At 44.2% G+C, this 71,772-nt stretch overlaps 2 protein-coding genes across 2 annotated transcripts; both read left to right on the top strand.

Annotated features, from left to right (window-relative positions):
• The first annotated feature begins 21,582 nt into the window (after positions 1-21,582).
• TBPL2 (TATA-box binding protein like 2) lies at positions 21,583-43,479 on the top strand. The gene is made up of 7 exons (XM_065403892.1): positions 21,583-21,627; positions 28,124-28,542; positions 29,562-29,649; positions 31,419-31,510; positions 34,374-34,541; positions 38,187-38,281; positions 43,400-43,479. Exons 1-7 carry the CDS (start codon positions 21,583-21,585, stop codon positions 43,477-43,479), a joined length of 987 nt encoding a protein of 328 aa, XP_065259964.1.
• A 6,414-nt stretch (positions 43,480-49,893) lies between these two features.
• Positions 49,894-70,570, top strand: ATG14 (autophagy related 14). Its single transcript, XM_065404072.1, has 10 exons — positions 49,894-50,093; positions 59,583-59,645; positions 59,788-59,830; positions 60,243-60,324; positions 64,418-64,655; positions 66,604-66,833; positions 67,305-67,422; positions 68,427-68,517; positions 68,623-68,708; positions 69,906-70,570. The coding sequence occupies exons 1-10, from the start codon at positions 49,894-49,896 to the stop codon at positions 70,213-70,215; spliced, it is 1,461 nt and encodes a 486-aa protein (XP_065260144.1). The 3' UTR covers positions 70,216-70,570.
• The last annotated feature ends 1,202 nt before the right edge of the window (positions 70,571-71,772 follow it).

Genomic DNA, 71,772 nt, shown 5'->3' with positions numbered 1-71,772 from the left:
AATCGGAATTTTTGGTAAAACGCTTTTTGAGGGGAAAAAAACTATCTAAAGATAGTTTTAATTAAGATACATTATACCTCAAAGATATCTCATCATGGAATAGGGATTATAAATGCTAATTCTATAGTATAAGACAATATATTCATGTAATGTTTAAGAAAAGTTTTGTAAATGAGTTCCAATAGTTCATGGATTAGGGACTCAAATTTATGGGGTTCCACAAGCTTTTTATAGATTATTTAGGTTAATCTTTCTATCTACCCAATAGGACTTAGTGCTCAGTCTAGAAGATACCTAGAAGATACCATGAGAGATGCTTAGTTTTGCAGTTCTCAAACTGTGGATTTGTGTCTCCAGAGGTAACATGCTTGTTAACAGCAAAAATGTTTTTAAATAAATAAATAATATATAGAGGTGAGAAATAACAGACCTCAATTCTATTGATCCTCTGCAAATTTGTGTACACAGAGTCAATCTCTTACCTCTCTCTAAAAGTGCAAAGTTTCAGAAAGTTCAATGAATAGAAGATTGTTGGGGGCGGAATAAATCTGGACAAGGAGAAGAAATCTGGAGATAAATGTGAGAAGTGAGGGACATATGCTTGTTATATGTTTGCTGTTGAAGAAAAAAATCCAGACTACATAACATTATTGGTTTAGTTAAATAAAACAATTTCAATGCCTGTCTGGTGATGTTCTCCTCCTAATACAGCATGGCAAGAAAATCCTCCAAATATTAATGATTAACCTGTTGAATTGGAGATAGTTCACCTCCCAGTGAACTTCATAAATATCTGCTTCAATTACCTGTGGTAAATGAAATAACCAAACAATCATTCATTTTCTGATATAGCTGTAAAACTAATCTGAAAAGTTTTCAAAATAAATCACTGTTTAAAAATATATAGTGTGTACCTTCTAAAAATGAAATCTACGTCTATCTCTGAGTTGTGAAGAATATGTATTAAGGTTATAACAACCAACAAGAATGCACATTTATGTAGAAAACCATGATTAAATCGAGTCTTCCTGACTAGTGATTTAAATCATGATTTAAATCAAATTGATTTAAATCATGATTTAAATCAAATTGATTTAAATCAAATCCACCCTGGTAAAAGGTCTGAACTGTTTGGTTAGGGACAGCACCCTAGTAGAAATCCCTGTACACTCACCTTCCTAGGAGCTGAGTATGTAAAGCATGAACTAGGCTTCTGACACTAGACTTATCGACACCCACAAATTAACTATTATTGACAATGGGGAGTCCTATTGGCCTCTGGCTAGTAGATGCCTGCTATATTATATTTTTCAGGCCCTGTCACATGTAACTAACAGTTTGTTTACTTGTTCCCAACAAAGGAGTCTTTGAGGAATGAGCAACTCAACTGCTTTAGGTATCAGCGAGGGATTTGCATAGAATTTCTCACTGAGGGCTCATTCTTAGCCTATTCACCAGCTGCATTTGTCACTGCAGGCTTCTGATGGATTTGCAGGATATCTCCAGCAAACACCGGCAACAGTGCGAGACTAACGTTCTGTGAGACTCCATGTCTTATAGGCAAGGATAAGCAGGGCTTGAGTCAGCGCCCTAGTACGTGGGCACATACAGTCACAAAGCTGTTCAGCCGATTGAATGTGAGGCTCGCCATCAATTGGAGAGACAGCATTTCGCCGTTCCGTTCTGGAGCTGGCCTTTTTTGCATGTCTCAGCCATGTTGCTGTCCTTGTTGTGCATTCTCCCTCTGACTGAACTGTTCTTTCTTCCAAGGATATCATCAGGAATGCTGCTGCATGAGCCAACCATTAGGGTTCCCGAAAAGTGACGTAATCAGCATCGTCCGCGCCGCATGCTTTAGCATGTTATTTCCAAACTAGCACTCTGATAGCTACAAGTTTAATGCCAATATCTGTTCACTTTACTCACTGTGCCCAGTGACTTCAGTGGGACTACCTAAGTGAGTAAGGTAGCAGTACCAAGTTTGGTCCCTAACCTGAATTTCCCACTGGCAGCTATTACCAAGCTTCCACCCCAGCCAATTGAATTGCCATTGTTTATTTTTACTGTCCTCACTGCAGAAAATCAGTTGTCGAGTTTGACACACGCTCTGCTCCCTTTATTCATTAGAATGCAACTTTCGCTGCCACTGAACCAATCCTGCTCTCACTGAAATCATTGGGAGTTTTGCTGTTGCTATCAGGGAGAGAGGGGTCGGGCCCCATCTTTTCAAGACCATGGTGGAAGAGGCCCGTTCAACCAACCAACCAAACAAAGCCAGGCTAAGCCAGTAAAGGGCTGGGTGTGAAGCGTTTTGTCAACTACATGCCTACATACAAAAAATATATCTTGACCCCTAATTTCATTTGTATTGATTTATTCATTCGATTGGTCTGATACAAAGTGGTCCAGTAAGTTCACAGTTTCTCCTCTTGACTAGGCAGCATGGATTTATAACCATGCTCAAGACACAGTGCAGTAGTTCTGGATAAACCATCTAGCCATTGCAGGAGCTATACAACTAAATGTCCCTCTTCTACTGGGGGCCTCTTACCCAGCGTTTACATAGTTGCACTGTAAAAAAAACCTCTCTTAGCAGCATTGCCTGTTGAAAACCCCAATCTAAAGCAGCCCCTCCTGTCAAAAAAATATTTTTTTGCTCAAAGTGATCTGTTGGTGGTGGGGGCTTAGGAAGGTAGAGGGTGTACATGAAATCTGTCCCCACTCTCATTGGGAACAGACAGATAGCTCAATACCCAGAACTCATGGATCTTGGAATCCCCACGGAGGCCAGGTCCATTGACACTGGCTCCAAGACCCCATGCCATAACACAGTGCTGTCAGGCTTATTCACTTTGAGTGGCAGGGGGATAAAAGTTATGGGGCCTACCTCAGCATTTGGGACCGGGGGCAGGTGCTGTAGAAGCAGCTCACAGGGGGTCTTCTTTGTGAGTGGATCTAGCAGGCACAAGCCAGGCCCCTATCAGGATCTCACATCATCATCTACATTTTGAACTACAGTCTGACGTGAACAATTATAGTTAACACAGCGGAACTCCCTGCTGCAAAACAATATTGTGATTAAATGGTTGTTTTAAAAAATATTAGATGGAAGAGCCTTTGCAATTACATTAATTAGAACAAACATTGTAAGGGCTACAGTGCCCCAAATTTTAGGATGTATCCTGATCACTGGTTGGGATCAAGAACTTTCCCCCATAGTATAGTGATGCAGAATTAGGTGCATTATGGGAGCTTTATGCTTTCCTCTGAAGCATCCAGCATTGACCGCCCAGAGACAGGATGCCGGATTAAATGGTCCACTGGTTTGTTCTGATATAACAATCCCTATGGTCTAAGAAAGGAAAGAATATCTTGTCATTTAGTATGGCTTCTGCTATCTCTGGTCCTCACCAAAGTATATTATGCACTTGCCATGACCCCACAATATAGGACATCATGAAAAAGCTATTAATTAAATGAGAGCTTTTAAAATCATGCCTCATGCACCATTGTCCAAGCGGAAGACAAAAAAAGAAATCTAAATTAAGTAGATTGAGAAGCTTTGTGAAAGAACCATTTGAGCTTTATTGCTCTGTAGACCAGCCAGCATGACGAAATGCCTGTAGTGCTGACACATATTTCCAAATTTATGGAGGAAAAAATGCAAAGACCCAATTAGACCTGTTTCATGTCAGCAATACAAGCCTGCTACTCAGGGGGCAAACTCTTTTCAAACATCGAATGGGGCCCAAAGCATCAATGTCATAATTTTAGCATGGAATTCTGCTGACAAACAGTGGAGAAGTCTTTAGATCTGGGAAGCCAGAGAATCCATAGGGAGAAACAAGTCATGTGTTTAGTTTGGCTCTTCTAGTCAAAACATGATCTAAGCCATGGGAGCTAATTATACATTAGTTAAAAATTATACACACATAGAGGTGATATATGAGATCCTTATTAATATTGAAGAAATGCCCCAATATTTTCACTGGCTTAGCCCATCTCTGATTCAGTCTCATGTAATGGTTACAAGAAAGGATTAGGGGTTTTGGTTTGTTTGTTTGTTTTTGTTTAATTTGTTCTTATTAAGCTTTAGAAATAGTTACAAGCATGCATTCTTCCAAAATGCAGGAATTGACTAATAATGAACATATCACACATGAAAAACTGTATCGACTCCTGTTAGAAAAAAAGCCACAAAAATTAACACTGTAGAAACAACTGGGCCTGATTCTAATCTCAACTACAGTGGTAAATCAGGAGTAATCTCACTGAAGTCTATGGAGTTACACAGGCAAGAGAGATCAGAATGAAGCCCAGACAGCTGTAAAAATAATATTACACACCTCTTAGCTAGCATTTGTCATAAACACAATTCTTGCCATCAATTAAAAAAATAAAATCTAAAAAATGTGTTCTAGTAAGATAAAGTATCATGAGGCATTGATGTACAACTGCATCAGGAATTTTACCATTTGTATCTAGTTCCTCTCCTAGAAGAAGTTAGTTCTGTTTTTTATCACTAACCTGAGACAATCAGGATAACACTTTGCATTATCGTATTGAATATACATCTGTATACACACAATTTATCTTCAATTAAAAGAAGTTTGGTGTGTAATAGTCCTGAGGTCCAGAAAGCCAGAGGAGAGAATTCAGGTGATATAGCTAGTAATATTCTGCATCTGTTATAGGTTATGTTAGAGATACCAGGAAAAACTGACGTATTTTTAACAAACTGCAGGTTAGCTTTTCATTTCCAGATCCTGTCCATTCCACAATCTCTGTAACAGGCCAGTTAGAAGCATTTTGCAAAGCAGAGGATTTTTAAGGGTATACTGTACACTTTCACTATGGTTAAAGGAGGACCAGTTGCAATCAATGAAGTAAAAACCAGGTGAAATATGATTTCAAAAAGGTGAACAAGCACATTGGGCCATCAGAACACTAGGCCAATCCCGCTAACACTTATGTGCGTGCTTCGTTGTAAACAAGAGAGGAGTCCCATTGACTTCTTGTACATTCATGTGCATAAATCCTTGCTGGATTGGGGCCTGTTATCATTCTCTATAGAAAAATCCTTAATCTTATCATCACACTGTCTGATGATTCTTTCCTACATCTATGGCGTGCTGCTCTAAATTAGGGTTTATTTGGAAAGTGTTTAGTTTTGACTCAGATGCATCCCGTTCAGCTGAAAGAGTTCATTGCAAGGAAAACCAGTTCTAAAGGGTCGTTAGTAATGGACTATGGTAGAAGTGAAATCAGATTTCCGATCTGCTGAGTTAGCTGGTTCTTGATCAGATCCTGCTAAAGATGACCGTGGAGGGGGTAAAGGGAAAGAACATATCATGAGCACTGCGCTGAGTGATAGTAAGATCAGGGGTAAGAAAAATGTGTCTAACATATTTTCCCCTTTTCTCCTTTCCCTTCATTGGTGGCATAATGGTGAAAAGAGGAAAAAAATTTAAAAGGAGGGTCCCTTTAAAGGGAAGAAAATTAGGAAATGCAGAAAAAAATCTTGTCTCCCTTAACAATTCCCTATGGTGGTGTAGTCATTATATTTTGCTTCTGTATGACATGATAAATAGCTCAAATCACTTTTCTCCTACTCACTTTCCACAATCTCAATGGTTATATAAAAGAGTAAAATAATCTATAAGCACCTATTTATTTAAACCAATCCCTTTGTAATGATTGCCTGTCTTCATTCAGTACCTAAACCATGAAGACATTTTCCTTTCCACAAAATGTGCATTTTTAACCAGGGAATGTTCTACCTCCTTCCTAACATGCAGCCCTAACTCACCTGAAATGTAACAGGATTACTATCAGACAGGAACAACAAACACACACACACAATCTAGCAGATCTTCTTGTTCAAAGAGCTCTTTCAATTATCAAGGTAACGTATTCCATTTCTGAAGTAACTTATGAGGCTGGCTCAGCATATTTGACTTTTGCCTTTGAATAAGAAGGTAATTGACTGTGTTCTGTTAACCCCCCCACCCCAGCAAGGCATCGTGGGAATGATTGGGCTTCTTGTTGTAACGAATTTCTAATGAAATGTGCAGCAAATATCCTTTTAACCTATTCTGCTCTTTTTACAAATCAAAGGTAAAACGTAACTATGAAGAGAGTAGGGAATATCCTGGCTAGCATTCAACTTAATACCATCACAGATCAAATTAACATTTAGCACTGTATCCACAGCTACCAGTGGGATGCCTACTTCGGCAGTTGTCTGTGTGCAGCCATTCTGATACACTGGGAAAATTACTTTAACTGCTCCGTGCCTCGGTTTACCCATCTGTAATGTTGTCAGTAGCACGTACCTGCCTCTCAGGGGTGTTAGAGAGACAAGGTGGGTGAGGCAATATCTTTTAATGGACCAACATCTGCTGGTGGAAAGCTTTCAAGCTTCACAGAATGGGAAAAATTCATGAGAGTGTCACAGCTAAACACAAGGTGGGACAGATTGTGATGTTGCAGGAGACTGGTTAAAGTGAAGTGGGCCATTAACACCTTTGCGGTTTTAGGGCAAAGGAGGGTTAGCGGGTTACAGATTGTTGTAATGAGAAATAAAACCAGTGTTGTTGTTGAGCCCGTGATTTTTGGTGTCTAGTGGAGTTAGGGATTTAGGGTCCTAGGCCTGTCTTTTTGAAGGGGTTGTGAAGGTTTCCTTTGAGGATGAGGACAGAGGGGTCTAATGTGGAGTAATCATAGAATCATAGAATATCAGAGTTGAAAGGGACCTCAGGAGGTCATCTAGTCCAACCCCCTGCTCAAAGCAGGACCAATCCCCAACTAAATCATCCCAGCCAGGGCTTTGTCAAGCCTGACCTTAAAAACCTCTAAGGAAGGAGATTCCACCACCTCCCAAGGTAACCCATTCCAGTGCTTCACCACCCTCCAAGTGAAAAAGTTTTTCCTAATATCCAACTTAAACCTCCCCCACTGCAACTTGAGACCATTACTCCTTGTTCTATCATCTGCTACGACTGAGAACAGTCTAGATCCATCCTCTTTGGAACCCCCTTTCAGGTAGTTGAAAGCAGCTATCAAATCCCCCCTCATTCTTCTCTTCTGCAGACTAAACAATCCCAGTTCCCTCAGCATCTCCTCATAAGTCATGTGCTCCAGACCCCTAATCATTTTTGTTGCCCTCCGCTGGACTCTTTCCAATTGTTCCACATCCTTCTTGTAGTGTGGGGCCCAAAACTGGACACAGTACTCCAGATGAGGCCTCACCAATGTTGAATAGAGGGGAATGATCACATCCCTCGATCTGCTGGCAATGCCCCTACTTATACAGCCCAAATGCTGTTAGCCTTCTTGGCAACAAGGGCACATTGTTGACTCATATCCAGCTTCTCGTCCACTGTAACCCCTAGGTCCTTTTCTGCAGAACTGCTGCCTAGCCACTCGGTCCCTAGTCTGTAGCTCACCGTCAGGTGATGGGGTGTGTTTGTCTTGTGTCACTTTCCTGTGTGAGTTCATTCGAGAGTGTAGCGATTGTCTGGTTTCACTCACATGGTTGTTACTGGGGCATTTGATGCTCTGGAAGAGGTACACCATATGTTGTGATAGGCATGTGTAGGACCCCTGGATCTTGAAAGGTGTGTTGTGTGGGTTATTGATCATCGAAGCAGTGGAGATATGTCTGCAGGTTTTGCATCTGTTGTTCTGGCAGGGTCTGGTGCTGCTTTGAGTTGGCATGTCTGGGTCTGTGGAAAGCTTGCTTTTGATGATGAGGTTGGGGGGTTGTATGAAGGCCAGAAGAGGGGATTTGGGAAAGATTTCTTTCAGGATGTGGTCCCCATTAAATATGGGTTGATGTGAGGCTCTATTAAGTAATGTATGTAAAGAGCTTGATCATCATTCACTCTAAGATGATCATAGATATCATAGAACATACAATAGCCATGACCGGGACCCAGGCAATCTAGGTAAAATTCCCAGCTCTGCCATGCCCACAAACTCACTGTGTGGCTTTGTATAAACCACTGAATCTGTCTGCGTCTCTGTTCCCCATCCTTTCTCCCATCTTTTTCCTGACTTGTGTAAGTAAGCTCTCTGGGGCAGGGATGGCCTCTTGCTGGGTGTGCAGTGCCCAGCACAATGGGGTGTCTAGGTGCTACTGTCCTACAGATGAGTAGTACCAGTATATCTTTGAGGATGAAAAGTGCTAAGAATCAGTTAAGGTTTGAAGGGAAAATATAAAGGCGGGGGGAAAACAAACTATTTTGCTATTACCCAAAGGGCTAAAGGAAATCAGGAAGTCCTTTACAAATGTCAGAGCAAAAAGTATTGCTGTTCTGCAGAAAAAAGCACCCATATTAGGCAAGGCTTGGGCTGAAATTTAATGACTAAAATGCCTGAGATGCTGAACTCCTTTTACAATTCATCTTCACAAATTAAAAAAATAAAAATAAAGCCAAGAGTATGGGCAATTAGGGAGTAATTAAAGCTGTAAAAAGCAGCTATCAATAACAGAGGATAAAAGGATACTTACTAATGTGGCCATATAGAAATTAATGGATCTGGATAACATGCATCTTGTTCCAGGAAATGGCTAACTCAGGACCCGCCTCTGCACACACTTACTTGGGTCCTTAACTTTTCTGCACACATTTACACATGCGCGTAAATTACCTGCATCCCACTGAGTTTACCAACTGGAAATAGACTGAGCTCCTGAGTAAAGATAAGGAGATGCGTAAATGTGTGTGGGCATGTAGCCAAAATGATCAAACCCCTGAAATGTTTCTGAAAAGTCACAGACAAGTGGGATAGTACCAATGGACTGGGAAAAAAGCAAATGTGATAGCTTCAAAAGAAAGAACATTATTTACTATATATAAAAAATTGGCTATTTCTTCAGTGTTCCATAACCAAAAAAAGAGCGGAATTATCTGCTAAAATATAAAGGACTCCTGCAATTTTGTTAGTGGTTATTATTGCACTAATCTTCTATCATAGAATAAAATATTGGATTCTATGGAAAACCAAGCTATATTCTACTGCTCCAAATCTTTAATATGATTTGCATAAGACTCTTCTACCTTTTCTTTACCAAAATAATAGCACAATGCACAGAGAATTATAATCGCTGCATTTCTTTTCCAGATAAGATTCAATTATCAGGGTTTCACTGTAGCAGCAAGTTCGAAGTGCAATGAGGTGCAGTTAACGCTGTATCTGTTTTATAGAGCTTTACCTGAAACTTTAAGGAAAGTTTTCAGAGTAGCAGCTGTGTTAGTCTGTATCTGCAAAAAGAACAGGAGTACTTGTGGCACCTTAGAGACTTAACAAATTTATGCTCAAATAAATTTGTTAGTCTCTAAGGTGCCACGAGTATTCCTGTTCTTTTTAAGGAAAGTGTCTGCACTAGGCTGCTTTGGTTCACACTCACATGGATCAAAGACAATTAGATTCAGGCAGATCATTTGACAAAAAAAGTATGGAAAAACTTATTTTACAAAATTCGGCACAGAAAGAATATTTCTGACCTAAAGCCCGGGACGTGTTTGTGAAACTCATGAACAGGTTCCGCTATAAAAGCTTGTAGCTCCCAGTAATAGCTAGGTAACAATGTCTTGCCCTCAGCCTGAGGGCATCAGCCAATGAGAGCTGTTTCAAGCTTGTAAGTGAGTGTGCTGTTAGGAAGACTTTTCATGGACCTGCTTTTAAAGGTGATGTTTAAAGACAAATAAAAATGGACTGATATGTTTTTTTTCCCCTCCATACTGCCTGCAATGTGAGACTGTTCCCTTAAAGGCATTAGAGAGACAAGCTGGGTGAGGTAATATCTTTTACTGGACCAATTTCTCTTGATGAGAGAGACAAACGTCCGAGCTACACAGAGCTCTCCTTCGGGTCTGGAAGGCATGACTGGACCAGTGCAAGTAAATATCTGTCAAGCAAGAGAAAGAAGGTTTTGATCTGATCCCTTTGTCTCATGGCCGCTCGCAAACAGGAAAGGGGGGTAAAACCATAGGCACCGACTCCGTGGGTGCTCCGGGGCTGGAGCACTCACGGGAAAAAGTGGTGGGTGAGCACCCACTGGCAGGCCCCCTATCGGTACCTCCCCTCCCCTCAGCACCTCCTGCCTGCCGGCGGATCCCGCCGATCAGCGCCTCCCCCTCCATCCCCGCGCCTACCGCCTGTCGCAAACTGCTGTTTCACTGCATGCAGGAGGCTCGGGGGGGGGGGGAGAAGGTGAGGAGCGAGAACACAGCGCACTTGGAGAAGTGGGCGGAATGAGGCAGAAAGAGTGGGGGTGGGGTGGGAAGAGGCGGGATGGGGCCTTGAGGGAAGGGATGGAGGGGGGCAGGGCCTGGAGCAGAGCCGGGGGTCGATCCCCCCCAGCACATCAGAAAGTTGGCGCCTGTGAAAATTCATGACACTTTATTTGCTCAGGTATAGTTTCAATGGTGCTCTTCAATGTGAGGCCTTGTCTACACTGAAGAGCTACAGGGGCACAGCTGCCCCTGTCGGCATAGATACTCCACCTCTCTGAGGGATGGTAGCTAGGTTGGTGGAAGGATTCTTCTGTCGACCTAGCACTGTCTGCACAGGGACTTAGGCTTAACTACATGGCTCAGGGGTGTGGATTTTCTAGTGTAGACCAGGCCTGAGAGACTTGTAGAAATAGACACTAGAAAGACAGATGGCTTGCACTTCCATTGTTTCCCTTATTGTTTGCCATGAGATGAGGGAGGTGGTCAGAGAACATTTAAGGGCAACATAATCAAGCAGTGAACTGTTTGTTGGATCTGACTCTCTGATCTATGCAATACCTGTGGAGAGAAGCCAGAAAATAAGAGTTCTCTTTTCCAGATGATTTTGTACCTTTCCATTGGGCAAACATTGATTTTTGTTTCTTGTATTTTTCATGGTATAGAAGCCAATTTGGGCCAAAGTCTGTCCTCACACTGGTGCCAATCAGAAGTAGTTCCAATGTAAGGCTGTGGAGTTACATGGCTTTAAAACCAGTGTGATTAGAATCAGGCCTGAAATCTGTTTTGATTGCTACCTCGCTTGTGCACTGGAGATTGCATGAGTAAGCATGGGAGAAGAGTGTGTTAGCTGATGGATCTTGTTGTCATCAAAGAATGGGGAGCTCTCTCCTTATTGTCATTATGGGCCCAGGAAAGCCAAGGACAATGTGTCCACTTCTGATCTCATTCCAGTTCTACACCAGTGTGACTTCACTGAAGTTGGAGGAATTACTCTTGATTTACACTGGTGCAAGTGAGATCAGAATCAGATCTAATGGGCACAATTCTGTTCTTACTTACCTCCATGGAACTTCATGATTTTAAGTGGAATTACTTGCAATTTATGTCATTAATGGCTGCTGTAATTTCTTTAATTCCTTAGTGACACAGGGCTAGGGCCAATGTCTATTTAAATCAATGGGTATTTGGTCAGGCCTGGAATGTAGCATTTTTAAAATCAAGAAAGAAAGATTTGTGGCCCCCTTCTGTCCCCAGAGCCTAGGCCATGATCTAGAGCAGAATCTGACCCCAAACACCAGGCAGGGGGCAAATCTAGAGCTAAATCAAATTGAGTGAGTCACTTTAATTCGAACATTGTTCTTATCTGTATACCTGAGAATGCACTGGGATAAATACCTAATGGCACAAAAGCCAGTGCCATGGGGTATTTGAAAGATGTAGCACTAGGAGACATCTTGGGCAGATCACAATGGCTCTCCTCTTCAGCAGGATAAATCACTGAGAACAGAACACCTCACCCTCCATAGACTTGGTGTTGAACTTCAAGGTCCCACCTACACCAGAGACCATTTCTCAGGTGAGACAGCTGTGCTTTTCTGGGACAAGTCAGATATCAAAACTTAGGACAAAGTTCATGAGAACAGAAGACAGCACATTCTCAGTCAAGGGTTCTTAACTGTGGAATGAACTCCTGAAGAAGATAAGACTAAGCCAAACCCTAGCCATCTTGAGAACATGAAGCAAGACCCACCTGTTTACCAAATGCTTCCAACTATAACAGAAGACCGGGGTGGGGTGGAACAAAAACCAAGCAGAACTTCCTAAAACCCAAAAGTGGCAAAGAGCAAAATCCACAACAAAATCTTCTATGGACAACACTATCCAGATCTAAATTTGTTCAGTGCTTAGATACTGTGGTGATGAGTGCTATAGTAAAACCTCAGACAGATATCTTAGCAGACACCTTAATACATTTCTCCAGCAATACTACTTGGGGGAGGGAGAGCCTCGACAGATATTGAATCACTCCATTTAAACAATGCACAAAGCCACATTGTTGCTCTAATCATCAACTTTCAAAATAAAATTAACCGATTTGATAATTAGGGCCACATGACAATTCATCATTATGGTAACTATGCACTTCGCATGATTCATCATGCTATTAATTGGCTTGCACCATTCACAGAGTGTGTGTAATTGTTGGCTGCACTCTGCAGTCGCAGAACACAGCATATTTTATGCTCTCAGCAGACGGTGGCTAGTTGTAGCTAGTTGTGGCTCAGCTTGATCTGTGCACCATGTTGCTGGTGCTTTCCAAAAAGTAGGCATTAGGGACAATATTTTTTTTTAAAAAAAGCGAAGAGGAGAGAAATAGTGGCCCTATCTAAAAGGATTCAACGTGGGATGTCAGAAGTTAAACAGAAGCTGAATAGATGATGACAAGTTTCATGAGCAAGGTCGAATCCTTAGCTGTGTATTTCAAATTAATTCCTGTCCTGTTCATAGCAGGGTTCACTGTCTCCCGCTGAAGAAGGAGCGGCAATATCTTGCAGTAGACACGAGTGGAGGCTTTGAAGTTTCCAACTACAGGAAGGGTGGGGGGGCTGCTGGGAAAAAAGCCCCCCTTGCCCCAGCATGCCTGCCACCTCACATACCATTTCTATAGGACACGCCCATAGAACAAGTATGCCGCATAACCTATCTAGGTAAGGTAGTTATGTGCTCCCCACTTTAGCATCTGAGCACCTCACAATCTTTAATGTATTTATCCTATGTGGCAGGGCAGGGATATTCTCCCCATTGTACAGATGGGGACTCAGAGATGCCCAGATCCCAAAGGTACTTAAGCCCCTAAACCCCAGACATAGTCCCAGTTTTAGACACCCCTGCGATCCACAAACCCCTCGACTTGGATGCCACCTAACCCAGGAGGCAACTACACTCACCCCGTGCCTACGTTTCTGCTTCTGGACATGCACACTTCTGCCTCCCTCTAGGCGTCTGGATGCCTATCTCCCGCCTAAGCCCCAGAGCGATCCACAAACCGGGGGGAAGACAGGCAGAGGAGCGCCTTTCTCCCCTGAGAGGCCTGATCTAATAGGTGTGCTCAGAAGCCATCTTGCAGATCAGGTCCCATCCAACGTCTAGCGGGAAGCAGAGGCAGTGCTTAATTTGTAATGAAAGAGGTGCTGGGGCTCAAGCAATTTCTTTACTTTCAGGCCCAGAGTTACTGGGGCTATGAACTGCCAAGCCCAAAGGTTAGACACTCACCTGGGGTGTGGGAGAGTCAGGTTCAATTGCCCCCCTCAGGCAGAGGGGAAGACAGGATTTGAACAGGGGTCTCTTACCTCTCAGGAGAGGGTGCCAACCACTGAGCTGTGGGAGCATCTAATCTGGGACTCCCACAATCTCTCCTGTTGAAGCTGTTCTACTGAATTCTTGGACCAGGGGGACTGGACTGTGGGTCTCCCACCTGGGTGTCCTAGACATCAGGCTATAGCGTCATTCCCTTTCTCTTGCTATGCCTGGCCCAACAACTCAAGTATTTACCCAAAGTTGAATACCTTCACCAAGAGAGATTGAGGGAGCCCCACCTCAAAATATCCCAGAGCTCAGGGTTGAGAGCTGCCTTCAATTCTTTCTCCCCATCCAACAGAGGAGGGAATTGAACCTGGCTCTCCCACATCCTAGGTGAGTGCTCTAACCACTGGGCTACACATTATAAGCTGAGCAACTCTTCCTCCTGCTGTTTTGTGGGGAGAGAGACAGGTGCCTAATTCATTCTCACAAGAAACAGCTTAGATGCCTAAGCTACCTGACTCCCAGAGAGGGGTCCCTGGCTGTGGATTGCTAATTGCAATAGGTGTCTCCCTACAGCCTGGACTTAGGTGCCTATCTCCACAAGAGGGGTGGGGCTTATGACATACCATCTCATTGGCATCTGCCACTGGCTAGCTTAGGCTCCCTGCCTAGCACGCTGGCTTTTGTGATCACATTCTGAGGTGCTTATCTCTCTCCATTCATTGTATAGGAGTCTAGGCACCTAATTCAGACTCTGGGGATCGCAGTGATTTTTCTAGATGCCTAAAAGTTAGATGTTGCAACACAACACCTACATCCTGGTGTGGATCCAGGCCAGAGAGACTATGTGATTAGCCCAAGGTCACACAGGAAGTCTGTAGCACAGAGTCCCCAAAGTGTGGGGCACGTCCCCTGGGGGGGCATCGAGGAACATTTGGGGGGCGCAGTGGGGCCTGGGCCAGTCCCCACGTGGGCGGAGAGGGAGCACCACCCAGCCTCTCCCCATCCCCAGCTGCATCCCCGGCTCCCGGCCCTGCACCCGGCCCCAGCCTCAGCGCAGCTCCGCTCCCAGCCCAGGGCCGAGGCTGGGGACAAGGCCGGGAGTGGAGCCGTACCTGACCGCAGGCCCGGCTGCCGGCCCGTACTGCACTCTGGCTGCGGCTCTGCTCCCAGGCTGGGAGCAAGGCCAGGAGCAGAGCCCTGGCCACGGGCCTGGCTGCTGACAGACACCGCAGCCTGGCTGTGGCTCCGCTCCCACCCCTGGCCACGGCCCCAGCCCCACTCCCAGCTGTGGCCCCAGCCTCGGCCCCCTTATCCCTGTCCACACACACACACACACACCCCAGAGCCACGTCCCCACTCCCAGCTCCAGGGGAGCATGGATGGGGTAAGGGAGGGGCACGACTCACAAAAATGTGGGGACCGCTGCTCTAGCAGAACAGAAAATTGAACCTAGGTTCCCTATAGCCCAAGTTGGTGCCCTAACTACTGGACCATCCTTCTTAAAAAAGAGGACCTGAAGAGAAATGAAAAGGAGTAGCATTGTAGGGCCAAACCCTGCTCACCTCAGTCCCAAGGGCAGCCTCATTTACAGGGGTAAAATAAGCAGGATTTGACCTCTAATTTTTCAAAATTGCTGGGTAAAAGAAACACAATGATACCCAAGTGTTTATAGGGGTTAATGTTTATCAGTGTTGTAGCTTTGGCTTTCTCCTCCTCCTCCTCCCTCCCCCACTGCATGTGCAGAAAAGTAGCTTTTAAAGAAAAAGATACCAGAAATTCATCCGGTAAGTGCTGGCAAACATGACTGGGCAAGTAGGGCATTTTTTTAGGAAGGTGTGTTTGATGTGGAGATGGCTGGAAAAGATTCAGAACGAACCTCTTTTGATTTATGCTGCCATGAACTCGAGCATGTAAAAATAAATAGATACACAGACCTACAGATTATTTATACTCTATACTTTTAATGCACTGTTACTCTAGGTAGTGTTGTCAGAGGGCCTGATCCTGCAACCTTTCCTCAGACAAATTGTCCTGACTCTTACGAATAGTCACACTGACATCAGGAAGAACTGCCCCCCTCAGAACTGTGGGATGTCCCTCCTCCCAGTACAAGAAGCTACCTCGCAGTTGACAGAGAATTATGCACAGGAATTCCTTAAATCTGACATTGCTTTAAGCAACTCACTTCAGTTCTCTACCTCCATTTCTTCATATGTGAAATGGAGATAGTGGATCAAATCCTCAGCCGCTGTCAATCAGCATCGCTCTCATCTCACTAGGACTCTGCTTGCCTTGCTTTGCACTAATGCAGACTGTCAACACTAGCGGTTAATTACATTGGGGTAGTTTTGTGGTGTGAAATGCCTTAATGTAGGCAGGGGGAAATATAATTGTACCCCTAAGAAGCAAGGGAATGCTCCAAATTTGTCTAACCACAGCAATGAGAAGTGAGCATCTGCCATAAGCACCTATGCCTTCTCTTCCCCCAGGTCAGCCACTGGTGTTACTGCTGTGGTCTATTACCATGGTCTTTCATCACTGGGATAAAACACCCAGGGCAACAGAGCTTGGGTGGATTCAGGCTCTGGTCCCCCCTCCTGGGGTCGTGTCATAATTTTTGTTGTCAGAAGGGGGTCACGGTGCAATGAAGTTTGAGAACCCCTAGACTAGGGGATCCAACTTTCACAGGCTCAAAAGGTACTGTACCCTATGTCCCCTCAGTGTTGGATAGCCAAAAAGTCTTTTTGGTCCCTTTTTATTACTCAAAGTCCATTGTCTCTGCCTCAAGTTCCAGAAAGGCTTCCTGGGCTACAGATTCTGACCCTGGCATGATTGTTAAACAGTCTCCTCCCCCACTTATTTAGCTTGATGGCTTTGTTTACCTTATATGTAAATGTATTCTCCACTGTCCTCTGACTTACAAAGCTTGACTCAGACAGGTAGATCCACATACCTCTGTCTAAGCCAAGTGTGTTTATCAAGTCTGCCCCTGTAACATATTTCCAGCACAGATATGTAACCATCCATCCATACTTTAGTCAATGGTACTCATGAACAGCGCATCACCAGTTTACATATGATATCTTATATAACACCCTTGGGATATAGATATATAATGACAACAGTGTGTTGGGGGCAATGAGTGTGTCAGGACTGATGGGTGTTACTGTTACGGGGGCCCTCTGCCAGTTGACATTGTGGGGCCCCCAGGATCACAGATGCCACCACTCTAAGCTTCCTTTCCTCCAACTCTTTGTCACTTGATTGCCTCTTTAGTTAAGACATTATGCTAGCAAAGTCAGTACAAACTAAAATTGTTTCTACTGTTTCTACTATACTATATACTATGCACTGAAATGTAAGTACAATCTTTATATTCCAGTGGATTTACTTTATAATTATATTGTAAAAATGAGAAAGGAAGCAATTTTTCAGTAATAGTGTGCTGTGACACTTTTATGTCTGATTTTGTAAGCAAGTAGTTTTTAAGTGAGGTGAAACTTGGGGTATGCAAGACAAATCAGACTCCTGAAAGGGGTACAGTAGTCTGGAAAGATTGAGAGCCACTGATCTAGAGCAGCTATCATGGGCTAGTGAGCAAGAGGAACAGGCTGTTTCGCTGCTAGAAGGCAAGCTGCATGCAGTGTCTCTGACATGTTCTTCCAAAGGATTTCTTCAGCACAGCCAGCTGTTGGTAGAACTATTTGTGTGCATTCACAGCAGAAACCAAATCTAAACTCAAAAGGCAAAGACTTCTCTGGCGAAGTGTCAGGTTTATTAATCAAATTGTTCTGTGAATGAATTATTCTATCATGCAGTACTTCCTCCACGGCATATTCCCCACCTGTGCCTTCATAGGAATCTATTCATCAACATGCAATGACAGAACAAGGAGAAAAGGAACAAGTTAACAGTACCAACAAATGCCAACTTCAAGTCAAGAACTGCCCTAGCAGAGCTGTGTCTGCAGTGTCAGACTCTCTGAGTCTCAATTAGTACTAACAGACACAACAAGGAAATCTGTTTCACACCTGCTCAGCTATTTGTACTCTCAACAATATGGATGTTGCTATTAAGGGAGACCAGGTGGATAGCGGAGGGATTCGTTCTTACATCACCATCTGCAGGGGAAAAGAGCACAAAGACAAAAAGACACTGTGGCTAGGGCAGCAGCATTTCCAGGCCCTGCTTTCCCACACTCCTAGACACAGTATTAGTGATGCCAATGGAGCCTGCTGGGTTATGAATGAGCTGTTTCTGTTCAGTGCTCCTGAGCTCTGGGGAGGGGAAGATTGGGATCTGAAGTGCACAGCTTGGGCCCTTCTTTATGTTAAATTGATAATGACCCACTCTGTTTATTTGTTTTAGGGGGAGGGGAAATAAGGGGAGGTTCTACTTGTTTGCTAGGAAGAAGGGGCTGGATTTAAGATTTTTTCCCCCCTTATCTTTTATGCTGATTTTTTTTCTGCCTAACGGAGGAAATTAATTCACTAGCAGACTTACACTAAAACTGATCTTATGTGCAAAATATAAGCCTCAAGACCACAGACACTTACACACATGCTTAACATTATAAATAGGAGTCGTACCTTGTAAGTCAAGTTAAAGACTTTGCAGGATCAAGGTCTTAAACCCCTGCTTACCTTTACTCATGTGCATAGTTCCATTGCAGGACTATACATGGGTAAAGTTAAGCAGGTGCATACATGTTTTCAGGGTAAGTAAAGAAATGTATTTCAGTGTCAGGGATCTAAACAGTTATGCTAGATCAGTGAGCAGAAAATGACGAAAAACATAATCACAGCCTTTTAAATATACTTCAGTTATTCAACCTTACTTTCGGACCCAAACTTTTCCATTTTGGCTGAAAACTGGAGCACTGCTTTTCAGCTTTAGATCCATACTGTTTGACTAAAGAAGTCCAGCACTTCCCTGCTATGAGCAGAAGAGTGAACTGTTCCCTTCTACCAAAACAAAAAAAGATTATTTTTAAAACAAAAAAATTGGCAGGTCCTTAGTTTGAGTTGGTGTCTTTCCACATGACCAATAAATGAACTTGAACAGATAGCTATTGTGCATATATATTTACTAGAGTCAATTAAGGCACAGAAACATGCCTAGGGTCTCAGCTCCTGGAGTTATGTGGTTATATCAATATCTAAGTTTTCATTTAAAAAAAAAAAAAAAAAGGTTTGTAACCCTCATGATTGGGAAGAAAAGGTAGGAAATGTGACTCAGGTGTAACCAACACAGTGACGTCTGCCAACATCATGAAACAATAACTGTGAGAGATAAACCGTCCCAGACATCTCAATGGGATGATGTCACGGAGTTTGGGGGAGACAAGGCCCTGCACCCCCAGCTTCCTGCAATTCACCATGACTCTCAGCCAGCAAAACAGAAGGTTTACTTAGATGACAGGAACACAGTCCAAGTCTGTACCTGCAAGGCCTGTCAACAGGAGCCCCTCAGTTAGTTCCATCTTGGGGGGCCAGGGAGGCCAGAGCCCTGTCTGGCCTCCCCTCCATTTTCCCAGCCAGCTTCAAACTGAAAACTCTCCAGCCTCTCCTCTCCCTTTGTCCCTTTCCCGGGCCAGGAGGTCACCTGATCTCTTTGTTCTTCAACACCTTTAGTTGGCAACTTTGCATGGGAGAGGCTCAGGCCATTAGTTGCCAGAAGACAGGGTGTCAGCCATTCTCTGGGCAGACAGGATCACACTGGCCCCCTAGGGCTCTGCAACAATCACACACCCCTAGACACTTGAGAAATGCATAGGAGAAACTGAGGCACCCACACAGTATTCAGAGAAAACATTAAGAACATTCCCACTTTGTCACAGATAGTAATGCTGAAACCTACTGCTCTTCTCCTCTGGACTGAGGAGGGGAGCTCTGCTGCAGTGGTGTCAGTAGCTCACCTCTCCAACAGCGTTGTCTGCCTGGGTGGATAACGGCTGAGTCCTCCCTTTTCTGGGATAGGCACCAGCCTGCCTGGAGGCAATGAGTGGTAGTCCTGGACATGGGAAGGGTTTAGCCTGCCCAACAAAAAGGGATGAGCCACCCAGCAGCCAACTCTTGTGTAGGGGGCCCTTGATTTCAATGAAATTTATGACATTTTTATGTCTGATTTTGTAAGCAAGTAGTTTTTAAGTGAGGTGAACCTAAATACCTTTGTGGACCTGGGCCCTTGTCATGCTCACATCAAATAAGGCCAGAGCCATGTGAAGGGGTGCATGGGACCCCAGTCTGCCTTAATCCAACCCTGACATTTAATGGATCAAGAATGTTGCGCCCCTTAAAATCAGCAGAAGAACCGTAGGGAATCAAGGATGCATGCTTGCTTCCATTGAAATGAAAATCAGCCTCAGAACTGACATACGTTCAATAGAAAAAATTAATATATCAGGCTGTCCAGAGATTCCAACTCTGATTCAGCTCTTGAAACCCCCATAGCTATTCATGATTTACACCTGAAGATCTCAGATACTCAGTGCACCAGGATAGGTTATAAACATTGTTCTGGGAGGAGATTAAAACTCTTAATGCTAACTCAAGCCCAAAATGTCCTTGGACTCTAGGATTGCCTGGGTATTAAATTGGAGTTAACAGACAGCTATTTTTCATTAAGACTGAGACCATAATATGGTCTCAGACAGCTTTACTATGAATCTGCTGTCTATTTTCTAGTCATCTCCACCTTCCTGATAGCAGTTTGCTGTTCCCAGCCATCCCACTGAAAAGAAGGTTCTAAAACACATTGAAATACACCATTCCTGCTTGACCTGAACCTTGCACTCCCAACAAACCTGTAAGCAATTCATCAAAGCCTCATTAGAATCCACAGTTCTGGTTAATTAACCCAGCCGGTCTGGGAGGGATGGTTAATTGTGGCCAATTAAACACACCTTTAATCATGCTTGTTTTCACCAGCCCTGCTTCACCTAAAGAGAATGATCTTGCAATGCCTCTGATGAAAGCCAATCAGTGAAAGACAGGAATAACATTTTCACACTTAACTAATTGGTAGGAATGTTGCTGTAAGTGCTAGCTTTCAGTCTAGACCACCTCACCCCCCTTAAGGAAACTTCATCTTCAATTTACCTTTAGAATATTAATGGTAACAAATATTAAGTTAAAAGCACTCTATGGAAAGGTGCCCTAGATCCATTGCTGTGAAAAGCCTTGGAATTCAAAACGCCTCTTTTTGCATCTAGCTCTATTAGAGGGATCCACGTGCAAAGTTCAGCCATGAAATCCAAGTCTGCCATGTGAAAAAGACACTTTCCCTTTAACACCAAAGCAAAGCTGTACATGGCCTAGGCTTGAAGAAATTCAACCCTACTCCCCGTTATCTAAAGAGCTTGTTGAGTAGCTGGGCAGACCAACATCTGGCTTGGGTTCACCGTTGCATAAATGCACAGCGTCTCCCACAGAGGGGTACACGCTGGGGGTACAGACATGAGCCATCAGCTTGGGGGTAGCTGCACGTTTCAGTAGGCAGTAGCCAGACCCGGTCCAGTTGTGCTTGCATTGTTGCATTTACATACACTCCTGTTTAAAGGGGCAAGCCAGCCCCCGGAGCCCGCTGGAATGGGAAGATCTCCAGGGAAGCAGACCGCAAGAGGAAGCGTTGGCTGGGACTGGAAAGGCTGCAGAGACAGGAGCCTTTCCCTGACGCAGCTGGATGCACGACCTGTAGGCGCTACCTGCAATCAGGCCCCGGCACTGCCCCCTGCCACGCACCTGCAGCGGGCTGGGAGACTCTCCAGCCTCCCTGCAATTAGCCAAGTGGCGGGGAGCCTTGCTGGCAGCCGAGGACTCGCTTTATCCCGTGGGGAAGGGCCCCCAGGCCCCAGTTTAAAGAGGGCCCGCCCCCTTTCCTGCACGTGCCGGCCCGGCCCCAGCTGGTCAGTTCATTCCCTCAATCAGGGCCAGGTGCGAAAGCAGCGGCCTGGATCGCGCCTGCCCGAGCGCGGCCCCCGAAATGCCCCCGCCCGGTCGCCCCGGCAGGACGCTGCCCACTTCGGCCCCGCATGGAGCCCTCGCTGGAAAACTACTGGGACCAGAGCCCGGGCCAGGTGCGTGCGCTCCAGCCCGCCCCCCCCCCCCCAGCCCTGCTAGAGCAGTGGCAGAGCCCAGCACCCCAGCCAGTTGCTGCTGGAGGGTGGGGGCCTTGTTTGGGGGCGGTGGGACCCTGCTGCTGCTCCCCCCCCCTCAACTGGCCCAGAACTGGCTATGCTATCAACTTCCCCCCTTGTTTTCCTTCTTTCTCCCCCCCCCCCCATCTGGCTCCTCTCCAAGCTCCCTGGAGCACCCAGGGGCTGGGCTGAGCCCTCTAGCTGGCACTGAGCCCCTCCAGGGTTTCCTTGCCCTACTGCAGCAGTGGGGGGGCTGTGGCTTTGGAGCCCTTTGCCCTTCCCTCCGGAGCCTGTCCTGGGACCTAAGGGGCTGCCCCTGTATTGGCAGTGGGGCTGCCTGTGCCAGCTGGGGCCTGCCCAGAGCATTCTGTCCTCTGCATGTGGTGTCATTCAACACTTGGACTGCAAGTTCCTCAGGGCAGGGCCTGTCTGTTCTGTTTGTACAGCGCCTAGCACACTGCCGTGCTGGCCCGTGACAGGGGCTCCTGGGTAACAATGCCATCCCACTGCTACAAATAATCCCATTGTAGGATTAGACAGTCTCCAGCTCCTCTCTGGGTTTCAGTCAGCTCCAACAATGAAAACAAATGAGTGAGATTCACCCTGACCACCTCTGTTCCCAAAAGCTCTTCTTTAAAACGTCCACACTGTGGGACAAGAGCCCTAAGGCAGAGGAGCAGCTGGTGTCTGAATTCCTTGTCCTCTAACTCTGCCTAGGTCTACTTAAGGTGCTGGGGCCCCCAGGAGGGCTCTCCTCCTCACCACTAACACCTGTGGGACTGAACAGGTGGACAACATCTAGGAAATCCCTTTAGGCTTAGAGAGGCCCTTTTGAAGTCTCATACACTGTAGCAGGGTTCTGCAGGTTTTAAGGACCTGTCTGGGCTGCAGCGTGGCCTGTGTTAAGAAGCTCTCCTGAAGAACTGAGCTCTGTTCAGGTAGTAGGTTGAGACTGGCCTGTGCTAATCAGGCAGATGGGCAGGTTCCATTTTTTGTAATGGTGCCTGCAAAGGTTCAGATATATTTTTTTTTTAATGGTAGTCGAACACCATTTTTAAACTGTGTTCAACTGTTCATCAACTGTTCTAATAGCCCTCCCACTGTTGGCAAGTGGTTTTTGGACAGACACCCCGTTGTAATGTGGAGAGGACCTAAATCTAACCCTCTAAATCAGAGGTGAGCAAACTACGGGCCACATCCAGCCCACAAGACCGTCCTGCCCGGCCCTTGAGCTCCTGGCCGGGGAGGCTAGTCCCCAGCCCCTCCCCTGCTGTCCCTCCTCCCCCGCAGCCATGCTGGCAGCGCTCTGGGCAGCGGGGCTGTGAGCTCCTGCATGGCAGCGTGTCTGGCTCCAGCCGGGTGGCGCGGCTGCCAGATATGTTGCTCTGAGCAGCATGGTAAGGGGCGGGGGCCGAGGGGTTGGATAAGGGGTGGGGGTTCCCGGGAGCAGTCAGGGGACAGGGAGCGGTTGGATGGGGCGGAGGTTCTGGGGGGTGGTCAGGGGACGGGGGGGTGGATAAGCGTGGGAGTCCCAGGGGGTCTGTCAGGGAGCAGGGGGTGTGGATAGAGGTCCGAGCAGTCAGGGGACTGGGAGCAGGGGGGTTGGATAGGGGGGTGGGATCCCGGGAGTGATTGGGGCGGGAGGTCCCGGGAAGGGGCGGTTAGGGGACAAGAAGCAGGGGGGGTTGGATGGGTCGGAGGTTCTGAGGGTGCAGTCAGGGGGTGGGAAGTGGGAGGGGTTGGATGAGGGAGGGGTCCAGGCTGTTTGGGGAGGCACAGCTGTCCCTACCCAGCCCTCCATACAGTTTTGCAACCCCAATGTGGCCCTCGGGCCAAACAGTTTGCCCACCCCTGCTCTAAATGAAGTAATTATGGCAATAGATAACGGGTAGGGAGAGGGCCAGTAGGTGCTCCTGATAGTTATACTGGAGGAGGAAAAACTAAATGGCCTGGAATCACAGAGCTGGGCATATATCTAACCCATGGGATGTGTCTTCTGTTGTTACTCATTCCTCCTTCTGTTGTTTCTCACTAATTCATTGTCTGGTCTTAAGCTAGTCCTCAATCCTCACACTGATCCATGCAGTTTGAACCCCTGCACCTGAGGACCTCTCATGCCCAGGCAGAACCCCTTTGAAATCATAAGCTTCTGCCCAGGTGCAGAGAGGTCCATTTGCAGTGTTGGGGGATTTACACACTAAACTTTCTGGCGCACGAACCAAATCTTCCTGCGTGTCTGAACAGTGCCTAACATCTGGGGCCTGATCTCGATTTTTGGCCTGTGTGTGGTGGTACTACAATACAAATGATAAACTCATGGCAGCAATTGTTTGGGGTATATTGTGGCTAAAAAAAAGGCCCCCCCCCCAACCTATCTGGGGTCTAAATCAGTCTTGTCCCAATTACACTGTACACGGACAATATCCCTCTACTACCAACAAACTGCCTTAAATTGTAGTGATCTCTCAGACAGGGTATAGGTGCCAAGCTTTCATTTCTTCAGGGAGGCAATAGGAAACCCTCCAAACATACATTGCTGACGGCAGAGATAATCCTCAATCAAGTCAGCTAACCTAGAGTACATTGCGTAAGGCTTGGCAGCCAGTTAAGTATAAAACTTGTCTTGTGCTGCTTTTCCCTCTTCTCTTCCACAGCATGGGATGTCTTTCCCTGTGCTTTTAGTCTGTCTCCCCCCACACACGGAGGCCAGCTTTCTATTAATACATCTTTAATTTTCAATCTTCTTTCCTTAAAGAATTTCATTCTTTGAATCCGCCTTTCTCATGAAATTGCTTTCCTCTCATTTATTTTACCCCATTATTTTCTGTCCCCCTTTAATAAAAACAAAAAAACCACACTTTATACTTCCCTGTGGTTCTCACATTCCACTAACTTCTCTCATCCATCTAAGCCTCAAATTGACTGACTTTATTCTGAGAGTGTCTGCTTTGATTCACCTTATGGTGGAGCTGAAATGTCTCCCATGCTCTATAGGGAAGGAAAGAGCATTGCATCTAAAGTTCCATGTGTTGCTTTCTCCTCTCCAACAAGCAGCAGCTGTGGTGGTATTAATGAACTGCCACATAACTAAGTTAAGAGGAATAACTGAGTTAAGAGGTATGGTTGCCGTCTAACTTCTGGGGCTCATTTTGTCTGGCAGTATGTCCTTTTGGGTACAACTTTGTCCCATTTGGGGGCCGGGCCTGAATGTTAGAAGCAAGTAACCAGGAAATTGTTTATTCACTTTTGTGGAGACACAGACTTGTATAAGTGGTTACACTAGTAAACAGGTATTTCTTTGTGTGACTAATTCTGGGATTTTTCACAGACTTCTAGCTGGTATCACTAAAGTATGCAATCTTGCTGCAGTGTGTCAGTCCTTTTGTGGAAGCTATCTTTCTGTTGTGACAGTCCTCTTTATACTGCCTGCTTAGGGTGTTGTAGCAATCTAAGACTTCCCCTCCCCCTGGCTAATATGAAACAATATGTATTTTAAATTGAGAGACTAATGCCAAACCTGTATAAATGCCTGCTTATGTCTTATCACTTTCAGATAGTTTGCATGCCACCCAAGTCCATGATGCTAAGGGGTGTTAAATACAGCTGGTCTCTTGCTTTAAGGCAGGACCTCAGATACAGAGTGCAAAGGGACTTGTGTAATAATGCCTAGACTTTTGCATGAGTTGTCAAACTCTTTGTGCAGAACCTGAATGTGGGATTTTTATCTCTAAAGGACAGTTCTAGGTACACTGTACTTAGCCCTATGTATTCATAAGGCTCTAAAAATAGCTCCTATGGCACCTTTAATGAGTGTATCACAGTTCCTGCTTGTACCTGCCAAGCTAATAAAGGGCACCTGTCTACTTTTTTGATTGAGTAAAACTTCCAAAAAAGGGTCTAAATGACTTGGATCCGTAAGTCCTGTTGACATTCAAAGTGTATAAGTTATTATGCAGGATGTGTCATATTGGATCAGACCAGTGGTCCGGTTCAGTCAGTATTGTCTGTCTCTAACAATTGCTAATATTAGCTGTTTCAGAGGAGGGTGCAGAAGGCTGTTATTAAATAACTTGCCCCTAGAGAAAGCGTGTTCCTAGCCCTCGTTAACTAGCAGTTGGATACATGCTGAGGCAAGAGGGTTTAAATTCCTCCCCAAAGTGTTGCCTTTTTAAATATTATAAGGCATTATACATTTGTGATACAAAGCCAAACAAATGGTGATAGAGGACAGGGCTAGAACTCAGGAATTTGTGATTAGGAAATGCGGTAGGCCTTTACCACTTGATCTAAAGAAGAATGTTAGCTATGATAGCATTCAGGCATTTATTTCTCATAAATTAGTCATAGATTCAAATACATGGCCAGTGGAGCCTATCAGGTACTGTGTAATAGAGAGCAGTGATACACAGGCCAATACATTTATTTATTCAGTTGTGAACTGTTCAGGGAAAACCTGAAGCTGGATTCCTAGATTATTATCTATGCTGAATGGAGACTAGAGCTAGTCAAAAAATGCCAATTGTCTTCCATGGAGAAACTCTGAAAAATGTTTGAGGTTTTCCCCCCAAAAGTTATCACAAATACTAGAAAGGATTTGTAGAGAAACCCAGCCTAAAAACCAGAACATTTCGACCCAAATAAGAATTTTTGACCATTTTTAATTTAGTAAAAAAAGCCAGTTTTCACTTGAATTTATTTCTAATAAGTTGATCAGCTCTAATAGACGTTAATACATTTAAACCTCTGTCTAAATAAAGCCTCGTGAGAAGCGTCAAGGAAGAGCATCTTCTTGGGAGATCAGGTCACTTATTTGCTTGCAGGGCTTAGCACGTGTTGGGCCTGGTTTTCCAAAGTGCTGAGCAGCTGCTGGCGCTGGGGTGGGTGCTCGGCGCCTGTGAAAATCAGTTGCCTTGTTTCCCGAGACCCCCGATCACTAGCAAGTCTTGAAGTTCGTGTAACAGGTGAAAAGACGCTGAGTGGTCCCTTTGATCAGTTAAAAGGTCATCCCTGCCATCTACTGGACTCGATCTGCCCTTACATTCAATAAACAAAGGCTGTATGGGACATATACAGACCCTTGTCTAGTGCCAGGTACCAAATGTGTGTAACTGAGACGATGCCGAGGAAAGAAGTTATTTCAGCACTCCACAGTGATTAGCTTTAAAACTTCTAGCCAAGCTATCACCTATTCAGCTAGTAGTATAGGAGCTGAGCCATCTCTCTGGCCCAGTTCACCAAAGCCCCTGCAGTCGGGTTCCCTGGGCCCTGGTGCACAATGCATCCTTAGGGCTTAACCCCTTCCTGTGGGCACTGTAGCTGGGGGGGACAGGAGGTGGCTGGGTTATGTCCGTGGCTAGCAGCAGCAGCTTGTAGGTGTTAGCTGCCTTTGAACGCTGTGCGGGCAGGAAGGGATGAGCTCTGCAAAGAGCTGGGCCAGGCCATCCCTCCCCCTCCCCCCCCCGCCTGCTCCCCTGTGGCTGGAAGCAGCTCCTGTCCCTTCCCTCTCCTCCTGCACAGTGCCAAAAGGCTGCTGCTGGCGGCCACATTCTGATGTGAATCTGATGCCTGGCAGAAATCTGGGCTGAGGGTGGAATGTGACCATGTGTATCTCTCTTCCCCCCCCCCCCCCCCCCGCACACATTGCCTCAGGAAGATACATGCCAGGTACCAGGAGAGGCAGGTCCATCCCGGGGGCCCAATTAGGCCTGGAGGCAGAGAGCGCTGGGCAGATAGGGTCAGTCGCTCAGTCACCCCCCCCCCCATCCCTGCTGTGTGAGAGGGGGCTATGGAGGTGGTGGTGTCATCTCCCTGTGGGGAGGGGGAGGTAGGGGTGTGTCACCCCTCCCAGTGTGAACCCTAAAGTCTTAAAGATAAGAAGGTAAATAGAATCCAACTACATGGTATTTCTTTTCTCAGCTGGCAAGTTAAGTCACCGCAGTACTCTTCTCAAGTTTAAATCCATCGGAGAAGCTGTTGGGTGGGGGGTGGGAGTGCAATTTTGAAAGGCTGCTGTCCAGTGTGTGCTTTGCAGCCTTAAATCTTTTGTCTTCACAATAACCCCTTGAAATAAATGTCTTCCTCTGGCCATCACACACAGTTCATGAATGCTGACCTCTTGGTGTTATGGTGTAGCTCGATCTAGCTTGTGTAATAACGAAACGGTTTGGAAAAACCCATAGAAATCCTCTGGCTCTTACACACTGACCTCCGTGAGAGGAGAAGGAGAGAAGTCACTGAAGTATGAGCCTGTAAAGCTATTTTTGACAAACTTTCACATTTTAACTTGAAAGTGCTCTGTGTGATGATGGAGTCGTGATGGGGAGGAATATCTTCTTTGAATTCATTGAATGGAAAATGCATTTCTTGAGCACCATCATTTGAAGTAAATGAGATCTTGTCTTCTAAAACATGCTATAATCTTTTCTTTTAAATGAAGGATGACCTTTCATCAGCTGGTCCTCAACTATACACTCCCATGAGCCCTTTTGACACAGACCTACCGATTCAAGCCGCTCAAAGTGCATCATTCGGTTCTCATCTTGACCAATCCAAAGAACTTTCTACAGACTTCTCTTCTGTGGATCTCAGCTTTCTTCCAGATGATCTTAACCAAGAAAATGGAGAACAAACTCATTCGGAAGATGGTCATGAAGTGCAAAGAGAGCAATACAGGTCACAGTTGACAGAGCAGGACAGTGGGTTCTTAAATGACAGTAATTTGTCACAACTGAGCTATGCGGACGCAACTCAGCCCTCACCTGAAACATCTGGTGCCTGTCCCCCTTTGACACCTATGACTCCTATCACCCCAATGACACCCGTTTCAGAAAGCTCTGGCATAGTTCCTCAGTTACAGTAAGTAAACTTAAGCTTAGAGGTGTGGGGGGAGGTGGTACCATGTACATGAAGAAGGGCTAAAGACTAAAATGAAAAGGGAGCGAATTGTAGAAATATAAATAGTTCATAAACAAATAGGTGAAGTGTGGTTCAGGCTTCAGTAGTGAAAGCTGCTCAAGGCAAAAGAGGTCACGTGGTCTCCATGCAAGCCGTGTCCTTGGCTTAGCATTGGGAAGACTCAAATGACCTCATCACGTGCGCTGTGTGTAACTCCTGCCTCTGAAGGAGCTGCAACCCTCCTCTGCTGTGCAAACTCCTGTCGAGAAAACAATATTTTAATGTTAGTTAAATTTCCAAGGGCCCTCAGCCACTGCCCACACACTAGACTGCAGGAGCCAAAGTAACAGTACTTGAAAAGTAGGAACTCTTTAGCCAGACAGGTATTCAGTACCTGTTGTCACCATAGGGGTCTACAGTCCAACCACCAGCTGGCTGGTGAGGATCATGTTTGGTCTAACTGCTGCAGTGCTCTATTGAGGGAGCTGAAATAGTCTCTCTGTGACCCCAGCGGTGGTGTGTGGAAGAAAGGGCACAGCTGCAGAAGCAGAAAGAATCCTGAGCTGTTCTATCCTATTCGACTCTAGGCCAGGGTGACATGAGGGTAGTTCACTGACTACTTCCAGAGTGCAACAGTAACTCTGTCAATGTTCTTAGCTATAATAATACAGGTTAAAGACACACAAGCCTATGCAGCTGTAGTACTGGAGGAAAAACTAGCATATTCAGTGGTTGCAGCAGTAGGGCACTTTTTAAACTTCCTCTTAAAATCTTGCTTTTGGCATTAGACCGCTTATATTACTGACTTTCAACAAATAATTTGCTATATATGAGTTTTGTGGTGGACTAGTCACTGAATGGTCAGGAAAGTAATCGGAGGGAACAATTAAATGTATTGTGATTTCAGACTATCTTTTTAAAATAGATCACTTTGATCTATGATTTTCTAAAAACATGTATCCGCTTTCTTATTCCTTCAGGAATATAGTGTCCACTGTAAACTTGGCTTGTAAACTAGATCTGAAGAACATAGCTCTGCATGCCAGAAATGCAGAATATAATCCAAAGGTGAGATTTTAAAGAACCATTTCATTGGGATTTTATACTTGAAGGCATGGATTCCAGTTTACACTTTTTAATCACCTGATTGTCCCTTCTTTACTAGCACACTCAGCTCATTAAAAAAGAAATGAGTTGAATTCAAGTCAGTAAAAGCTTTTGCAGACTCAGATATATCCCGTGAAGGTCAAACATCTTTGTCGCCTTTTTTCATATCCTTGCAGTTCTGTCTTGCTATGTGCTGAATAAAGCATTTATGGAATGATCCTGCCACAGGATGCCTGGCCCTTTAAAGGGAATTGGGGGCCTGGCCTCACCTGCCACTGATGAGCTAGGGGTCAGGTTGAGGCTAAAAGCCAGCAAATGGGCCAGGTGGGGGGGGAGCTGCTAGAAGCATGGAGGCTCTGGCAGGAAGCACTTGGGTCAAAGGGGAGCTCCAGAAAGCAGGCTGGCTCCTGTGAGGCCCTGGAGCAGGGTAGAACTGTCAGACAAGTGGCTTGTACAGTAGAAATGCAGAAACCCCTGCAGAAGACCCCAGGTTGGCAGGGGGAAAATGGATGACTGATGTGCTATGCTGGTTTATGTGGAAGAAACAAAGCTCAAGGCCTGAACCAGCCTGTGGGGGGTGTTGTCACTCCTTCCTTGCTGAGGGGACAGGCCCGCAGCTTAAAGGTCCCTTGAGGCTGCTTCTTTGGGCTGGTCTCACTGGGGGGGAGATCGATCTAAGATGCGCAACTTCAGCTACGTGAATAGCTTAGCTGAAGTCGAAGTATCTTAGATCGATTTACCTTGGGTCCTCACGGTACGGGATCGACGGCCGCGGCTCCCCCGTCGACTCTGCTACCGCCGCTCGCTCTGGTGGAGTTCCGGAGTCGACGGGGAGCACGTTCGGGGATCGATATATCGCGTCTTAACAAGACTCGATATATCGATCCCCGATAAATCGATCGCTACCTGCCGATACGGCGGGTAGTCTGGACGTACCCTTTTCAGTGCTAAACAAACACATGACCGTCTCAGGTGTGAATTTCTTAAAGTGGCACAGTATGTTTGATAGTTGTAACGGCACTGAAAACAGCTCTTTTCCCCATAGTGCTGGAACTAGGGATGCAGGGGGTGGTGCAGCACCCCCGACTTGAAGTGGCTTCCATTATATACAGGGTTTACAGTTTGGTTCAATGGCTCTCAGCAACCCCACTGTAAAAATTGTTCCAGCGCCCCTGCTTTTCCCCTATTGCAATCATGAGTAGAGACTCCACTTCCCAATAAGGGGCTCGATGATCAGGAACAACTCTGTGTGGACACGCTTATTCCAGATTATAAATACCTTGTTCCTGTTTAGCTTAATTCACTGTGAGCTAAGCACTGAGGGATGAGACTTCCCTATTGGGAAGCATTTCTTCATGATCTTAAATTACACATGTAGATAAGCCAGCAGATTTATAGCAACGTTTTCCCCTGAAGTTTCAGAATGGAGGCCTTAATTTGGAGGAAGGGATACTTAAGTAAATAACATACTTCTTACCAAGTGTGCACCACAACAAAGAATTAAGCATAACAGCACTTGTAGTTTTCAGAGCAATGTTTGAAGCTGTCTTTGATATAAAGGGAAGGTTTTAAATAAAACCCTCTTAAAGCTTGTATTATTTACTATGAAACTTGTAACCAAGCTTGTGTTGGTACCAAGTTAATATTCTAATTTGTATTACTGTAGTACCCAGCACCCCCGTCATGAACCAGGCCCCCACTAGTATTCTTGTTTGACTTTTAATCTCTAGAGGTTTGCTGCTGTGATAATGAGAATCAGAGAACCAAGAACAACGGCCCTTATATTCAGTTCCGGCAAAATGGTCTGCACGGGAGCAAAAAGGTAGGAAACATTTCTTCTGTCTGGCTCTAACAGCAGATGGCATTCTGGGACAAATTGTGACATTACCTGCCTGTTCCACAAAACGCAACATCCCAAGACCAAAAAGGCGGGGAGTTGTCACTGAACATGTCTACCCGTCGGTAACGGGAGCTCTCGTGATTGCTAAACTGCACACTGCTGTTCTGAACTATAAATTGAGCTGAGCCGCTATTAATAGAAAATCACTAATAACGAGTAACTTCCATTTCCCACTCAGTCCAAACATTGCCTCAATGTAACCTGTGTGGCTGTCTTGTGTCTCTAAGTAGATGTGCTCAAGTCTAGCTGAGGTGCCCTCATAGCACAAATATTCTGTCTGTTTTGGGTTTGTTTTTTTTAATCCTTGCCCTCTGTAGTTCATGCTCTTGGTCCTTAAGCCCCTCCCTCTCCCCCCTCTCTCCCCCTTGTTATCCTATTCTTTCCTGAGGGGAATCGCTGGGTCTTACTTCAGAACAAGCATTGCTGTTTTCTACTTTAAACTCTAGCTCGCAACTTACACCCTGTAATATCTCTAACCACCAAGGTGCTAGATTAGTTTCCTGGAGGGCTTCCTAATCTTATTGGGCCAGATTATCAGTGCTACTCCAGCACAGAGATGGGGAAACTGGCTTAAATGGCCAACTGAGTTTTCCTCCTGCACAGGGAAATGAGTGGCATACACTAGAACCCTGCACGGGACTGGTCTTTAAATCCACTCCCATCCCACCCCACAATGCGCACTCCAATCCGCTCCCACATTTTCTTTCATTTTTAATCCTGCTCCTATCCACAGATCCCACAAGAGACAGATTCCCCCCCATGCTATTTTTAAAAAGTCAGTTAATATATATAAATGGAATTCCAGACACAATTTTTACTACTAAAAGAATAAAAACAAATCTGGCGTAAACCATGCAGAAAATACTTTAACTCCTGCTAGAAAATGTCTATTATCCCTCACTTCACATTAAGTATTAAAACCTTTATTTAAAAAAACACAAAAATCTACTTTACGTTGTCATAAATAGAATATCAGCAAACTGACGAGATGAGTGTTTTTCCGCAAATTTCCACAGTCTGACTTTTTTTTTTTTTTTTTTTTTTTTGGAGGGGGGTCCCACCCAATCCTGCCGGCAACAAAGTACATTTTACCCTCTCCCGCTATTATAGCAGTGGGTCCTGCTGGACCTGTGGAGTCCCGCTACATGGCTCTAGCATTCACCTATATAGCCTGCTCTACTCCACTTGTTTCTGATGCCCCCTTCCAGTGCAGGAGGTGTAGTAGGAGTGCCTTGTGTTCCAAAAATCCTGGGACAGTACAAAGGCTCCTGGGTGCTTTTATCAGCCTGTCCTAAATTCTGCTGCTGCTCTTGGGGAAGCATAAGCTAGCTCTGGACCAACCCCCTTCCATAGCAGAGAGACCTGGTGAGAGCTGTGTGAATAAGTTAATTTTTGTTCAAGCTCAAACGCAACATTTTGTGTTGATTCTGAGCCTTTGTAACACTTTTTTTATTATTAAAATTAAACGAAATTTCTAAACTGTCATTTAGAACCAAAAAAATTGAAATGTTATGTTTAAATGTTTTGGTTTGACATTTTCTAAATGTTTGGTTTTTTGGATGGGAGAATTCCGTGAAACCAACATGATTTTGCAAAATGCTTTCTTGCTGAATGTACTTTTTTGGCACACACAAAAAAAATTGTCCAAAAAACTTAGCCCTATCCTTTCTTCTCTTGTTGTTGAACTTTGTAAACTCATCTGGGAGGAAGTTTATAAGGAACGGTGCACATCTGTGGTGCCATATAACTAGGGCCCTACCAAATTGATGGTAATGAAAAACGCATCATGGACTGTGAAATCTGGTCTTTTGTGCTATATATTTTTTCAACCCTATACTATATAAATTTCATGGGGAGAGACCAGCGTTTCTCAAATTGGGGGGGTCTGACCCAAAAGGGAGTTGCGGGGGGGGGGGGTTGCAAGGTTATTTTAGGGGGCTGCAGTATGGTCATCCTTTATTTCTGCGCTGACTTCAGAACTGGGTGGCCAGAGAGCGGTGGCCAGGCGCCCAGCTCTGAAGGCAGTGCCCTGCCAGCAGCAGCAGCACAGAATTAAGGGTGGCAATACAATACCATGCCACCCCTTACTTCTGCGGTGCTGACTTCAGAGCTAGGCAGCCGGAGAGTGGCAGCTGCTGACTGAGGGCCCAGCTCTGCAGGGAGATATAAGGATGGCAATAGCACACCATGCCAGCCTTACTGCTGTGCCGCTGCCATCAGCAGCACAGAAGTAAAGGTAGTAAGACTGCAACCCCCCCTTACAATAACGTTTGCAACCCTCCCACAACTCCTTTTTTGGGTCAGGACCCCTACAATTACAACCCCATGAAATTTTGGATTTAAATAACTGAGATCACGACACTTATGATTTAAAAAATCCTACGACCGTTAAATGGACCAAAACGGACTGTGAATTTGGTAAGGCCCTCCATGTAACCTAGTGCTGCAGCAATGCAAGGCCTTCCTCTTTACCTCTGATCCCATTCCTGGATCTGTAGGAACTGGTTGCAACCCATGATCTTTGTGACACTTTAAAACAAACACCCATGTAAATTCCAGCTGCTGGACCATAAGGACACTATACCTATTCAGGATCTTGAGTCTGGCCTGCTCTCTGAGTTGAGGACACCAAACTCTCCTATACACAAGATGGGATTGATCAAGGCCAGAATGTGACTACAGCCAACAAGGCGTAGGGTTTTTTTATTTAAATTTCAGGATAAGGCTGTACATCCAGAAACCATTAGACCTCAAATTCCTGTTTCCATCTCTGTGCTCCCTGCAGTGAAGAGCAGTCCCGGCTGGCGGCTAGGAAGTACGCACGTGTGGTGCAGAAGCTTGGGTTCCCTGCCAAGTTCCTGGACTTCAAAATACAGAATATGGTGGGCAGTTGTGATGTGAGGTTCCCCATCAGGCTGGAAGGATTGGTTCTAACTCATCAGCAGTTCAGTAGGTATGTGGGCAAGGGGGTGGTGACTGGCAGAGGGCACGTCTTCACTACCCGCCGGATCGGCGGGTAGCAATCGGTCTATCGGGGATCGACTTATCGCGTCTAGTGAAGACGCGATAAAATCGATCCCTGATTGCTCTGCCGTTGACTCCGGAAATCCACCGCGGCAAGAGGCGGCAGCGGAGTCGATGGCGGCGCGGCAGCGGTCGACTTGCTGCTGTCCTCACAGCTAGGTAAGTCGACCTAAAATACGCCACTTCAGCTACGCTATTCACGTAGCTGAAGTTGCGTATCTTAGGTCGACCCCCCGCTGTAGTGTAGACCTAGCCAGAGAGAGGTACCAGGCTCCTATCCTAGAGAGGGTTCAATTATGAATAACACATAGGGATGAATTGACGTGTAAAAGGACATAAGAGAAGAAATGTTGATACTGGGCTAGCATGGTAAGGTGTGTACTGCGTACCAGTGAGCTATTAACTGCCATAGCATACCCTTGGTCTGCTGCACCCATTATCTCTGTGCCATCTGTCGTCTGTTTCACATACACTAGACTAGACCCATAACATTTTGATTGTCTTTTGCAGTAACGCCTATTGATAAACCTTCCGCAGCATGTTTGTTTCTAATGTGGCAAAAGTCAATATGGCTTGTGCGCCAGCACGATTGATGTTGGCAGGAACGTTCACCGCTCTAGGAGAGTGACTAACTCAGCGAGTTAGTGGCTGGCTATTTAAAAGTACACTCCTGAGTATCTTTAGGAAGAGAAGTGTTGTGCTTGGCAGTTCTCTCGCCATAGGAATTCGGTACTTAAATATTCAACATTGTATTTTCTTAGCTTGGTTTTCTCAAAGTGTTACAAGCATGCTTTGCCCTGCTAGAGGGTTTTTTCTGGACTAATTTTTATGTATATTAGATCCAGTCAAAATGAAGGACAGGAGAGTAGTAAATCTAAGTGTAAATAGACTTCCTAACTGTCAGGGTGGTTAAGCACTGGAATAAATTGCCCAGGGAGGCTGTGGAATCTCAATTGTAGGAGATTTTTAAGAGCAGGTTGGACAAACACCTGTCAGGGATGGTCTAGATCAGTGGTTCTCAACCAGGCGTACGAGTACCCCTGGGGGTACGCAGAGGTCTTCCAGGGGTACATCAACTCAGCTAGATATTTTCCTAGTTATACAACAGGCTACATAAAAAGCACTAGCGAAGTCAGTACAAATTAAAATGTCATACAGCCAATGACTTGTTCATACTGCTCCATGTACTATACCAGGGTGGCCAAACTGCAGCTCGCAAGCCGCATGCGGCTCTTTTACAGTTAAAGTGCAGCTCGCGGAGCCCCCCATGCCCTCCCCCATTCTCCTTCTACCCATAGGTGCTGGAACTAGGGGTGCTGCCGCACCCCCTGGCTTGAAGTGGTTTCCATCATACAGGGTTTACAGTTTGGTTCAATGGCTCTCAGCACCTCCACTATACAAATTGTTCCTGGGCCTACCAGACTGGGTTGGGGGGTAGTGCTCAGGGTTTCTGCCAGAGATGACTGGTGCCTGCTGGGGGGGCGGAGGGGGGCACAATTTAAATTTTTTAGCCCCCAACATCTTGAGTCATCCTCCCCCTTACCCTCAGGGGCCCCTCCCTGCAGCTCCCAGGTGTTAGCTCCGTGTGGCAAGGCAGCAGCAAACAGCTGGGAGCTACAGGAAGGGGCCGCTGCTCTAGCACCACAGGGAGAGGCAGCAGCAAAAGCAGTGGCTCTCCCACTTGCTTGCCACTGCCTCTCCCCATGGCTGCAGCTCCCAGCTTGCCAGCGCCAGCAGAGAGGGGGCCTGGTGGCATCATGTGACCGAGTGGGGTCAGCAAACCCTGGCAAAAATCAGGGGGGACACACGACTCCATGTGCCCCCTCCCCCCCCCAACGCATCACCTCTGGCTTCTGCCCAGCAGGGTCTCGGGGCTGAAGCCCCAAGACCTCCCTCCCTGCAAGGCTGGAGCCCCGGCAGGTGCGCTCCGGCTCCCGAACTTCTAAAGATGGTCGTATGTGACTTGGAGGGTCAGTAAGTTTGGCCACCCCTGTACTATACACTGAAATGTAAGTACAATTTTTATATTCCAGTTGATTTACTTTATATGGTAAAAATGAGAGAGCGCAAGTAATTTTTCAGTAATAGTGTGCTGGGGGACACTCTTGATTTTTATGTCTGATGTTTGTAAACAAGTCGTTTTTTAAGTGAAGTGAAACTTGAGGGATTGCAAGCCAAATCAGGCTCCTGGAAGGGATTCAGTAGTCTGGAAAAGTTGAGAACCTCTGGTCTAGATAATACTTAGTCCTGCCGTGAGTTCAGGGGACTGGACTAGATGCCCTCTCAAGGTCTGACGATTTTATGATTCTTGGTTCCTTTGCTCATGGTTAGAGAACTGCTTCTCTTTAAACAGCTTTCCTGCTGACTGGGGAGCATGTATGGCAAGATAATGGCAATATCCAATGTTGCTGCAGCATACTTGCTGTGTACAAAGAATTTTGACATGCCAGAGGTGTTCAGTAAGATTGAACAACATTCATATCCAAGATAATATTGGACTGGTCTCAGGTTGGCGCTTGCCACTGCCATGTGGCACATCTAGTCCTGGTGAGGTTTTGGTCCCATGGACCAAGTCTGTAACGAATGGAGAAACTTCCTCCAATTCTAACCAATCTCATAGTTGGTTCAGCTGAACCAACTCTTTAAAACCCTTGGAGCCACGGTGTAGATCAAGTTCCAGCAGCCTGAACCGGTCTTACTAAGCTAGTCTTAAAACCTCTGGTGTGATGGGAGTTGTGTGTACACAGGGATAATGTGCCTCTAGAAGCACTGAGGTAGGTAGTCTAATCCTGTGTGGAGAGAGAAATATTGAAGCAAATACAGAACACTTCCTATTGGTGGACAATACACAAGTGAAAACTTCTTGTATGCGTATTCTTGTACAAGGTTTGATCTATGCTCTGGACTATTTCAAGTTAACGTGTAGTACATGTGTAACCTCATGGCTGGGTGACTGACTTAGCGTGTTTAAGATGCATTTGTTCAAAATTTAGTCACCACAAAGGACACCACAGGATGCTTGGAAAAGAGTGAAGCTTGAATGCAACAGAAATTAAAAAGTTCAAATTGGGTCTCTGTTTGAATTAGGCTGAATACCCTATGTGTTGTTATCTTGGGCCATCTTGGCTTAGTGTGGATTGTAGAACTACTTGGTTATCTTCTTCTTTGCTGTATTTTTATAAATCATTTGTAACTGAAGCTTTGTGTGTTGTCCCCAAGAATCCTTCCTTGGACTGTTCTAAGACAGTAATGCCAACACTTACTTGGGAACCTACCTTTAGTCACTCACATTTGAAAGTGGCCCAGATCTTAAAGGTGTTGAGTATGCACAGTCCTTACTGGCTGCAAGAGGTGAGATGCTATAAGGCTTCAGTAGGAGGTACAGGTGCTCAGTACATCTGAAAATTGGGCTACTTCATCGGGGATCTAATCATAGGTCATCAAAAACATTGGCTTAACTACCAAAATTCAAACATAAAGGAGCAGTTTATATTTCATCAAATAAACTAGTGGTAAAAATCAAATTGCCAAGCAGTGCTCCTAACCCTTTTTCCCGTTTTGTTTCTTTCAACAGTTATGAACCAGAACTATTTCCTGGCCTTATTTATAGAATGGTCAAACCAAGGATTGTGTTGCTTATCTTCGTGTCTGGAAAAGTTGTGTTGACTGGTAAGTGATCTCTTTATGTACAGCAGTAACTCTGAGCACTCTGTATAGTAGGATGACATTTAAGCTACGCTGATGTTTCTTGCATAGTGCAAACACTAGCAAACTCTAGAGGCATCCCTTTCAGCAAAACATTGAGGATACAAAAGTACCATAGTTGTGTACTATTAGAACGCTCCACAGGCGTTCAAATAACCACTCAAAAGAAATCCTACACATCACTAACCTTGTGCATCCTGTGGGTTTTTTTTAAATTCTCCACTTATGTCAACGTATCAAACGCATGAGCATGCTGTTTTAATAAGCACCATAACTAGAAGCCTATTTGTAATGTATTCTGATACTCTCAGGGAACTCAATCTTACTGCAACAAAACCTGGTCATACTTTCCCTCCTCAATTAGAAAATTTCTTTATGGTTAGCATAGTAGTTGCTGATGGGAAAGGAAGGTGTCTGTCCTAATCTTGGCCCGTGTTCAGCAAAGCACTTAATTTTAAGTGCTATAAAGAATCAGAGCACTTGTCAATAACCTAGAATCGAAGTCTGTAAGTAAACATTAAAATTCCTGGATGAATACTTCCGAGCATTCTTTCTGGAACATTTACCATCTTGGGAAAACTTCCCCTTATTCAACTTGACTAAAAAGGCAAACTGTATCTCTATCAGACATACAGGCTGAATGGTGCCAATGTACCAACATAGGTGTAGATGGTACTTTAAAGGCAAATAAAATTACATGCCTTTGCCCAAAGGATCTTCCCATCATAATTATGAATGAGCTCAATTAACTGGGCATTCAGGACAGAAAGCTAAAACATCTCCTCCTCCTTAGGTCCCATGAAGTCATCCTGGCCATCTACACTCCATTGATGTCTCCAGAATACATTTTTGGATGTCATAACTACAAAAATACAAAAAAAAAAAAAAAAAAACACCCACAAACCACACAACAAAAAACACACCTCTGCTGAGGCATACAGCAGGCCCATAAGAGCTCAGGTAAGTCCCATTTTGAAAGCTGGGCCTTACTGCAATTCTAAATCAAGACTTACTGAGCTCCTATGGTCCCCTGGCTGATCCAGAATTTTCTGGTGATCCAAACACAATGAAATAATGTTTTGGAGCAGAGTCAATGGGTGTGTGATGTGAGGTTTATCTTTCGATGGAGGGGGATACTAAAAAGGTTTGAGATATATCAAGCTGTCCTGCAGTGCTCAGGAGTATGAGTACCAACCTCAAGGCAGACTGTTGAGAACCAGGGCACAAACCCCAAATTGGCTGAGAGTTCTATACTTCGATGATTAGTTGGTGAAATCTAAGGCTATGTCTCCACTGGAGACCTTACAGTGGCAGAGCTGTACCAATGCAGCTGCGCTGATGTAAGGTATCCTCCATAGCCGCTCTATGCCAGCAGGAGAGAGCTCTCCTGTCAGCATAATTAAACCACCCCCAATGAGCAGCGGTAGCTATGTTGGTGGGAGAGCATCTCCCACCAATGTAGTGCTGTTCACACCGGCGCTTCTGTCAGTGTATGTTGGTCTGGGGGGGGGGGTGTCTTTCCCTCCACACACACCCCTGAGCGACAAGTTTGAGCAACAAAAGTGCTATTATAGACATAGCCTCCGTGTAAACTCCTCAGGCACTGCAACAGCCTAAACATGGAGTCACGGACAGTCCCCTTGGCTACTCCAATCTATCTTGTCACCTAAGCGAGTCTGGCTTTGTGGTAGATGGCCCCTTACACCATGAAGCACAGCACTGTTCAGGTTACTTCCAGTCCCAAAGGACCCGTCACTTACAGTGGTGCTGGAATGAGAGGTTTGGGGGATGCTACTGCACTCCCTGGCTTGAAGTAGTAATAACAACCACCAAATACATGGCTTCCCTCATCAGCACCCCCACTATAAAAATTGTTCCAGCACCCCAGTCACTTACCCAGGTCACGTACACCTTAGATCTCACACCAAAGACCATGCTTGTAGCCAATCCTATAATAAACTATACAAATTTATTAACAGGAAACTGAAATAAGAGTTCTTTTACAAGGTTAATGTAGGTAAACAGAACATCCACAAATTTAAGTCTTAAGTTTCAAAAGGTAAGGTTCTATAATAGGCAAGCTCAATATATCCTGTAGAGCTAACCTCAGCTAAGCAGCTGGGGGTCCCTTGCTTATGCCTAGAAACCTTGCCCCCCAGAGTCCAAGCAGCAATGAAATACATTTTCTCCATTTTGTGAGATTTTTCTTTTCCCTCTTTTTTCTCTCTCTCTGTGCCGCCCGCCCCCCCGCCCCGGCACGCTTCTGCTGTGAGCTGCAAACACAGCTGATGGGAGGAATTCACTTGCAAGACTCATCTTCCTGTGGGTGGAGGGGGAGAGTAAAGTGTTCTGTCCTCTTTAATGTCTGTCTGATGTCGATGGGCCTTCCTTGTCAGGCAGGACATAACAGCTTCTGTTGGAGACCAGAAGTTAGTTAATCATAGAAGATCAGGGTTGGAAGGGACCTCAGGAAGTCATCTAGTCCAACCCCCTGCTCAAAGCAGGACCAACACCAACTAAATCATTCCAGCCAGGACTTTGTCAAGCCGGGCCTTAAAAAACCTCTAAGGATGGAGATTCCACTACCTCTCTAGGTAACCCATTCCAGTGCTTCTCCACCCTCCTAGTGAAATAGTGTTTCCTAATATCCAACCTAAACCTCCCCCACTGCAACTTGAGACCATTACTCCTTGTTCTGTCATCTGGCACTGCTGAGAAGTCTAGCGCCATCCTCTTTGGAACCCCCCTTCAGGTAGTTGAAGGTTGCTATCAAATCCCCCCCTCATTCGTCTCTTCTGCAGACTAAACAAGCCCAGTTCCCTCAGCCTCTCCTTGTAAGTCATGTGTCCCAGCCCCTTGATCATTTTCATCTCTTTCCTATCTGGTGACTTACACCATTACAAAGGCTTACAATGCAAATGCTCAAATACTGCCTTACAACATGGGATATGGATGTTATAAGTGAGAATAATGCCTGCAGCAACTCAAAATCTAAACACTAAGCACATTCTTAGAATTGTACCTATTTGACAATTACTGACACGCAGCTGAAATCAGTCTGGCTCACCTGTGTATTTGGCATTGTTCAGTTGAGGGAGGGGGACCTTGGTATGAGCTGGCACCTAGTCTGCCAGCATGACAAGGCACACATGTTGGCGTGTCTTAGTCTGGCTAGAGGTCCATTTCAGTGCATATTGCTTATTTTTAGTGTTTGCTGGTTGCTCCTCCATGCTAATGTTAATGTCAGCAACAAATGTTCTTGGCCTCCATGGTTTTGCTAATTAAAAAGTTAGTATGGTACTGGAGATGTCACTGGATTAGAGACTGCTGGCTGATTCTATATGAATGATGCAAGAGACAATAAAAACTTAATCAAGGCACTGAGGGGTAGGAGAAATGCTCTAGAGTTGGGAAACGCTGCTGGTCAATATTCATAATACTGAGTACTTGAATGCAAAACCAGGGGAGATTAACCCCTGCCTACCCTCGTATTTTGTTCCATTTTTGACTCTAACTAGAATGTCCCATTAACCTGTCAACACTGGACTTCTCTTGATCAGTCTCTTTCTAAAATTATTCTCATGAATGTTGACAAATGCAAAGCAATGCGCTCTGGAAAACACATTTTCAACTATCCATACAAAATGATGGGGTCTAAATTAGCAGTTGCACTCATGAAAGAGATCTTGGAATCGTTGTGGATGGTGCTTAGAAAAATCTGCTCAATGTACAGTGGCAGTCAAAAAAGCTAACAATGTTAGGAACCATTAGGAAAGGGAAAGATAAGATAGAACATATGTCAGTATATAAATACATGGTATACCCACACCTTGAATAGTGAGTGCAGTTCTGGTTGCCCCATCTCAAAACAGATAAATTAGAAATGGAAAGGTACAGAGAAGGGCAACAAAAATGATTAGGGGTGTGAAACAGCTTCCATATAAGGAGAGATTAAAAAATCTGGGACTATTCAGCTTGGGAAAGACACAACTAAGGGGGGGATATGAGAGAGGTTTATAAAATCATGAATGGTATGGAGAAAGTGAATAAGGAAGTGGTATTTACCCCTCCATATAACACAAGAACCCGGGGTCATCCAATGAAACTAATAGGCAGCAGGTTTAAAACCAAGAAAAAGAAGTACTTCTTCACACATAGCAGTCAACCGGTGGAACACGTTGCCAGGGACGTTGTGAAGGCCAAAAATATAACTGGATTTGAAAAAGAATTAAATTCATGAATTACAGGTCTATCAATGGCTATTAGCCAAGATGGTCAGGGACACAACCTCAGGCTCTGGGTGTCCCTAAACCTCTGACTGCCAGATGCTGGGAGTGGACAATGGGATGGATCACTTGATAATTGACCTATTTTTTTCATTCCCTTGGAAGCATCTGGCATTGGCCACTGTTGGAAGACAGGATACCGAGTTAGATAGACTAATGTCTGACCCACTGTGGCTGTTCTTTTGAATGTTTCATAACATAACTGTACATTAATTGCTGACTAATTAGTCAGTCCTACAACTAATAGTGACGGGGATGTTGCATCCAAATTTGATCTGAAAAATTATGGGATTCATACACTCTTCTATTAAATAAAAAAAAAAAGAGTAATACTAACTAGTAGAAACAATTCCAGGGAATTTTAAAAAGCTCCCTGGGGCACTGTATTCTCTCTTTTTTAAAATGTAATATTCCTTTATGGTATAAGCCACTCCAAAAATCACAGCAGTATTCCACTGCAAGAACCCAAAACGAAAGATCAGATACTGACTAGTCTAGCTCTTCCCCCCCCCCCCCCCAAGATGAGAACAAGGGGGAAAAAACCTACTGTTTCAATAATATAAGGTGGTGATGGTATCATGGAAAGGAATCTTGCTTCTTAAATTATATCTAATTTTGACTATGCCCCTGAAGGAGATTTTAAATAAGAACCTTTTTTTTCTCCATCTTTGGGAATGCTTTTATCATCTATTATACTAGTACTTATTGGTGTTGACTTAATAGTAATGAATGAAACCTTGTGAGCCATCTTTAATATTGTCTTAGTTCTTAAACTGTTTTTAACTGTTTTTTCTAGGTGCCAAGGAGCGTTCTGAAATCTATGAGGCATTTGAAAACATCTATCCTATTCTAAAGGGTTTCAAGAAAGCATCTTAAAATTTCTTTCCAAAAAAATCAAGAAGAATATATAGGTTTGTATGTTTATGCATAGAACCAATGTAACAGTATTCCTATACCTAAATACAGATTTGTGGATTACTAGGCCTATAAAGCCATTTTGAACACACTATAAACTATGACTAGATAGATGCACTCTTTTGTAAGTAGCATGAAACAATTTTGCTGTAAAACTTGATGTTTCTAATGAGTTTGGTCATTGTATCAAGTTCTGTTAAAGAATTCACAATAAGCAAAAGTACATTTACTTTTTAACAGGAATGTAAATTAGCACCATTATTGCACTAAAACATATTTTACAGTACAATTAATGGAAATCTGTTTTTCTGCAGTAGAATGGATGTATCCATGGAGGTTAGTCCATAGGTCAGTCTTGTTAAAATCCGTAAGGTTTTGATCAATATTTTGTAGCTCTGACAGCTAATTTCATATTAATTGAGACCTTATTTTTGTGTATAATATATCTTACAAAATTTAATGCGAGCCTTTTTACTGTCAAACATCCAGACACATGAGTTCACAAATGATCTTTGTATCATTCTCTGGCTCAGAGAATGATACAAGATCAGGTGAATTATGCCATATGGTGCTGTTGACACTCCCCTCATTGACAATAAGTGAAGACCCTTGGTGGCACTGGGTCAGGGTAAAGTTGTCAATGAGAGCTAGCGTGAGTGTCAGCTGAAAACTGACAAGCTACCTATTATCTTAAAATCACCAGCCATAGTGGACACAGGTTCTACAAACTATCTGGAGTTGGGTTTGGACAAGTAAAGGGTAACCTAAAATCTGATAAAAAGAACAGGAGTACTTGTGGCACCTTAGAGACTAACAAATTTATTTGAGCATAAGCTTTCGTGGGCTACAGCCCACTTCATCGGATGCATGAAGCTTATGCTCAAATAAATTTGTTAGTCTCTAAGGTGCCACAAGTACTCCCTGTTCTTTTGCGGATACAGACTAACACGGCTGCTACTCTGAAACCTAAAATCCGATGTTTCCATTTGCATTATCACAGCTCTCTCGAAGTGCAGGGTATGTAAGTACAATCAGGTCTGAACCAACAAAACTTCTCAACTTAGTTTAGAAAGCTACTTTAATATACTGACTTTACCATCTTACTTTAAATCATAGAAAAAATACAAACTTTATTATGATTTATTTATTTATTTTAAAGTAGCTAGAGAACTAGTCGAGGCTTAGCCAGAGCTGAGATCCCACCACCATCCTTGAGACATTCGATAACTTCAACATCAAACACGCATCGTCCGCTCAAGATCACTGCACCAGGCAGTGTGACCACATTTGATGGCATTGCACTGGTATTGTGTAGTGAAGCTCCCAGATCTGGTTTAATCCTGCAAATCCACAAATCTGTGGGGTGGGCCTACAGTGGTACCAAGTAGGGTCAGGGGGTGCACTCCTTTGTGTGTCAATAGAGAATCTAAAAGCACAGTCTGCTGAGTTGTTTTTGTCCGTCCTGGCAACATGGCCAAAAAGCCTGCAACCAGGGCCGGCTCTAGGCACCAGCAAAACAAGCTGGTGCTTGGGGCGGCACATTTTTAGGGGCGGCATGGCTGGCGCCAGAATGCCGCCCCTAAAAATGTGCCCCGGCCGCCCTAGCTCACCTCCGCTGCCGCTCGCGCGCCGCGGCCACTCGGAGTCTCCCCCTCCCTCCCAGGCTCTCAAACCTGGGAGGGAGGGGGAGATCCCGAGCGGCCGCGGCGCGCGAAACAGGCTTGAGAGCCTGGGGGGAGGAGGCAGGGCTGGGGATTTGGGGAAGGGGCGGAGTTGAGGCGGGGTCGGGGGTGGGGTAATTAAAAAACGAGGCGGGGGGGCGGCCAAAATTGTTTTTGCTTTGGGCGGCAAAAATCCTAGAGCCGGCCCTGCCTGCAACACGGCTTTTAAATGTAATGAGTGACTGAAGTAAGGCCCAATCTCTGCAAGATTGACATTTCACACACAGTCGAACTACTTTTTGCTCATGATTCAATAACTTCCCAAGTAGGTAATCTATTTTATGCCCCTTCTTTCCTCTTCTGTCACTGTTTTTTTTTAAATATTACTACTTTTTGTTTCATGCAAATTTACAAGTCTTGTCCCCATACAAACTGGCAACATTCATTCATGAGGAATGGTGAAGCAGCATTATCAAAGTGCAAAAGTCAGCTCCTTGTCTATATGTCAGAGGTAAATGCAATATAGCAATGCTCTCCTCAGGATAGGGTTTCAGAGACTGGAGTTTTTATCTGTTTCTTTTATTTAACTGCAACTAGGATAAACCCCACCATCTCTAGTTGCAAAGAGAATAAAGCTGTGCTGGTATTAGCTTTCACACTACTGAGCCACTAGGGGTCACTGTTGAGTGCCTTCTTGTGAAATGAAGAAAAGCATAACCCATTGCCAAGAAACTTTCCCTACCCTTCCCTCTGTCTCTCTCCCTCCACCCCTTGTGTCAGACAGCAGATGCAGTATATCAAGCCTCTGCCCATGATAAGACTTAACAATCATGTCTGGGAGTTTTATCTTCCATTTCAACTTGTCTATTTTGGATTGTCAAGTTGCGATGTAGTCCAATGCTATTTCTGAAGCCTTTCCTATCTCCCAGAGTCATGCATAGTTAGTTGTTGTTTTTCATCGCTAATGGAAAAATCATCTCATTCTTGATAACTTGATGAAATCTTTCTTCCATTCCCTTGTGACAAATCTCTATTCTAGGAGCAATATTTGAATTGTGAATTTCCATACTTTAAATGTTCTCCAGTTTAACCTTAGCTTACAATTTCCTGGCTCTCTAATAATAATCTTTAAAACTATAGGCCTGATTCTTGGTTACACTAAAGCCAGTTTGTGAAGTTCTGGTAGCTTTAAAGTAGTTACAAATTAGTTTGCATTGGGAGAAGCATTCTGAGTTTGAGTCCTGGTCTATATTTAAAGTTTTATTCCAACAGTTTATACCAGCAACGCTTTCATATCTGTATAACTATCTACATGATGGTGTGTTCACTGCTTTAACTATGGCAGTATATTTAAGGCAGCAAAACGTTAAGGTGTAGACAAGGTACCTCATAAATGAGAATTAGGCCTAATTGGTATGTTGTTTTCTTTAATTCTTGATATTGTCCAGCTTTTGTCTTTAAAAAGTTTAGTAAGTTTGTCTTGGTTCTACCTATTTTGTTTTTATGAAGCAGTATACTAGTGTCCAGGTTCTGGTAGGGATTTGTAGCAATTCAACTGGCTTTATTTTTCCCTCCCAATGCCTTGTACACTGAATTTTATTTAAGTTCTGTCTTGGGAATGATCTTTAATTCAGAGCAGTTTATATTTTCTTTTTTGGGTTTCGTTCTTAGTCTTAATGTTTTGTGGAAGAGGAAATGTATATGGATTTTGACTGAGATTACTACTATGGATCACTATTTGCATGCTGATTATGACAGTAGCTATGGGGGGGGGGGACACACGATAGGTCGTGCAGTGTCATGTGAAATGGTAAAACTTTTTGTAGCCCTGACTCATGTCCTGTAACCTGAGCAAGGAAATGCTTTCAAGAATGCCTATAAATAGTGCAACAAAATGGCAGGAAGAGGAGTCTGTTAGACATTGTTTTGGAAAGGTCACTTGTGTTTGGGTAGTACTGAGTCACTTACCTTGAAAGATTGAGTTAGAGAACTTTAGAGTGATTCTAGATGGAATGGCTGGCTTGGAAGGGAGAAGCCCTGGTACCTCAAAACATACAGGGATTGTAGAGATGAAATTGGTGCATGGGGGGTTCTGGATGCTGTCATGATACCATACAGTACTAGGTCAGAAATAAGCCTAGTGCCCAGACATGCTCTGCATTGAGAAGTGTATACAACAGAGCTCATGGTGTCCTATTTTGGCCAGGTGTGAATGATGCTGAAGATAAAATATTAGTGTGAACTCTGCAATCAACTCGAGAAGCAGAATGGAGAACCACTGAAACTAAATGAGATTCCTGATCCAATGCTGGTGCAAATCTGCTTGAACTAGATGAGGGAAAGTCCAGTTAGTGGACACAGGTGGTTCCATTTATTTAAAAAAAAAAAAAAATTAACTGCTTGTCATGGGATTTTAGATGAGCTGGTCCATAATTCATGATTGACTAATTTGGGCAATTTTTTTTATTATATCAATACAAGTACACCCCATCAAGACTTTACTATGTACAGTCAACTGTGTTACCAGAAAAGTAGTACCTATTTCAAACAGCTTGAAACAAAAGAACTGTTGGCTATAAGAGATTCATGCTGACCACTGTTAGACTATCATTACACTGCAAAATGTCGTAATAGGGTCACCCGTTTTAGAGGCTTTGACCCAGGGGGAAAATACCTTTGCCAATTTCCAGTGGGTATCTTGCACCAAAGACTTGTAACCCTGCAGTAGTTGCAAAAGAACTATATAAAGTAGGAAACTGGAATTAGAATGACCAGATGTCCTGATTTTATAGGGACAGTGCTGATATTTGGGGCTTTGTCTTATATAGGCTCCTATTTCCACCACCACCTCCTGTCCCGATTTTTCACACTTGTTGTCTGGTCACCCTAACTGGAATAGAAGACAAAAGTGCCAAATAGTTAACCTAGGTGTACATGCAAGAGTTAGATTTCAATCCAATGGCTGGCACTCTTGATGCTAAACTGTCTGCATCAAGTACATAGAGCAGGGACAGAAACCATATCAACAAAACCAAAGATGGCTCTGCTTTTCTGGGGCTATCCAGAATGCACAAACTCACTCTGTCACTTATTTTCCAGCAAATGCAGGCCTTCCTGGGGGGATCCCAGGGGCCAGAAAAGGCTATCGCTGAAGGAGCTCTTTTGACAAGCAGCTGGCTGATCAGAAAGTTAGGAAAGATAGTGAGGTTTATTTACACTATATTTTTAAAATAAAAAGGGGATGCTGCAGTAGTAGTGAATGAGGTGGGGTGGTGGTATTGATCTGTCAGGGGCCAGGGAAATAACTTTTTGTAAGGCTGAGCTATGTTGTGAACGGGGCTAAGAAACAAAGACCAACTTGTAAGCAGCACTCCTGTGTGTTCTACCTTTATTAAAGGGGCAGTTTACACTCCTAGTCATGCTGTTTTTAGAGGCTTAGGGCCGACAGAGTAGTCCTCTTCGTTTCCGCACCCCCAACCTTTGTAACTGGTCATCTTATTTTTAATAAGGAGGTGGGTGTATGTAATGCAGCGAGGGTGACTTTGCTGCTCCAATTCAAAGAGAATGGAGTGTGAAAACTGTAAAAGTTTATTTAAGGGACTCTCTCCTACACTGACTTAAGCTACAGTGTCATATACTAAACTCCTGGGTATAAAAGGAGAAGTCTGTTATGGGAAGGGATGGGTGGCTACATAACTTGCAGAACAGTAAATACAGGGCTTCTGTTTTCATGGAGGAAGGGAGGGCATTCTCCAGTTGGTGTGGATACAGATATCTTACACCAGTATTGCTAACCCCACTGCCTTTCAGTAAGTCCCACCGTTCAGCCGCCATGACATTTCAAAAAAACACATTGGGTTCTCTGTCTACCACTGGCACAGCTGTGGGTGTTCATGTTTTCAAGCAAGTCTCCCACAACCAGCATGGCTAAACTGTTCTGTTGCTGATGGAAACAGATTCTTTGTATAATCAGAGGCTGGCGGGAGCTGGGGCATTGAGGGGGAAAGTGTGTGGTCCTAAGATCAGCAGAGGTGCCCATGCGGCATGGGGCTTTGTCTCCACTGAGGGATCTGGCTTGGTTTATGCATGTTGTTGCCTAAACTGCCCCTAGTCAAGGCCAAGCCTGAGTCCTAACCCATGTGCCCCGCAGCCCCCTCTCTCCATCCCCCCTCCCTTCCTTCCTCTATGGGGCCCTCTGCTCCAACACTCCTGCCCCACAGGACCTCTGCCCTCAAGCTTGCCCCTCATCCCTGGCAGTCCCCACCTCCCCTCCCCCCACTGCCTGCCTGCCTGCTTGCCCACTTCCCCTTCCTCTCCCCCCTCTCCACTTACCATTCCCTCTGTCTGCTTGATTCCTTCCCCACTCCCTGCTTGCCCCACTCACTCCTCCCCCCCCACCTTCCTGTCTGCCCTACTCACTCCCCATCTGCTTGCCCCACTCATCCCTCCCCCCTGCCTGCCCCACGCCCCCTTCCCCCCCCCCCCGCTCCCTTCCCCCCCCCCCCCGCTTGCCCCACTCACCCTTCCCTCTGCCTGCCTGATTCCTCCCCCCCCCCCCCGCTTGCCCTACTCGCTCCTCCCCCCCACTTACCTGCCCTACTCTCACTACCCCTCCCCCACTGCTTGTCCCCTCCCCTCGGCCCCGCCCCCTTTTCCCAGCATGCCCGCGGTTGAAAACAAAGTCCCACGTGAGCGGCGGCGCGGCGGGCCCGTCATGGCGTCTCCCGGCGGTTGCTGGCCGCAGCCGGGCTGGCGGGGGCCCGGGGCCGGGGCGCTGGGCGAGGAGGACGCCGAGGGGCTGTACGTGGCGGTGGAGCGGTGCCCGCTGTGTAACACCACCCGCCGCCGCCTCACCTGCGCCAAGTGCGTCCGCGGCGGGGACTTCGTCTTCTTCGACGGGCGCGACTCCGAGAGGTAGCGGCGGCGCCGCGCGGCCCGGCGGGGAGATGCGGGGGCTGAGCTCCCGCCGGGGCGGGGGTCCTGAGTTCCCCCCTCCCGGCCGGGGAGATGGGGGGAACAGGGGGGGCCTGAGCTCCCCCCGGGGCGGGGGTCCTGAGTTTCCCCCCTCCCGGCCGGGGAGATGGGGGGGGTTCCTGAGTTCCCTCCCTCCCGACCGGGGAGATGGGGGCCTGAGCTCCCCCCGTGGCGGGGGTTCTGAGCTCTCCCCTTCCGACCGGGGAGATGGGGGGAACAGGGGGGGCCTGAGCTCTCCCCGGGCCGGGGGTCCTGAGTTTCCCCCGTCCCGGCCGGGGAGATAGGGAGGGGGGTCCTGAGTTCTCCCCGGAACGGAGAGATGGGAGGGGGGGGTCCTGAGCTGCCTCCTCCAGGCCGGAGAGATGGGGGGGGGGTCCTGAGCTCTCCCCAGGCCGGGGAGATGGGGGGGGGGGTCCTGAGCTGTCCTCTCCAGGCCGGGGAGATGGGGGGAGGGTCCTGAGCTCTCCCCAGGCTGGGGAGATGGGCGGGGGGGGGCGTTGAGCTGCCCCCTCCCGGCCAGGGACAATGGGGGGTGGGGGTCTGAGCTCCCCACGGGTCGGGAGATAGGGTTGGAGGACGTTGAGTTGCTCCTCCCCCAGCTGGGAAGGTTGGGGGGGGTCTGGGGGCTCTTCAGCTTCCACGCCAGCTGGGATCTTGAACTTCCTTCCCCCAGTCAGGAGATTGGGGGGGGGGGGTTAGAGAGGGAGGGATTGCAGAGAGATGGGGCTGTGTCCGGGGTCTTGCGTTCCCTCCTTCCGCCCGCTGCGGAGATTGTGAAACATTTGTCAACAAATGCATCTGATAACAAATGCCATGACATACCACTACGAAACTAAGACAAATGGAAATATATTTAAAAATATTCAGAGGTGGAAACAAAAGTATTGTAGCCTATTTGAAATGCACATATGTGTGGAGTTTCAAAATTCTACGGTAAACTGGTAAAATCAGACACCTTGTTTTGTGTGAGCCTTATATTTATCCCTTTCCATAGAAACTGTTCTTATCTTACATGTTTTAAAATTGTCCAAATATTGTACTGTTCACTTAAAAAAAAATTCAGACCCAATAGTTCCTTCCTGCAAAGAGCTGGCTGGATGGCAAGGTTATTTGAATAAGTATTAAGGCTGCAAACAATGTTCTGGTTTAACTATGCACTTCCATAATATATTTTCAACTATTGAGGCATCCTACCTGCTACAAGATGACCATCTGAGATTCCCGATAAATAGTCTGCACAGCACTGTCTGTCTGAAGAATTGTCCCAATTTTTGGCTTTTATGCACTTACCATATTTATAGTCCTTTTAGCTGAGGCTTCATTAGCAGCTGCTGTGTGTGATTTCTTGAACTGTTTTGGGAAGGTGGGGAACAGGTTTGTATGCTTGGGTCTTTACTTTTGGCTGAAGGATACCAAGTACATTTAGTGTAAGACTGGTCAAGGAAATTAGCATCTCTTCTTAGCCGACTGATCTTAAAATCACATTCATGTCACTACTTGCCACTTCACTCAGGATGTTTTACTGACTTTTTAAATGTAAAAAATTTTCTGTAGATATTGACTCACCCAGATTTGTACTAGCGCATAATCATATGCTGGACCTTTCATGTAGCTAAAAGTGACCCTTTCTCCAATATAACTTAAATGTAGAAAGTCCACTTATGACCTGGTCTGCAAACTGATCCACATAATGGAACTCGTATGCCATTTAGTCGTAATGAATTCTGTGGGGCATGGGTTACAGGGAGCCCCGTGTTAACCATCTTGAAGGACGGGGGCTTTAGTCTGATCTCTGCTCTTATTAGTGTCATAGAACTACAAACTGACTATATTTTAGCTTTCCCAAAATAGATGGAAACTAACATTTGTTTAAGGCTGTGTAGGGGTTACCCACAGCTTCTGTGATAATCTCATTTTGTGAGTCTGGAACTTAAATGGGCATTTGGGGGCTTCTATCCTTTTTCTAGCATCAAGGGTTCGACCAAGACCAGGAAATTCAGCTGCAGCCTTTACTATAGAGTGACGGCTGTCCTTCCATAATTGCGAAGGCTTCAGAGGTTTATCGGATACCAGTCTCTTTGAAAGTGGCTATGAGAAACAAAGGGGGGGGGGGGGCTTTTGGATGTTCTAGAGCCAATGCTCTGATGAAAAGCCCAGCTGTCCTTTCCATTCCCATTTGATATGATGGGTGCTGAGATTTCTGCCCTAATGCTTTCTCTGGACCTTACTTGGAAGTTCCATCTTCCTCATTCATCTTTGGCCAGACAGAGTCTTATAAATTTGAGCTATGTCCTTCCAACTGCTGGAAGTGAGAGAGAGTTTTGTCTTGTCTCCTCTCCTCTCTCACTGCCTTCTAGTTGCATCTGTGGAAAGATCTCCACTACTCTACTCTACTCCTCCGTTATACAAGGCGCTGGTGAGACCTCATTTGGAGTACTGTGTGCAGTTCTGGTCTCCTATGTTTAAAAAGGATGAACTCAAATTGGAACGGGTACAGAGAAGGGCCACTAGGATGATCCGAGGAATGGAAAACCTTTCCTATGAAAGGAGACTCGAGGAGCTCGGTTTGTTTAGCCTAACCAAAAGAAGGCTGAGGGGGGATATGATTGCTCTCTTTAAATATATCAAAGGGATTAATACCAAGGAGGGAGAGGAATTATTTCAGCTCAGTAGTAATGTGGACACGAGAACGAATGGATATAAACTGGCCGTGGGGAAGTTTAGGCTTGAAATTAGAAGAAGGTTTCTAACCGTCAGAGGGGTGAAATTTTGGAACAGCCTTCCGAGGGAAACGGTGGGGGCGAAAGACCTTTCTGGCTTCAAGATTAGGCTTGATAAGTTTATGGAGGGAATGGTTTGAAGGGATAACGTGATTTTAGTCAATTAGGCATTAACGTGCCATCGCGGGTAAAATGAGGGTCCGGCTGTAGAATCTTGCCTGTATGCTCGGGGTTCTGCTGATCGCCATATTTGGGGTCGGGAAGGAATTTTCCTCCAGGGTAGACTGGCAGAGGCCCTGGAGGTTTTTCGCCTTCCTCCGCAGCATAGGGCAGGGGTCGCAGGCTGGAAGATTCTGTTGTGGGTGGGTCAGCTTTTGTGGCCTGCATCATGCGGGAGGTCAGACTAGATGACCATATTGGTCCCTTCTGACCTTAAAGTCTATGAGTCTAGCAGCCTCCATTTTGGGGGCCGCCTTCCCTGCTGAATACCCCCAGGGTCTATGGCTGCTTGTAGCTTTACCAGGCACCAGCATGACTCTCGAGCTTCACTGCTGTGCACAAGGTTCTGAGTGGCAGCTGTCCTTTAGATAAATCCAGTCTATTTACACAAACACTGAGCTCACAATCCAGGATTTGTGTAGCCATAGGGCCACCATACAACAGCTTCTTCTTAATCCATTACATAGCATTAATGTGAATTCACCTCTGTAGCAGGAGACTGAATGGTATGAATGTAACTTAATAATTCTTGTCATTCTTTTTTATTGTAAGATTAGTGGGACACCATCAACTGCAAAAAATCACACTTTTCTGTCTGAAAATTTGTACCTACTATTGTTACAAGTAACACCTAAGGTGACTAACTGAAATATTCTAGAAAAGCAGTCTTTATTTTAGTTTCTGCAATTGAGAGCATTTTGTGGATTGTTTCTTTCATTGTTTCCTCTTTTTATTCAGTTTTTGCTGTTTGTGTGAGTCTTTCACACAGCAATGGGGTGGGATGAGAAGGATTTTAAAAAATGTGATCACATAAATTGGCAGAGATACTCCAGAGCAGTGCAGTCACTGGAAGTACTTTTAACTTTTTTTTAATTGACTAGATTTCAATTCGTGTCCCTTTTTTAGGATAACCAGATGTCCCAATTTTATCATGACAGTCCCAGTACTTGGAGCTTTTTCTTCTATAGGTGCCTGTTGCCCACCACCTCCTGTCCTGATTTTTCACACTTGCTATCTGGTCACCGTAGCCTTTATTATTATTAATTATTAATTTATCATCTATATTGAAGTAGTGCCTAGATTAGTGTAGCGCCAGCAATTTGTTCAGTGCCATACAAGACACCCAGATGGCCCTTGCCTTGATCCTATCAGTCCTATGCATGACCTGGGTAATTCAACTTCAGGATTACCCAGGTAATGAAAGAGAGAGGAGAAGTGTACCTCATACAAGCTCCAGACCTGCTTTACATGAAGTTGGTGACACTTTTCCTATTCTTTTCAACTGGAGTAGGATTGGGCCCACTGTTCGTATTGATTAAACACATTAGTAGGGATTTTTTGGGGGCGGGAAGGGCTGGAGGGGTAGAATTTAAAAATAAATGTATCGCTATTCATTCCAGACTGTGGAATTTTTATTATTAGTTTTCCTATATTCTAGAGTATTTAGCATTATGAGCTATTAGTCACTTTTCATATTCCAGCACTGAGCTTCATATCATTTTAGACTGCTTTGTGCTGGAGAATATTATACACTAATTATTAAACTATAATAAGATTGAAGTTGCTCATATGTCTGGCAAAAATTACATATAATGGTAGCTCACACTGGAAGATAATGCTCATCCTTGATGGGAACTGTCATACCTAATTTTGAGTGTGAGACTGAAACTCTATTTAGGTTAATTACTAAAGTGCAATCATAATTAAGACTGATGTGTCCGGAAGTCCTCCAGTAATATAAACACCAACATCCTCCTTTCCATTATTCACATAGGGCATCTTGGCATGTTTGAAATCCATGCCAACACCTTTACATTTGAGCATGCTTGATTAATTTTTCTGGGAGTTAACCAGACCTGTCAATCAGATAGCTTTGCAATGCTGTTTACAGATGACAAATGCCAAAGCCAAGAATTAACTTGGGTGTCTTAAGCAAGTACACTTTCTGTAAGTCATGGTTTATGGTTAAGGCCACATTTTAGTCATGGGTATTTTTAGTAAAAGACATGGACAGGTCACAGGCAGTAAACAAAAATTCACGGCCTCTGACCTGTCCATGACTTATACTATATACAAGTACTCCTGCGGTGCACGGAGCTAGGAGCTGAGAGGGAGGGACATGTCACTGCTTCCGGGGAGCCTCCCAAGATAAGCGCCGCCCAAAGCCCTCACTCCCTCCCAAGCCCCTTGCCCTGAGCCCCCTCCCACACGTACCCAAACTCCTGCTGTTGTTTGGGTGGGGACGGTGGCCCGAGACTGCCCCAGCAGTGGCCGGTGAGGCTGGCCCAGGAACTGCCCAAGCTCCTCAGGCAGCCCCTGGATCAGTCACACCAGCCGCTGCAGAAGTCACAGAGGTCCTGGAAAGTCTCAGAATCCGTGACAAACTCGCAGCCTTATTTATGGTCAGATACAGTGCATGTTTGGAAGTAATGTGTTCCATGGTTAGAAGGAGGAAACTCAAGTAGATGGGCCATTCTTCCATTCTGATCTGGCAGTCAATATTTATACTGTACTTGTATTCAAAATACAGTTCCTTTAATAAGTAGACAGGTCAACCAACTGACTGTTGTTTTGGAAACTAAATGATCATTGCTTTCTGGCAAAAGAGACCTTTTATCCTTTTACACCATCTATTTGGCAGCCTAGAATGCTTGTTTGCCAGCTTGTCAAATAATTTATCATTACCTGACTTGGAAACAATAAGGGCAATGTATGTTTATTTGTTTTAAAAAAACATTCTCTTATGACAGTAATTCTGCAGGTATTCATTTGCTATTTACTGGAAACTTACAGGCTCTGGTCGAAAATACAAAAACTGAAACGTAATGAAAATTTGCATTACATTTTTTGACTGGGACAAAAAAGCTTTTTCCTCTTCTCACATTAAATATGGACTTGGTAGGTAGGTATAGTCTTCTTCCAGGATGCATGCAACAAGAGGAGAGTACATTTCCCAGTAGTTGAAGTAGAAGTAAAGAATTACATTTTGTCCACATCAGAAGTTAGTGGTATAATTAAGGAATTTAGTCATTATTAAGTAAAAAGAGTCTATTAATTATTTATTTAATACTTAGAGCCCCAATCCTGTAAACCTGCACATGCTTAACTTTGCATATTTCAGTGGGACTACTTGTGCACACAAAGTTAAGCATATATGTGTGTGCATACAGGATCAGGGCCTGTAATATCTGTGGGTGCCAATCCGGGTCAGAGTTCTATTGTGCTAGGCGCCATAAAATACATACAAAAATATCTTCTTTGCCCTGAAGAAAAGTGACATACGAAGAGGGATACAATCAAATGTACACACTAATTATAAAATGTGTCGGTTTTTATTATAACAAATGGATACAGTGACAGCTATCCCTATCAATTCCCACTTTTGTCATCGCTGTTGAGCACTTACCAATTAATAAGTGCTCTTTTCCAGTTGTTTCTTTCTAATGATTGCTGACACTAGAGAAATAATTCAGAGGATCGTATACTTAGAGAGACCTGTCTGTTGGTACTTGAAGCTAGAAAAACCTTCCTTTGCTTACAGATTTAATGTACAACTTTAGATATTCTACATCTTCTCAGTTACATGTAATAGGAATATCTATAACTGTTCATTCAAAGTTACACTTGTTTCCTTCTAAACTAAAATGTTGTGTGTGTGTGTGTATATAACTGATTTTCTTTATATACATTAAAATTAGGAGCATATTAAAGGGATGGCACTTTGTGTTTTGAAGAAACCTGCTAAATAAATCTGTGTGAGCTCCTTGACATTACTGATGGAGTGGGTGTGGTAGTCTACGATTTTTGCTGCCTTACATTTTCTTCATTCCCCTCCTATTGTTAGTTCCCCTCTGAAGTTGGTTCCAAATACATAACAATTTGTCTTCATTTTCCCTAAAGTGAAATACATGATTAGGGCAATTAGTTTTGTCAGATTTCCAGCACTCTTTTCCTTTTTCCATCACCTGTTAATCTAGTTATAAAAATACAGAATTGCCATAAGCCCTCTATGCATGATTGCTGGGCAGCATGTCCTTGGGCAAGTTACATTTGGTTATAGCCAAAAGTCAGAGTTACAGTAGGCCTGTATATTTCTCCAGGGTAAAAATAAATCTAGTCCAATGCACCTTGTGTAATTTTTTATGATCTCTAGTAGATTGGGAATGTTCAGAAAGGATGAATGTGCTGAGTTGTGCAGGTTGAATGCCAGTAATACCACATTCCTCAAACTCATGATCTGCCTAGCTTCCGTAGCACCTCCCGTATTTTTCTTAGAGAATAACACATATTTGTTTGACTAAAAATATTTCTGCTGCCATTTTACTGTGTGAGTCAGTAGGAATGCTGAATAAACTCTATCTAAACCCACAGTTACACTATATCTGTGAGCTCTCAACCCTCAGCATTTTAAAGCAAGCCTTACACGGTTCCTTTGTCTCAAATCAAATCCACGTAGTCAGGCAAAGAAACACCCCAACTTTCTAACCTGTCAAGGATTAACTTGCCCTTGGTCCTTGATCCTTTGAGTGCTTAGCCTACGTTTAGACCAGGGCAGCTTTGTGAAGTGTAGGTGAGGTCTGGCACTAGCTTGGAAACCTGATTACAATGTTGGAAACAGTAACCATAATTTTTTTTAAAAAAGCGACAAAGTGTCCTGTGGCACCTTATAAACTAACAGAAGTTTTGGAGCACAAGCTTTCATGGGTGAATTTCACCCACGAAAGATTATGCTCCGATACTTCTGTTAGTCTATAAGGTGCCACAGGACACTTTGTCGCTTTTTACAGATCCAGACTAACACGGCTACCCCTCTGATACATAATTTTTTCCCCTCTCAAACTAGTAAAAAGTTGCTTTTCTACTATAAATCCATGGCTCCCAAACTGTGGTCTGTGGGCCATAGAAAGCTGGCTGGATGCATGGTGCTGGCTCCTCCCTTTATTCCAAGAAGCCTCTGCAGGTGTCCAGATTCTTCAGTGTAAAGGCGAGGAAGAAGGCCTCTCGAGCCAGCTGGCTGTGAGAGGGTGGCATCTAAGTCTTCTGATTGGGGATAGGGCTGTGGAGGAGCAGGAGAGGAAATAGGAACGGAAACAGGAACCTCCCTCAGATCTGGACACATCAGTAAGAATGAAGGTGCCAACCACCAGCAGGAGAAGAATATTTAAGGTAGAATGGAATGAGGCAATCAGGTAGTATAGCAGGAGGAGGCTGGATACGGTGTTCAGAGGAGAAAGGACGGGGTGAGAGAAGGAGAAGAGGCCTAAGTAAGCGATAAGCTTGCTTTAAAGACAGCTAATCTACACCAAGAGCTTAGTAATATTACTTTTCCATGTATGTGTTTGCTGAAGCTGCCAGAGGAATGTAATACCATCACAAGTGGGAGGAGAGGTGGCCCAGGCCACATAGAAAACTTCTGATCCTCTATGGAATTATCTTCAGATTGGAATGCTAGCGTATGGTGCCCAGTGGAGGTGTTGGGCAGGATGGGTACAATGCCAAATCAGATACCTGGGAATAAGTCCAGTATCTGCACACGAACAGAAAACTAGAGATTAACCCCCCCCCCTTTTTTTTTTTTTTAGTAACTCCCCTAGTTATTGCTCTTGCTACTCCCCTATTAACTCTCGGTTCTGTGTCTTCATGGTTGTAGGCATAAGGTATGAAAATTTGCTTTTCATATATAGCCTTTTAATATCAGAATAGACTTGCTTAACTAATTCAGTCAAGGCCTATGAAACGGTGTTCTTTTTAAGTTCAAAATTTCAGAAAGACTTTTTGAGTTCCATTTATATCCTAAATGACTGGAGAGTTTTTGAAATTTCTATGAGGTGTTTTTTTTTTTTTTTTTTTAAACAAAACTTATTGCTGAGTAATAAACCTTTGAGAATAGTTGTCATTAAGGATAATGCTGACAGGGCTTGATGGCAAACTAGCAGATGTTTCTGCAGTGTATGGGTTCTGTTCCTATTACAGTGTCCTAGGATATGTCTACACTGCAATCACTGGGTGTGTTGACCTACCCAAGCTCGCTTTAACCTAGCTAGCTGGCATACTGAAGCAGTGAAGCGACAGCAGCACATGCTTCAGAGCGGGTTGTAAGAGCCTGCCCGGAAACCTGGGTAATAATGTGGGCTCTAGCCCTGCGAGTAATTACCTAGAGTTCCAGGCGAGCTAGTACAACCCATGCTGAAGCACATGCTGCTGCAGCTTCACAGCTGCAGTACCCCGGCTAGCTAGATTAAAGCTAGCTCAGGTATGTCTGCATGAGCTGCGGTTGCACCTCATGGTTGCAGAGGAGACCTACTCTTAGAATTCTGTAAGGTTTCATATGAATTTAGCCATAACTTCCTGAGATTAAGACAAACAATTGGGATTTAGGTGCTCTTAAACTTCAGGACTCTTATTAATGTTTCAGATACCTTGCATTATCTCATTGTATAAAATACTTTGTTCATAACATCAGTAAACAAATTAATCTATTCTCTTACAGGTTTTTAGACAAGAAAGAGAGGTTAAAGCATCTTAAAAACAAACAGAGTGAATTCCAAAACCAGTAAGTTATAGTTTAGTTTTTGGTAGTGTTGTCATTGGTTGATTACAACAATTTTAGATAAAACATTCTCTCCAACCTCTTGTATTTGCCACATGTAATCATGATTGTCAGCTAATCTTCAATTATGATCTTTTTCCCATAGTGTTTTAAAGGCTATGGAAGGGAAAAGGATAACTGATCAGCTGGTGAGTTATTTGAAGTCTACAGTAGTTTTCTAACTCTTTGTATTCCTAGATCTTTCAGATTATTGTTTCATTTTAACTTGGAGATGGTGTTGTACTGCCTGCCTAAAAAGCGTGATCCTAACAAAACTGAAATTGATTTTGGACGCACAGAATTTTCAAACCTACCAGTATTCATCATTTCTGGTTATGTATTTAGTCAGTAACCGTTTGATTTTGCCTGACTTTACTGTAGGAAGGTTCTGTTTGCTTACGGCATTCTTCTGTACAGAGATGAGACTATTTGAAATTCTTGGGATCTGACTTTGTTAAAAATATCCCAGTACTTCTGAGTTATAGCTGTTGGTGTTGTTAATATCAAGGTGATGGATTCAATTTAGTTTTTGTCATGCAATCACTACATGTTCTTTTTCAGAGATGGAAAATAATGTCTTGCAAGATGAGGATTGAGCAGCTGAAACAAACCATTTGCAAAGAGAATGATGAAATGACAAGAAGTAAGTAGTGTCTGTGTATCTGCCAATTGTAATACCTGTATTGTTTTGAAGAGAGAACATCAACCAATGTAATATTGAGTTTTAGCTTAAAAGAAAAAAGTGACTTGCCAAACCCTCCCCTCTTAAACCTGATCTGTGATCTTATTTGGGAGATCAATACAGGAAGGTCTATTGGAAGTGGGGTGATCTTTGTTAATCACTTTTATGTTTGGGTTTTAATTAAAGTAGATATGTATTATGCAACTAGGTGGATGTTAAAATCCTTCTGGGACAGCTTGAATGGAGTAAATGTTTAGCAACCTATTCCATCTTTCAGCTGTATTTCCAAGAATGGCTGCTTCCCGAGCTTGGTACTCCTGACCATTGCCACTATGATAAAGAGTATCAAACAGCTCGTGAGCTGCTCTAAATTTCGTGTAGTTATCAGTGAACATTAGCCCACATCAGGTGCCTGATTTGTAGCCAAATCCTGTAGTCCTTACTTGGGTGGTACACCTCTCACTGGAGTCAAAGGGGATTTTGCCAGAGTAAAAGCTGCACTTTAGCCTTCTGTATCTTTCATTTTAATGATTTGATGCAGATGGGAGATTTGCAGTGTGTCAGGTTTCAGGAGACCGCGTGAAACACTGTTTACATTTATGAATGCTCAGTCAGTTTTAGTCTGCTCCTGGCTTCTCTAAATGTCTAGCTCACAGATCGTGCTCAGATTTAAAAAAATGTATTAGCATAGTCACTGCTGTACTAACATAACCTCATTTGCATAGTCACCCCTAAATTAGTAACTTGACACCTATTCTTGCAAGCAGATCCCAGAGGATCTCATTCAGAGGGCTATTAATGAAATCTATGCCCATCTTGAAATCCCTCCCAGATGGAAGAGAGTCCTCACGGCCTCTTACGGAATTTGAAGTACTTTTGACCTTGGAACATGAAATTCTTCAAGTTTTCAGAAATGAACATTAATTTTCAGAGATGCTGAGCATCTGTCTCTCCCGTTGACTGTGATAGACTGGGGTGATCAGCCCCTCCGAAAATCAGGCCCTAAGCTTTTAAAATATCTGCGGGGACCATCTGCCCATGAGGGGAGGTCAGGATGGCAAGTGTCATAGGAGGCTCAAATACCTGACACACATTCTATGGGACAGTTACTAGTGTGGCTGTGTTTACATTGGACAAGCAGTGCAAACATGGGACGTCATGCTTGTCTGACATAATTTGGGGGACACTTTTTAATGTTTGTATAAACCTGGCTCGGGAGGTGACAGACAGACTCATAGACTTTAAGGCCAGAAGGGACAGTCGGGATCATCTAGCCTGACCTGCACATCGCAGAGCACACAACCTAACCTACTCACTCCTGGAATAGGCCCATAACCTCTGGCTGAGTTACTGTACTCCTCAGATCTTGATTTAAAGTCTTCAAGTTACATAGAATTCATCATTTATCAAAGCAGCAAGTGACCCAGGCCCCAAGCTGCAGAGGAAGGCGATCCCCCCTCCCTGGGTCTCTGCCAATCTGACCAGGGGGAAAATTCCTTCCTGACTCCAAATATGGCAATCAGTTAGACCCTGAGCATGTGGATGAAACCCACCAGTCAGACATATGGGAAAGAATTCTCTGTAATAACTCAGAGCCCTCCCCATCTAGTGTCCCATCTTTGGCCATATTTGCTAATAGCAGTTGTGGCTAGGCCATGTGCCATTGTGGGCAATCTCATCACACCATCTTCTCCATAAACTTATCAAGCTCAGTCAGATACTCCCCTTAAGTCATTATAGCTGGTCATTTTAACAACTTTTGAACGTTTATATTTTTTCAATGTTGGAATAGCTAAAAAAACATTGGTACATCCCCCTCCTTCTCTCTTTCACGTCTTACTGTTGACTCTAATGCAAGACAAAGGCTGAATTTGTAACAAGAAAGTAGCTCTCAAAATGCAGTGCACATATGTAAACGTGGAATTTTTTCTCAATCTGTTTTTATTATTATTTAAAAGGTGTGTTTGAGAGATCTGATCTAAATTGTTATTAGAGGTTGTGTTGATGGCATGAGAATGTTTGAAGGAAACTGTCTAATTGGTGGTGAATAAAGATTTTCTGCACTGGTGGAGCAAAAAGTCAGTTTTCCCACAATTCAGTCAAAAGTCCATTTTTCACCATTTTGTAAAGCTGAAAGCACTCTAGACTGGATGGCCAAGTGAAGATTAATTCCATAGTTTCCAAGGATTGGACTCATTGCTTGTTTTGTGCTCTAATTTTTCTATAGGTCAGCAGTTTGAATGGTCTGTTCAGATATTTTTGTGATGATCTTTCTAACACACAGAGTTTTTTAAATAATACAAGGCAGCTAATTTTAGTAATAAACACCATAGGGAATCTGTTCTTCTTCCCACGGTATTATCACTCCAGAATCTTCTGTGCTTCACAAGCAACATAAATTATAATAAAATGATGTCAGGACTCAGTCCTGACCAAATAACTATCCTGCGCCAGGATAGCATTCCCCAAGAAACTAAGAAATGTCTCCAAAATTATTTAAATTACTAAAAATTGAATACTATGCTTCAGTATAAAGAAAACCTGGCTGATGTTATTGCTAATGAGACCATAGACAGTGAAATTCATTGTCATTTAAGTCTATTGTTTTAAATATTAAAGGCTTTTCCTTTAGTAAGCTAATTTAAACATGTCTGAGAAGCCTTTTCTTTAAAGGTTTCAGAGTAGCAGCCGTGTTAGTCTGTATCTGCAAAAAGAACAGGAGTACTTGTGGCACCTTAGAGACTAACAAATTTATTAGAGCATAAGCCCACGAAAGCTTATGCTCTAATAAATTTGTTAGTCTTTAAGGTGCCACAAGTACTCCTGTTCTCTTCTTTAAAGATTGTGATAATCATCACTAAGTCGCCATCACCATATGTTTGTGAAAGCTCTTTTCTGCAGTGAATGATTTTGTTAACAGGCGTTCATGAAGTCAAGTTTCTGAGGCGTGGTGTGTCTGATTCACACGCTGAATACAGGCAGCTATAGTAATTGAGGATGCTAGCATGTTCTAGTTTGACAGTATACGGTGGTGTTCAGTGCTATCCTTTGCAGTAATAAAAGGCTTGTTGTGTTGGGATCCACATATCCTGAGCGAGCATACACACTGTGACAAGCCAAAGAATAGGTACCAATGCAAAGGTGGATGGCACAAACTGTAAACAAAGATGTGATCCGCACTCATTTTGCATGCAGCAGTGTGCACCATTTTGGCCAGCGTCGTGCTAATTTCTACATTTAATCTACATAAGTAGAAATGTTTACACCAGCTCGTTAGTTAAATTGGGAGAGCGTGACATTCCTGCTCAAAGTCCAGAAAATACTTGGACAGAAGGTATAGAAGAAGCTCAGAGTCAATTTCAATCTGTTCTTTATAGACATTCGGAAAAGTTGTACCACTGATAGGTTGTACCACTTAGCAGGGGGGAACTGTTAAAGAATTTGAAAAATAAGCTGTCATATATCTGGTTTTCTATAGATATCAGGAAGGGATCCCCTTGCCCCTGTGTATTCTGGGGGGGTTTGGTCTCTGAAGCATCGGAGATAGGACACTGGATGGTGTAGACCAGTGCTCTAAGGTAACACCGAGCATTCTCTCTCTCACGTGCTTGGCGGGCTGGCTCCTGCTCACATGCCCAGCGTCTAACTGATCATCATATATGGGCCCAGGAAGGAATTTTCCCCCCAGCTGAGATTGCCAGTGACTTTAGGAATTTTTCTCCTTCCTCTGCAGCATGGAGCATGGGACACTTGCTGGGATTATCTGGGTGTATCTCACTTAATCAATTCCTGGCCTCAGGCATTGGTGCACCTCCTATTCTCTGCCTGTGACAAATAATAGTTCAGTCTCCTGTGGGCGATAATATTTTGGTGTAATTTCGGTTGTTGGGTTAGTGTACTGGTGCTGGGTGGTGTTGGTGGCCTGTGATATACAGGAGATCAGACAAGATAATTGGATGGTCCCTTCTGGCCTTAAACTCTATGACTCACCTTCCATATGAGCTACATTACATCATTCATTTTCCAAGGATAACGCCTGCTGTTATTCTCATAGACTCAGAGGGGCTTCTCAGGATTAAAGATGAGAACCAGAAGCTTTACCGCAGGGCTCAGAGGCATCAGGAGAAGAAAGAGAAGATCCAGAGACATAACCGCAAGCTCGGAGACCTGGTGGAGAAAAAAAATTACGATTTGAGAAGCCAACATGAACACTTGGCAAATCTTCGACGGTCACACATACTGGAGCTAACGTCTGTCATTTTTCCCATTGAGGAAGTGAAGACTGGCATGAGGTATGGAATACAGAAAAAAAAATTTAGGATAGAAAACTGAACACAAGTTGATAGATTTCCTTTCTAAGTATTGGTCTGTATCTTGTGGTCCTAATAAAACAAACTGGCATATTGGGGACTGTGACCAGGGTCCTAGTGGGGAGCCAGCTGTGGTCATTCAATTGGGGTGAACTGCAAAGAACGGGGCAGACAGTCCCCATAAAGCTGGTGGATATTCCAATATTCACCAAACCAGCACAAAACAACTTCTTTATTACCTTTCTTAGTCCAAACAACACAGTTCCCTTAAAGTGATCCAGCCTCAGGCCCCCATCCACGTACCCACTTCAAATATGATGAAAAATTCTGTAAATTTTATTTCATCATATAAAAGAAAAGGTTCTACCAATCCCAAAGGATCCAGACACATTACCTCCCAGGTTATTGAATATTCCACATCTTACCCAAATACACGCTTACAGTCAATTCTTATTAACTAAACTAAAATTTATTAAAAAACGAGAGAGAGAGTGAGTATGGCTAAAAGATCAATATACCTACAGACATGAGTTCAATCCATTGGGGGTGCAGATTCATAGCAGAGATGGTGAGCTTTGTAGTTGCAAAGAGTTCTTTCAGAAACAGGGCAGGCTCCAGGTTTTTTTGCCGCCCCAAGCAAAAAACAAAGCCAGAGTGTGGCCACAGAAACAAACAAAAAAAAGGGGGGGGGGGAGAGGGGCGGAGTGCTGCCCCTTGAAAAGTGCCGCCCCAAGCACATGCTTGGGACGCTGGTGCCTAGAGCCGGCCCTGTTCAGAAATAGTTTATAGGTTATAGTCCAATTTCCAAATCTCATATTCAGGGCGTACCAGCATAACTGGGACCTCAGTCTTGCGACTCAAACTTCCCCTGATGAAGTCTAAGCAGATCTGAGATTACAGAATCAGGACCCCAGGATCTTTTATACAATTTCATGTCTTTTGACAAGTTGGAATTCCTCAGGGAACAAAAATTAATTGACTTTGAAGGAGGTCCATCACCGGTATTTAGCTAGACGAATTAACATAAGGCCATTTGCTTATTCCTCCACCATTCACAGTACATGTCAAAGAGAGATGAATACTGAGATATCCCATGTTTACAATTCATTTACACGATAGGATGTTCTTTTGACCTCTGATTATCAGAATACAGCATAGACAGGAACTGTTGATTACATTGTCCACCCTACTCATACATATGTAAATACACAAAACCACAAACATTATCTCCCCACATGTCTTTTGAGGGTTATTTATTTTGCAGGATGTTTAACCCTTTCTAGCCATGCATCACAGGGACATAAATAGTAAGTGGATTGTACACTTAATTTTAACACTATTTTCTAACATTACATTCTAAACTTTTCTTTTTCAAAACAACGTATTGTATATTTCAATAGTTGTCCAGTTATGAACCCTTCACCCCTTAGTAGGAAGTCATCACATAGGCCCCAACTCAGCAAGGTATTTAAGCATGTGCCCAAAGGACATGAATAGTTCCATCAATGAGAGGACTCATGTAATTAGTCCGGCATGTACTTAAGTGACATGCTGAACTGGAGTCATGGGCTGGGCTGCGGAATGGCCAGTACAGCCTTTGCAAAGCTGGCCGCTACAAGTTCCCATATTCACCCAAAGAGTTTGACTGTGTTTGTTGCAGTAGATCTGTTGAACAAAATAAGGAAAGTTGAAACTGTGTAAAAGGAAACTTTATTGACCGATCAAATAAAACATACTGGAAGATTTGAATAAACAAAAAACTGGGATCTTTGATCAGAATATGCAAAGAAAAGTTATCCTGGCAGCAGAGATTTTTGCAAGTTATTGTTTCAGGAATTTTGCTGTCTTTGATATGTGGCTAAATGGCTGCCAAACCCATTGCCTGTATTAAAGGGCTCTAAAAACCCTGTGTAACAATGTGTTTTTTCAGAGACCCTGCAGATGTTTCTTCTGAGTGTGACAATGCCATGACCTCTAGCACTGTGAGCAAGCTTGCAGAAGCCAGGAGAACTACGTATCTCTCTGGGAGATGGGTGTGTGATGACCACAATGGGGACACCAGCATCAGCATTGCAGGGCCTTGGATAAGTCTTCCTAATAATGGAGACTATTCCGCTTATTACAATTGGGTGGAAGAGAAAAAAACTACACAAGGACCAGGTAAGAAGCAAAGTCTTATTGACTTTCTCAGTGATCTGGCTCAGTCTGTAGAACTTGAAGTTGTGCAGCCAGCAGAAGGCACTTCAGGACTGAGACCTCCCCAGATTGTTTTGTGCAGATTTGTAGCTGCAAATGAGCCATTTCACCTTAGTCCTAAAGAGATGAAGGATTGCTCATAAAGGGATCAAATCTTTGTAATTCTCTTCTGGTGGGGAGACACTAGTGAGATACATAATAGAAGAAAAACAATGTCAGTTGTTGTTAACGTGGTTTACATGCTGTAGAGCAATTGTAACAATTATTCCAAGAATTACTGTTTTCTACCAACTCCTGGCAGCCTTGTTGTGACCGAGAGTTGGATTCCCAAGGTTCTGAATACCCATAAATGACACTGTCTTGGGTCTGTTTCATTAACAGATCAACCTGGATATGATTAAAGCCATATTGGAATGCTTTCTTTATTTCTTTTAGATATGGAGCATAATAATCCTGCCTATACCATCAGTGCTGCATTGTGCTATGCAACTCAACTCGTTAACATTTTGTCTCATATACTTGATGTAAATCTTCCCAAGAAGTTGTGTAACAGGCAAGTAGTTCCACATTTTTAAGAAGCTGAATCCCTGACTACTTTTGACCTGACTTTAGTTCACTCTTGTTCTGTGAGTATATCCTACAGGAAACTGTTACCTGGGCTGGCTGGTTTGTAATGGCTTTACGTTTACATTTTTGTGCAACTTACTTGTCTGTGGGAGGGTAATAGGAGCTTGGAGCCCAGTTAAGGTTTTTGAGAGCCCAGAGTTTTCGGGATAGGTCGGATTTGCAGCTTTTCACTACAAGCATTCAGTGACTTCAATTTAGGAATGAAATATGACATAGGATTAATGTAGCACTTCTCATCCTAAAGGAACCCACAGAGCTTCAGTTCTATGGCCCAATTCAACAACTTAGTCATGTGACTCAGTACTAGTCATGCTGAGAAAGGGCTGCAGCATGGAGCTGGATAATACGCACTGCCCCACTACAATGCAGCCATCTCTGGGGTGGGGAGCCAAACCAATGGGAAGCACTACGCAAACTCCACATTTTTTCAAAAGTGCCATTGAGTCTTTAATGTCTGTGCAGAGCAGATGAGCTCCATATCCAGCAGACTGTATGGAGTTCAGTTTATCTACCTAGGCCGGTGGGGGCTCAGTCAACCCTGCAGAGGTCTGAACCAAAAGCTACAGAGACGTTTTCAGTATTTAAAGCTAGAGGTTTAGGCTGCTAAGAGAAATGGGCCTTTCTGTTCTCCTAACTTACCCCTATTGAAGCCAGTGGCAGTATTCACGGGAATAAGGTGGGCAGAATCTGGCCCCAAATGGGTGTTGTCTGGTAAAAAATAGTGAGCTTGCAAGGTGAGGATATGTGTTCTCACAAATGCTCTAGACACTGGTGCTATGATTGATTTAAACAAATGTTTAACGTGGGGGTGTTTATCTGTAAGCATATGGTGATAAGCCAAGGCAGAGTGCTATGAAATAAAGATCAAGTTCCTGACTCAAAACAATATGAACAGCTTTTCAGTTTGTGTGTGTGTTCTTTTTTTAACAGCGAGTTCTGTAGCGAGAACCTCAGCAGGCGGAAGTTTACTCGGGCAGTGAAGAAGCTGAATGCCAATATCCTTTATCTTTGTTTTTCTCAGGTCGGGTGAATACATATTTAGATTCTTTGAATATATTTTAAAATAACTGGAGTTATAAGGATCCTCCAGTAACTAGTTTTTTTTCCTCTCTCTCCCTTTTTCTAGCATGTAAATTTAGATTTATTGCATCCACTACATACGCTCAGGAACCTTATGTACCTGGTCAGTCCAGACACTGAAAACTTGGGCAGGTAAATAGATGGAACATTTGTGTCTTGTCTCCATAATGTAGAATTTCTTTTTAAATTCGAAAGGTTTGACTTATCATGGTTAGTATCACTAGAAGGGGCTGATCCTGCTCCTTCTCTGCAGCTGTGGAAGGTGCTGACCGAGCAAACCAGAGGGGTTCCTATGTGGCAATCAAGACGGTTCCCGTGTGGAAAGGAGGCAGGAGAGCGTTGGGGACCTGTATGTCATAAAACTCTGTCCACGTTTTTAAAAAGATGTTGTAGAATTGGAGAGAGGGCAGAAAAGAGCAAAAAAAATTATCTGAAGGCTTTAGAAAATGCCTTACAATGAGAGACATAAAGAGATGGATCTGTTTAGCTTATCAGAAAGAAGATTGAGAGGTATAACCTCGCTGATGAGCCACAAGGGAGTCAACGTGCTGCCAAACGATGATGGAATTTGTATTATTTTTTGTTTGTTTGTTTTTTAAAAAATCCAGGAAATTATGTTTAAAAGAAACTACATTAAAAGAATATTAAGGTTGCGAAGACTTGAAAATTGGGAAATTCCAGGGTTAAGGGTACCTGTGCTGTTGGATGCCCTGTGCACACCAGGCAGGAGATAGGAGTTAGAGGGCCATTCCTGGTCTTCTCAGGTCAAGACGGGGGCAGAAAATAAACCCATGCTTCTTGCGTGGCCACACGGAACAGTACAATCAGGCTGAGCAAATACATTTCTAAATACGGGCTCCTGAGTTCCACCTATGAGTTTGTCCTAGTTTTTGTACAAGGTGGAGATCTACAGTGGGTAATTTCATATTGGACACAGCCCAGTATATTTAATTTTATACTGAGCTAGCTTTAAAAATTAAAACCGGCTGTTCTGTAGCAGTCAGAGACTTCCACCATCGTGGCTGTTGGTGAATAATTACTCTGCAGGTTTTTTAATGTTTCAGAGTCCAAAGCAGAGCACTGTTATCAATTCCTCCCTCTTCATTGCTCTGTAGACCAAAACTTAAATATCATGTACCATTTCCTCAGCATACACTGTCATCACTGAGTATTTCTCTCAGCCAACTAATAAAGAGACATGGTAACCATGTAATATAGCTGATTTACACTCTTACTTGGCCGTGATCTGCTTCCCAATGTACCCAAGATGTAGTTCCGCTGCTGTTTTCCACTGTGGGGGCTGATGGGATTGTGTCGATGCATTCACAGGTCTGGGCCATTTGAAATAAGTGCTGATCTCGAAGACTCCATGGAGTTTGTGGATCCCGGTGCTGCTGGTGAAACGGATGAGAGCGGAGACGAGCACGTCAGCGATGAAGAGACCGACCTAGGGACAGACTGGGAGAACCTGCCAAGCCCTAGATTCTGCGATATCCCCTCTCAGCCGGCAGAGCTGTCACAGAGCCAGAGCACGCAGGCCTCCCAGCCGAACGCCAGCAGCAGCGCAGGCGGAATGATCTCTTCTGCTGCGGCCTCTGTGACGTCCTGGCTCAAGGCGTACACTGGACACCGCTACTGAGCGCCTAGGCGGGGTCCCAGGCCTCGCGGAAGGAATCTCCCCCAGCAATGCTGTAGTAACCCTCACACGCGGAGTTAAGTAGGGCCTGGAGCGCAAACGGTCAGACTTTAATTTTGTAAACCGGAAGAACCTTTTTATTTACCCAAGATGACGGTGATGGTGACATTTTGTAAATTAGCTGGATCTACACTTCTGACTTATTCCATAAGGGCACTTGCTTGCCTCTGAATTCTGTCTACATTGTTGAATAGTGAAGAAAAAGGACCCGATTTTTACTTCCTAAAGTAGATTTGGAATACTTGGATCAGGGGCAAGGATGGGGAGAAAGCTGCTAAAAATTCAGACGGGACAGTGGTGCAAACACACACGATTCACATTTGGTTAAACTCCCACCAGGGTTTTGTTTGTGTGTGTTTAGATCTGTGTCACATAACGCATAGAAAACCTACAGCACAACTGTACATTTCAAAATCCTTTTTTGCTCATTCAGGATATGAACATTTTTAACGTGGTTTTTCATCTTTGTTGCCATATTTTGAATAGAAAGCAGCATGGATGGTGACGTAGGAAGCTGATTGCTTTTTTTAAAATTGGGTTGTGGGTTATGCTCTTCTGGTAGAAAACTGGTTCATTTCACGCTGTTTTCATTAGCAGGTTGTCTAAAAGTTTCATGTTGTGCTGTTCAAAGCACCCAGGGTTTGTAATATTAATACCACACACACCAAAGAAACACTGGACATTCTCTTCCCTGGACCCACATTCACCAATACAGAAGGATGACATTGCTGCAATAATATCCATCAATTACAACATCGCCATGGTCTCAGTTTTCACTTCAAGCTAGTTTAATGAAGTTGTGTGTTCTCCACACTACGTGCATTTGAAAAGCTATTTTATTTTGTATTTATAGTGCGGGGTTTTCTTGCTCACTAAATACTGAGAAGTCCATTTCACTGCAGAAATGCTTATGGCGCAGTCAGCCTGCTTGTAAAACCACAGGAAGGTGTGGTACGGGCAGATGCTTTCATTAGCAAGCACCCCTCTGCAGCCTCCTGCCTTGCAGATACGTATTACGTTGCTTACAAATGTTTTTTCTCAGCGAGGCTTCAGAAACACATGGTTTACATTTTATCCAGCTGAGATGATTTTACTTCATCATGGGGTAAATGGCATAAACACATGTCCCCCTCCCGCTTCCCTCAAATGGAAGATCTCAGCCATTCTACCTTCTTGTTCTCTTATGGTGACACTTCTGTTCCTGTACAAACAGGTGGTGTTAGATTGCGATGAGCTAATGTTTGTGTGGGATTACTTTGTCATCGCTGTGCGTGTGCACTTGTCAGATGTTGGCTCTGGGGCTTGCTCACCTCACTCTTCCTTTCCCTCTGTAGTGATTTTTCTTCTAGCCAGAAGAATGAGATGTGTGACTTCCTGAGTGCTGGCTCACATCGCTCCAGCAAGGAGTACTGGAAGAAGGGCAACTTGTAATACTTCCACGCAGGTTTACACATGGTGACGGGCTCTTTTACCGAAGGGCACCAATCACAAGCTCTTCTC

This window comes from Emys orbicularis, chromosome 4 (genome assembly GCF_028017835.1).
Source record: "Emys orbicularis isolate rEmyOrb1 chromosome 4, rEmyOrb1.hap1, whole genome shotgun sequence".
Taxonomy (NCBI): domain Eukaryota; kingdom Metazoa; phylum Chordata; order Testudines; family Emydidae; genus Emys; species Emys orbicularis.
This window is presented reverse-complemented; position numbering and strand designations above follow the sequence as displayed.

Excerpts from the sequence above, each read along its gene's own strand:
- TBPL2 (XM_065403892.1), top strand. The coding sequence starts at position 21,583 with ATGGAGCCCTCGCTGGAAAACTACTGGGACCAGAGCCCGGGCCAG. Across the intron at positions 21,628-28,123 it reads GGGACCAGAGCCCGGGCCAG|GATGACCTTTCATCAGCTGG; the intron begins GTGCGTGCGCTC and ends TTTTAAATGAAG. Across the intron at positions 38,282-43,399 it reads TGGAAAAGTTGTGTTGACTG|GTGCCAAGGAGCGTTCTGAA; the intron begins GTAAGTGATCTC and ends TGTTTTTTCTAG.
- ATG14 (XM_065404072.1), top strand. The coding sequence starts at position 49,894 with ATGGCGTCTCCCGGCGGTTGCTGGCCGCAGCCGGGCTGGCGGGGGCCC. Across the intron at positions 59,831-60,242 it reads AAAGGATAACTGATCAGCTG|AGATGGAAAATAATGTCTTG; the intron begins GTGAGTTATTTG and ends GTTCTTTTTCAG. Across the intron at positions 66,834-67,304 it reads AAAAACTACACAAGGACCAG|ATATGGAGCATAATAATCCT; the intron begins GTAAGAAGCAAA and ends TATTTCTTTTAG.